Source organism: Pollicipes pollicipes, unplaced genomic scaffold (assembly GCF_011947565.3).
Source record: "Pollicipes pollicipes isolate AB1234 unplaced genomic scaffold, Ppol_2.1 Scaffold_317;HRSCAF=354_pilon_pilon_pilon, whole genome shotgun sequence".
In the NCBI taxonomy this organism is placed as follows: Eukaryota; Metazoa; Arthropoda; class Thecostraca; order Pollicipedomorpha; family Pollicipedidae; genus Pollicipes; species Pollicipes pollicipes.
Window position 1 is genome coordinate 1 of NW_023596244.1, and position 59,390 is coordinate 59,390.

The following is a 59,390-nucleotide window of genomic DNA, read 5'->3' on the forward strand; positions in this document are numbered from 1 at the left end:
CAAATATACCAAATAGCGCCGGAACCCGACATGAAACCATTTGCCAGGCCTAGAACAAATGCACTGACCACAAATATAATTGGTCCATTATTGATCTCCATGTCCTTCAGCATCTTCTTCAGGGTGTCCGGCGTTCTGGGCTTCAGCTGCGTGGTCGTCGGCGGGGGGTCCGCCGGCCCATCTCCAGCCTTCCGAGGGAGGGCCATGTGAGCACATCACCCAGCTTTGTAAACCGGCAGAAGTGTCGGAAACGTAATTCAAAAACACAAGTCGCGGAGAGTCCGCGTCATGAACGCAGGCGCACGATGACTAATCGTAACACAATGCTCAAAACTAGCCTGCTGTGGGTGAGTGGTACCTGGTCAGTCGGCCGTGCTGGGGCGTCGACGTCATGAACTTGACATCCTCCAGTGCCAGCGGACCGATCCCGCATCGGCGAGCCCGTCAGGCCCAGATCATCGAACGCGTTTCGAGAGCCGTTCAAGAACTGCAATGAAAAACACAGGTCGTCTGCCTGCGACGTATGCAACGTGGCTGTGGAACCTTGATAACAGGGGCAACCGAATCCTCTCTCTTTTGGTGCGAAAACACGCTTCACTACATCACGACTCACCCGACACGCCATGACACACTAGAGAAGCGCTAGCCGGAAGCCGAGGCGTCTTCTGCCCCGGCCGCGCGCGCGCGGACACGGCGGGCGCACCTGCGACGGCGAGAACGGTAGCGGCGTGATCTTCTGCGGCGGTGACCGGGCACGGCGGCGTCCCTGCAGCAGGGCTGGTGTTGCTGAGGTCCGTGTGCGTGCCGGACAGCTCGTCTCCCGCGCAGCTGGTCTGGCGGCGCCGCTTGCGCAAGATGGGCGGCGTCGAGAGCCGCGCGGCCGACGCGCTCAGATCGGCCGACAGCTCGCTGTAGGGCGTCTCCAGGCGGTACTCGGTGAACTCACTGCCCAGCACCGGTTTGCGGTCGACCTCGAGCGCCGAGTACTCGCCGATGGCGGGGAAGCTGCAGCAGAACGGATGACAGTCCCACACGGCGTCCGCGGCGTCGCACATCGGCCTGGTGGGATACCCAGCAAACAAGCCAGCGCCACATTCCACCAGGCACAGATGCTCATGGATTGTTTTAATTTAAATTATATATATATATATATTGCTACCATACCTGTACACATTATACGTGAATGGGTCAAATGGAGGTCACACAAGGGAGAAGTGCATGTCCACAAATTTTAAAGTTTGCTGAAAACTAGCCACCCAAAACGTGGCGTCCTTCACGGGAGTCTCCTAATTCAGCAAATCACAAAAAAGTGCGGCATAACTTGCCATGGCCCACAAAGTTGAGCCCTGGCCATGGCCTAGACGTCAGTTGCGGGTTCATCATTGTCCCATCACGACTATGGCGGTCGTAACAACAAATTGTTAACCGTTTGCATCTGATCGGACCTGGCCAAATATTGAATGCACGTGGCCGGGCCGCTGGCTGGCGTCCCCAGGCCGGTTATGGACCACAAGCACCACAACCGCGCAGATACCTGATGGGCGAATAGGCCATGGCGCCGGGCGGGCAGCTCGGCCGAGAAGTCGTCCTGGTACTGGTCAGCCGGCGGCGGCGGCATGGGCTGGGCTTGAGCGCGTCGCCGGCGCCGCCCAGCGTCGACACCAGAGAGTCGATGCCGAACGGGTCACACAGCTGCTGGGCCGACGGGCCGGCACCCGCCACCGAGAAGCCCACACAAGCCGTCTGCCGCCGGTCGGGCCCGCGTCAGCGACGTCCGAACAAACACCAACTCATCACGCGGGCCGCATGCGCCAGGCACGGGGGCATTATCAGAAGACCAGAGCCACGGGGCATCCGCAGGCAAACAAAACTGGCTCCAAACACTGAGCCACGCACAAACCAGATCCCAAGTATTTTTTGCACAAATGGGATAAAACCAACGTATCACCCGCAAAAACCGAGCAGCAACAAAGAAAAACACGTCACAATCTCAACGCCCCTCGCTATTCGCCGCCGCAGACCCTCGGTGGCGACCCGGGACTCGTACCGTCTGATACTGGAAGTCAGCGTCGGCCACGTTGGCGTATTCCATGTGCTGCGGCGTCAGGTAGTCGGCGGCCGGCGGCGAGGTGTACTCCACCGATGGCGACGAGTAGTAATCGGTGTCAACCGTCGACTCCGGGTAGCTGGGCGGCGGAGGCGGCGGCGGCGGCGGCGGCAGCTGGCGGGGTTCGTACCGAGCCGTCGGCTCGGCGCCAGCGCGAGGCGGCGCCGCGCCGCCCGAGCGCCGCTTCTCACCCTCCTCCCAGCGCTTCTTGACGGTTGAGTTCCAGTGGTTCTTGATGGCGTTGTCAGTCCTGGGGAGGTCAGATACATGGACGGTCACCACGGTCCTGGGGAGGTCCGGGTCAGATGCCGAAACCGTCACCGCGGCAGAGGCTGCGCTGTTCAGTGTCCACGCGGTTCGTCTGCTACATGACACAACCGACAGTACAACGAACCAATCCAAAGGTCCTCTCGATAACCCCTGCACCAAATGAACGTGACCATACTAAAAATGATAACGATGTCAGCAGCGAGCCCCCGAGCGCCGGCCGGACCCCCGATCTCCGCCGCGGTGTGACGTTCACTTGCGGACGGGCTGGTGACTGCCACCCTGCTTCGCCCCCCCCCCCCCCCCGCACACAACACAGGGGCGCCTTTCCTGGCCCGTGCCGCGCCCCGGCCGGCACCCCGTGCGCTGCCCGCCGCCGCCCACCTGCCGGGGATGTGTTTGGCGATCTTGGCCCACTGGTTGCCGTAGATGCGGTGCAGACGCAGGATATCGTCGTCCTCCTGCGGCGTCCACGACGACTTCTTGATGGCCGGGTTCAGGTGGTTGTGCCAGCGCTCGCGGCACTGCTTACCGATGCGACCCTTCAGGTGCGACGCGATCACCGACCATTTCTTGGCGCCGTACTGGTGCACCAGCTCCACCACACGGTCGTCCTCCTACCGGGTCCGCGCGGTGCTCGTCACCACCACACTCGCGCCACACACACACACACACACACACACACACACACATACATAACAAACGCACACACACACACGCGCACACACACACACACACACACACACACACCCACACACACACACAGACACAGACACAGACACAGACACAGACACAGACACAGACACAGACACAGACACAGACACAGACACAGACACAGACACAGGCACCACGCACCACCGCACACACAGACACACAGACACACAGACACGCACGCACGCACGCACGCACGCACGCACGCACGCACGCACGCACGCACGCACGCACGCACGCACGCAACGCACGCACGCACGCACGCACGCACGCACGCACGCACGCACGCACGCACGCACGCACGCACGCACGCACGCACGCACGCACGCCGCACGCACGCACGCACGCACGCACGCACGCACGCACGCACGCACGCACGCACGCCACGCACGCACGCACGCCACGCACGCACGCACGCACGCACGCACGCACGCACGCACGCACGCACGCACGCACGCACGCACGCACGCACCACGCACGCACGCACCACACACACACACACACACACACACACACACACACACACACACACCACACACACACACACAACACACACACACACACACACACACACACCGTCGCGCATGTCCTCAACCGATCCACTCCAACGCACGCATACCCGTTATACCTGTTATGTATACGCACGCACACCTGTTATAATTAAACGTGGTTGCCTCACGTACTTTGTGCAAATAAAGCACAACACCTATATGGCTACCAGGACAACGTGAATAATAGGGCTCGAACGGAGCCCCACGGTATATGCCGAACACCGAGCAGTGCGTCTTCTCCATCGACCGGAGCCCCACGGTATATTCCTAACACCGAGCAGTGCGTCTTCTCCATCGACCGGAGCCCCACGGTATATTCCTAACACTGAGCAGTGCGTCTTCTCCAGCGCTGTTTCACACTGCCAGACCCACGAAGTAAGATACGGTTGCTGATCTTCCTCAGATGCCCTTTTCCGTCCGACCTTGAGCGACATCTTCCCAAAGGGGGAAAACCGACCATTTGCCAACGCACGTTTCGTCTGTTAAGCGACATGTGTACGTGTGTCTCTGTTGGCGACCGCGGCGCCTACCAACCGCCTTTGACAAGAAAGGGGTGAGCAAGCCACAAACAAACATCGGTATGCCATTTTAGCAACAGCTGCGAACAGCATCAGAACGGTTTTTTAACAACGTCCGTGAACAATCGGTCTATCCTATCGTAACAAGATAGTATAAGCATAAGTTTGTATGAAACGTCGCCAAAAACAAAGACGGACAAGAATGGAAGCCATAAGCAAGGGTAAGAAAGGTCGTCAAAACAAGGACGGATAGGAAGGCTCGCAAAACACACTGATAAGAAAAGTCGCCAAACAAGGACAGGGTGACGTGAACACCCATCTCTGCAAACCGGCTCCTCTAATCAACAGCTCAAAACTTCCCGCCCAGTCACGCTATACGCATTCGCGCCAACATGGCGTCCGAGCGCCCGCAGCAGCCCGGCGGTGTTCCCTGGCACGGCCACTGCCCCGTCCCTTCGACGGCGATGACGGCTCCGAAGGCCAGTCGTCGCGCGCCGCGTGCCAGAGGCGCCGCGCGGTCACGACCGTGACGCGGCACAAACGGCCACCGGCGCCGCCCGGCGTAGCGTGGCGTGGTCGTCACCAAGCCAGCTCGCCATGCAACATTCGTATAATCTCGTACCTGACGGGCACCCGGCCCCATCAGGCGTATTCGCCACATTGCCTGTTAAGGCTGGCAGGCGCAAGTCAAGCAGACCCAACGCCAGCACGACCAGCCAGTGCTGCGAGGGAGGCATCACAAACACCCCGGGCACGGGCAGCGAGCAGCAGCGCGCGCACCGAGCTTTCGCATGGCAATCTGCCCTTTTGAATGAAGAACTGTAGCAACGAACCCCAGCGGCCGCGACTTCCGCAAAGTGAAACTACAGCCGTTCGAAACTTGCCACAAATTCGCGTTCTTTATCAATAATGTTACGATCATACAGCACAATGCAGTTCGCATCACGTTTCGTGACATTCCACCGATAAGCGTACGCCCCGGACAGCAGAGTACAGCGGTCGGCCCGGGAACAGCCGAAGCCGGCAGGGCCGGGCTCGATCGGCCGGGCCGGTCAGGTTCCGCCACCAGGCCAGACGTGCGGCAAGCGAGCCGCCGGAGAGCCGCTCCACTGCAGATCTTATCTCCATAGCAGTACCAGCCGGCTCGACGGCCTTACGGTGCAGAAATTCTGTTGTTGCCTGGCAGCTTGCCAGTCCCGCTCCGCTCGGGCGGTACGCGGCCTCATAGCCCCGCTCCGCTCGGGTGACACACGGCCTCAGAGGCCCGGCTCCGCTCGGGCGATACACGGCCTCAGAGGCCCGCTCCGCTCGGGGCGATACACGGCCTCAGAGGCCCGCTCCGCTCGGGGCGATTACACGGCCTCAGAGGCCCGCTCCGCTCGGGCGATACACGGCCTCAGAGGCCCGCTCCGCTCGGGCGATACACGGCCAAAGACCCCCGTCCCGCTCGGGCGATACACGGTTTTAAAGACCCCCGCCCCGCTTCGGGCGATACGCGGCCCTCAGAGGCCCGCTCCGCTCGGTGCGGATACACGGCCAAGACCCCCGCTCCGCCTCGGGGCGATACACGGTTTTTAAAGCCCCGCTCCGCTTTCGGGGCGATTACCCGCGCCCCCTCAGAGGCCCGCTCCGCTCGGGCAATAACACCAGGCCTCAGAGGCCCCGCTCCGCTAGGGCGATACCACGGCCTAAGAGGCCCGCTCCGCTCGGGCGGTACACGTTTTAAAGCTCCGCTTCACTCGGGCGATACACGACCCTCAGAGCCCCGCTTTACTCGGGCGATACCCGACCTCAGAGCCCCGCTTTACTCGGGCGATACACGACCTCATAGCTCCGCTTCACTCGGGCGATACACGACCTCAGAGCCCCGCTTTACTCGGGCGATACACGACCTCAGAGCCCGCCTCCGCTCGGGCAGTGCACACGACCTCCGACCGTGACGCGCAGCATAGCCAGGAGACGTGACTGATACAACCGCCAGTCTGTCGCCAGTGGTTAGCCCCAGTCGCGCAGGCAAGTTTGGGCACGTGTCCCGCCCCCGTACCCATAGCTCCCGAGAAGCTCCAAGGGCCCCTAGGGACCGAAGACAGAGGGTGTGATTTGAAGGAGCCATCTGCCCGTGTCAAAGAGCTTCTCTCGGCAGGGAGGGGACCCATCTATTATTATGTATCCCTCTAAGGGCCTCGGATCGCCCAGGGGATCCGGTCCTCGTGTCGCTAGAATAGCAACGGGTAGGCGCCCCGTGCTGGAATAGGATGGGCCGCCAGACCCCGAGCGGGAATGATAGCATGCCCACCTTCCTCCTTGCGTTCTACCCACGGGACAGCTCATCGGGAAAGGCAATGGAACCCCGTAGTGTTTAATCGGGTGGATCAAGATCGGGTTGACACAAAAGAAGACCAACCTTTATTTGCCTGAGGACGTTCATCCCTTTCCACCATCGAGTAGTGAAACAACTTATGTAAGAAAGGTTTGAAGGTCGCGCGCGCGCAATCCTAAGAGCAACAACCTATTGGCCGAGGTCGCAGCTTCGGCCAAACCGAACGGTGTTGGTCGCTGCTGGTAACACCAGGCGCCGGATGCGCGGAGATGATCGTTGTGGAGGACGGCTTCCGCAAGCATTTCAAATTCAAGTTGCATTGTTCAAATATTGGAAACATATGGTTTCTCTTCTAATTTTGAGGACATCCTATAACCAGATTAACAGATAGAGTAACACGAACATCTGACATTGCGTTTTTAATTTTTTTAGTTTCACCACCAGTTCGCAGTGCTTTAAATGCCCATCTGTTCCTCTAATCTGGTTATAAATTCTGCAGGTGAAATACACGCCTGCTTTTACCATCCTTCTAACTTCCGTCTACCTTCCAAACTACCTCCTAAGCCGACGGATTGGTGAGCTAACGCGTTGAAAGGTTCTGATCTCGGACGTCATCATTTAGTCGCCCGTTGGCCATCGCCCAGTGTTCGTCGCGGGTCCCACGCTGCGCGGCCTATAAAAGGTTCTGATCTCGGACGTCATCTTAGTCGCCCGTTGGCCATCGCCCAGTGTTCGTCGCGGGTCCCACGCTGCGCGGCCTATAAAAGGTTCTGATCTCGGACGTCATCATCTTAGTCGCCCGTTGGCCATCGCCCAGTGTTCGTCGCCGGTCCCATGCTGCGCGGGCCTATAAAAGGTTCTTATCTCGGACGTCATCATCTTAGTCGCCCGTTGGCCATCGCCCAGTGTTCGTCGCCGGTCCCATGCTGCGCGGCCTATAAAAGGTTCTTATCTCGGACGTCATTCATCTTAGTCGCCCGTTGGCCATCGCCCAGTGTTCGTCGCCGGTCCCATGCTGCGCGGCCTATAAAAGGTTCTTATCTCGGACGTCATCATCTTAGTCGCCCGTTGGCCATCGCCCAGTGTTCGTCGCCGGTCCCACGCTGCGCGGCCTATAAAGACTGTAACGTCGGGCAACGGGGTTTTGTTTTTTAGACTCGCAAACGCGCTTACTCCAAGTTATTGCACATTTTTGCACCGCTCGAATCTTAATACTTTGTACATTTTTAGACGAGCTAACTTGGTCATGTGAACAAAAAAAAGCTACCCCATTTCGACATATCACTTACCGTCCAACGCGTTTCTGATTTCTCTGAAAAACACCAAATACCTGGCGAAGCACCCGAGAGCTTTCGGTTTAGAAACAGGCTACCGAAACATTGAAAATAAAGCGCATCATCGTCCATGCACCCATTTAACTCCCGGCTTCTTCAGTTTGATGACTTAACAATACAAAAACCATTCGATCCTCCGGATTCTGCTTTCTGTTCTCCTTCAAAATAATGATAAACTGAAAATCGGGCACCCTCCCCTCACAATCATGTGTGCAATATCCAATCATCTTTGTTGTTCTTTCTGTTATTATCTGAGACATTCACCATCTGGGAACTTTTTCACCACTGCGCCACCCCCGCACCGAGACGCTGGCTGCGCCCCTAGCCAGCCCCATCACGGCCTTGTGACGGGGTGTTTAATGTCCTCCCTCGGTATCACCGGTATACCCCCCCCCCCCCCCCCCACACTATCGTAAGCCATATCGCGCTGACGGTGACATCACCATGCCTTCAATGTTAACATTACCAGTCACTGTTTGGTAAGATCCACTGATAGCAACCATGTGACTAATGTCACGGCATGTGTTCTGAAGGAACAGATACAATAATCTATCTTCACTTCAAATCCATTATTTCGTCACGGCAATCATTACTCAATTCCGTCGCGTGATTTGTAATGTGGTGTCCCGAGTGATTCAGCCGAGTGTAGGTCAGGCAGCGCGCCATTTTCCGCGGAAGTTACGAGGGCCTCAAACTGGAGGGGGGGGGGGGGACATGCGCTCGTGAGTGTCAGACCATGACTGCATTCCTCCTACCTCGAATACAGCACACGTAGCACCAAAACGTGCACACTTTCTGACCAAAACACGCCTGGTTTCCTTCAGCTCCAACGTACTTAAAAATCACCGGGGTCTGATTCCCGTCGGTTCATTCTGATTCAGTTGAGAACCACGCGTCACGGAGCAGCCAGGCCCAGCTCATACCGGCCTCAGACATCAGTGCGCCGTGTCTGTGTTTGGTGGCCGGGCTTGGCAGACATCTCGCCCACCAGGACGACCCAGCGAGCGGCGGCCTCGCCCCCGGGCTACAGGACACCGGCTCGGGCCGCCTGACCAGTCGGCCCGACCCAGCGAGCGGCGGCCTCGCCCCTGGGCTACAGGACACCGGCTCGGGCCGCCTGACCAGTCGGCCCGACACGGCAACGTTCGCTGACAATGTCAGTAATGCTGAGCAGTGGGAGTCCCGCGGAGATAACCGCCGCCCGCAGCAAGGGTAATCCTTTGCCCTCTGCCGGCGCCACCGGCAGCTACCCTTCAGGACCAGCCACGGCGCTTGGTTGACTGGGTCAGGGCACGCAGCACCTGACGCCAGGCCGGCAGGGACAGCCACCCGCCAGTCTGTCGAGTCTGCCGCGCGTGCGCAGAGCCGGCTGCAGGCCCCTGACCCTGACCGGGATGACCTTCGCGAGGCGGAGCAGCACGGCTGCGTGCTCGCTTGACAGGATGACTGCGATACACGATCGTCGAACAAATGAGACGTTCGCTCGCCACCGTCTCACCGGTGCCACGTCACGCCAAAGGTCAATGGCGCGCGATGGCCGCAGGCACAGCTGGATTGGGAACTGATAGCATTAATGAGACAGGAACATTTGCATAGCGCAGAGCACCGCATCCGTTCTGGGCCCGTACCGGGTAGCTGCGCTGGTGACAGACATCGCCCGCGCGAGGGGTGTCAACGGCACGGCTGGACCCAGCAGTCCGTAACAGGCAACCACGGACAACAAACAGACGAATGCCAGTCGGTCGCTGCTGCCAGGCAGCAGAGAGCACCAAACAGCCGGCGACGCAGCCTAACATACTTCCAGCTCTGGTCCCGGCCTCCCGGGGCGGCCAAGGTGCGCATCAGAAGCGCCTCCCCGGGGCGTGCGTGTCACACGAGCCATCCCGTCATCGGGCGGCGGCGCGCGCCGGCGCTGGGAGCGGCACCGCAGCGGCCGTTGGGAGGCCCGGCGATGGGTCGCGGGCTCGTCCGCCCCCGGAGCGGCCCGTGTGGGAGGAGCACACCGCCGGCCGGCCGACCTTGAAGCTCGCAGCTCGAGAGTTTCGAACGGCGAGGAGTGGTCGCGGCGTAATGAATCGAGGGCTTCCAACGGCCGCGCGGGAAGGCTCGGCATGGACGGCCCGGCCGGGCCGCCTGGTGACCCTGCGCCGCCGACCGTGTGACGGCCGCAGCCCGGAGCCCGCCAGCCCGACCGACCCTCAGGTCGGTCAGCAGCCGAACCCAGCCAGGATAGGCCGACCGACGCCCGCGGTGCGGCTCACGGTCCCTGACTAGAGCCTTCAGCAGACGTCTGAGTAGCCACGGTGCAAAACTGCGCGTTGCTCCCGGCGGAATGTCAAAATTGATAGTATGCCAATCTTACAGAATACGGCGAATTACACACCCGCTGTGGCGACTTCGTCATCTTCTCGCAGTTGCGAGAAGGCAAAGAATTAACCTTCCCGTGCCGCAGTGAATTTCACACCGAGTCTCCATTGTACCGTGGTCACGTTTCATCCGATCACGAATCCGAGTCCGTATTTACAAAAGCGGTCAGGGGCGGGCCAGACCGGACCCAACGCGTTATCGCCCCGCTGGGCCGCCGCTCAGCCGTCCTCGATCGCACCGCTCAGGCCGGCGCATTGATCGTTCTGCGGCCCGCTATCGAAGGGGCCGCCCCACCTACCGAGGCTTCAGCGGTGGAGGGTAACACAGCTACCGAGGCCGGCGGGCCGCCGCAGGGGCCGCTGGCCACTGCCGCCGTGCCATACCAGCTCCGCGGCGGCCGACGCCGCGCGGTCAACACTTAACATAACATTTTTTTTACATTTGAGCATCACTGGGTAGGACATGGCCTGCGCAAGACGTCACGCTTACGCAATGTAAGCCGAACGATTCCGTAGAAGGAGAATGTCACTCACAGACGTGGTCACTAGTGATGAAATGCACTTCGAAGATTGCGCCTGAATACGCCGTGACCCAGTCAGTAACTGCAATAATTCACACTCTCTTATGCTCCGTCCACCTACCAGACACCCAGTCACCTTCGATGGGAAGGCGCCGACTGACAACAAACAAGCCGCATCTGACCGGCCGCCCGCACAGCAGGCGGCACTGACCTCCTTGGTCCAGGGTCCCTTGACCAGCTCAGGGTTGACGACGCGGTTCCACCTGCTCTGGATGTCGTACTCGTTCTTGCCGGAGAAGAGCTGGCGGATCACGTCCCACTTCTCGCCGTGCGCGTCCACGGCATGTTTCAGCTGCTCGTCCTGCGGCCCGGCCGGGTCACGTCAGGTCAGGTCACGTCACGTCACGTCACGTCACGTCACGTCATGTAACGTGACAGTCGTACCATGCACGTTCGCACAGAGAGGTTTGCACCACGTTCCTCTCCTTTTTTATGTTCCATTCCCCTCCCCCTCCTCATTGGTATCATGGTCGGGTGGAGTGTATAACCGGCGGCAGCGGTCACGACAGTGGTTTGATCGCGCCTCTCTCTCCCCGCCGCGGATTGTCCGCCTCCTGTCTGCCCCAAAGCGGCAGGCCCCGTGTCGGCCCGTGTGAAAGGTTACATAAGTGCGAGGCCCGGATGGCACCGGTCCGCCACCCGTCCACGTTCCCACGATGCCACCGCAGGCTCCCAAAATTGTATTCGAATCTGAACCCAAGAACCCTGTCGTGCCATGGTCAAAATTGATTTTCTCCTGACGATTGCTAAGTGCAATGCTATACAAAAGACTGTCGTGAAAGAATTGTTAGTGTTCGCGCAACACACAAGCCCACAGCGTCGACGTGGCGTAGCCACCGAGCGGCTGGTGTCTTAACCTCCCACGTGGGGACCCGGGTTCGAGTCCCGGTTGCGCCATGGCCTCCGAGCCCTCACGAGGCCTCTGTACGCACTGGCACTCCATAAAACAGCGCGCGACGACGTGCGTCGCGACCCCTTTCATATTTAAAAAACACAGCATAAAGTACAACAAAGAAACTGGCAGCAAAATTTCAGTGCATTCCTGCAACCAAGACTTGCATCAATGGTTTGCATACTGGGAATCTTGTGGACGATTTAAGGGAATAAACTCTGCATAATATATGTATAGGTTAGTGTTTGTGTCAAATTGATTATAATGTTTATGAGCAATATGTGTAGTTCCACATAGATGCATGCATCAGAAAATCCAGTATATTTATCCAACATGACCAAACCACCCAGCTTGGATCCTGATGGCACTGAGATAGGAGGTGTATATATTTTTGCCAATGAAACCTAATATGGATCCCACATGGCGGTGTCAACAAAGCCAATAACAATTTGCATGCCCTGGCCCATGTTTAAAAGACATGAGAAGAGTGATGGCTTGCTTGGGTGTACAACAGAACCTGTCTGTGAGCTAAAAGGAGTAATGACTTGCTTGGGCATACAACAGAAACTGTTAGTGAGTTAAAAGCAAGTTAAAAGGAGTGATGACTTGCCTGGGCATACAACAGAAGCTGTTGGTGAACTAAAAGAGCATTAACCATTGCCACAAACCTTTTGCCCACTTTGTCAATTTGGTATTTTCTTTCATACATACTTCACCCATTCAATGGAACTTTGAATTTCAGTACAGCCAACCTTGATTTTCAGTACAGTCAACTTTTTAACATAATCAGAGGAAGCATGAACACCATATAGAATAAGGAGCAGCAGCCCTTACCATGATGCTCAAAAAGAAAGCAGCACATTAACATGCATCAAACATAATGTTCTTCTATGAGCCTTGATGTGAACACTCGACATGCATCACACACTACCACAATACATGATACTCAAAGACTGTATTCCAATGCAATGATGCACTATCATTTTGAACATTATAATTGACACAAATGTTTTAAAATTCCCATTTACAAAAAACACAAATTTTGATCTTCCTGAAATGATTCACATCATTTCTGCATCTGAACTGACCTTTCCTAGAGATGGTTGAGAGTATCAAAGTTCATGAGCAGTATGCTTAGAGGAATGAGGCTCTCTACTCAGGTCTTCAGCATTTTGGTAATGCTACAGACCTGAGTACAATAAACACTACAGTGCAGTGTTTAAGGATTTGTATACAATGCTGCAATTCTAGAGGCAATAGAAAAACATAATTGCAGCTTGCATGGTAAAGCTCACCTCTTCTTTGGACCACTTGGACTTCTTTGATTTCCTACGATTCATTGGAGGATTCTGTGGACTGCATGGGTGAAAATGGATTCTGCACCAATGAAGTGAAGAATAGCCTGAAACATATGAAAACAATTATCAGATGACAGGCAGTCATGACTTGTAAGGTGGAATGGTAACATTCATTAATTATGGCTTGTGGCAGAGTTGTCATACCAGGTGCAGCTAAATGCCTCAGCCTTGAAATATCCAGAGCACAAATTTTGTTGTGAGCTAAGTTAGTATTATTTCAGATGTGCAAACATTTACAATACACAAATTTACAGCAATCTAACTTTTGTGGCAAACAACAAACCAAAGATAATCACATTTTCAATCCTTGGTTTTACCAAATAAAACACCCTTTATTTTGGTTTCCATCTTGTTCATTCAATGTCCAGCAAACCTTACACATTAAATGCTGCAAAATGTAAGTCTTAGTCTGATAAAACCTACATCCAACACCCCAAAATAACAATATGTCAAATATGGCTCACTGAAGCAGGAGATCGTGAAACAGATCTCAGACAGCTAAGCCCTCGCCCAAAACTTGACGAACTTCCATTGGGCATAAGCCTTGACACAATCAATGCTGCAGAAGACTCGCTAAGATTATCATTTATTTTAATGCATGGAATGACAGGCAAACCGTGCTCAAAGCAGGCTGGGAATGTTCCGATCCCGATCCAGGACTGGGGTGTGCGCAAAGCAAAAAGCGTGGCGAAAATGGCGACCTCACCTTAGCAACAATTCGCGGAACTTCTGAGAGACCACAACTGCCACTTACAACATTACCCGGACAGCTAGTGAGTCAACAACAATATTGTTTGCGGTAGCCTTGGCAGTCAAATTTGGAAAATGCCGGCGCCTGTAATGCCGCTCAAGTCTCCCGCCACATCCACACATTCACATCGAGACAACAAACTTGCGCGCCATACAAACAGCTGTCTACCCCGAGGCGTCTACCGGATTCCTAACCGTGAAATTCTCCTCCACGTTCCTCTACTGCTACATGATTGGTCTGCCGCGAATAGTGGCGCGTCAGTTGAAAGTCTACCGCCAGTTCACACGAGGTAATGCGGGCCAAGGGAGGCCGGCGGATGTCGGCACTTTCCCATTTCCTTTCTGTGGGAAAATGCGGGTTGGAACGCCTGTGGGGTCGGTTCGGCATTACCCGGTCATTGACGTTAGGGCTTGCTTGTCGCTAGCGGTGATCTACTGACGCCGTCATGCATTATTTCACCTGTGTCATACCCTTTCTACTGTGGGGTGTGTATATCCTTTATGCCCCCTTCACCGTTAAGAGATCGCGCGGCCACCGGACAGAGGCTTGCACTCGCCGAATTATCAGCATTATGGTGTAACTCCATAGCATTTAAGAGGGGACCGGGCTCATCTTTCGTTTTTGATGCCGTTCATCTGTTACAGCACGTGTGGAGGACGGAGGCGTAACTGAGGGATGGCGGGCAGAGTAACTACCGGTTGGTAAGGGCGCAGTTCCCATCTAACATGGGGCTTCAGCTCCCTCCCGCATGAAAAAATAGGCCGACGTACGCGAGGGTAGGTTGCGTCACTTTTGTACTGTACAGCTCCCCTATGCCCCAACCGATTTTGTGGAACTGCTATTATGAAGGGTTCAAAGTGGCCAAAGATGCTTGAAGTAATTTATTGGTGGTCCTCTTACAAATAGCATGTAATACTGTCACGCGCCGTGCAAGAAACTCAGTGTGGCGAGGTTACTGTAGTTCACCGCCTTGACTTCTCATGCTTCGTAATTTACTTTTTTACTGTTTTTTTAACGTGTTTATCAGCTGCTGCTTTCAACAGGCTGGTTATTTTTCCGCGACGGATACTGAGCCAAGATCATTTGATCACGCTCCCAGCATCTAATTCCCGGCAACCGATGCCCCATGCCTGTTCTCTCCACTGCTGTCCAAAGTAAACACCAGCACCAAAGTAGTCCTGCGTGTATTTGCCGCTGAAATGAAGGTGGCGAAGGTGATGAATCAGTGAGAGGCGGGCACATCGGCCCCCTTGAACGGGGCCAGCACCGTCTCGCGACCGCACATCCCGTCCGGCGGCCGGGCGAGTTGCGGCCGTGCAGCGCCGCGGCCCGTGTCGGAGGCAGCGGTACGAGCGACGCGCGCCGACCCAGCCGCCGCCGCGCCGAGGCGGATCGGTCAGGTACGGGCGGCGGGCGCGGCGGCGCACACTGGTCCGCGGGCGGCGCCGGCCGCCCAGCGCCGCTCGCCATACATGCACACATAACAATCACTGGGCGGCCGCGTCGACGCCGCGTCGGCGAACAGCACGGTGGCGCCCGCCCCGTCGGTGGCGGTCCCTGACGGCGCGGCGCGGCGTCCGGCAGCGTCCGTTGTCGGGGCAGCCACGTCTGGGGTCGTCCTGCGGCCGGCGTCACCGCCCGCCGGTCTGTCGGCGGTCGGCGCCAGCTCATCGCCTGCAACAGAGAGGCGCCGCTCTAGAGGCGAGGTCCTGGCGCGACAGCAGCCCCCCACTCCCCCCCCTCCCCCTCCCCCACTACGGGGACAGACGGTCGGAGCCGAGCACACTCCAAAGGTGGGGCGGGGCGGGGCGGCACCCGGACCTGGGGTCAGTGACCCAGCGGACGTCCCATGCTGGTCGTTGTGTCCGTCTTCACCGACACAAGGCGCGAAGCACACAGACATCACACAAGACATACAGTGCATAGCCAAAAGTGTATAGCAAAGACAAAACATCCAGACACCACCTTTGTGTAGCCAAAAGTGCATAGCAAGGACAAAACATCCAGACATCACCTTTGTGTAGATCAGGGTAACTGCCAGATCAATGCTCAGCGCACCTCCAGATGTGCATGGATATGTGTGCACCCTAACACACTAGGTTTGACAATTATGGCATAAAATGATGTAGCCTCAGCTTTCGGGCACAAAATGTCCATTCCTTGTATACGAGACATCCGTGCAGTTCCACGGAATACTAATCTGTATCGGTTTCCGTGAGTCAGCCATGCCACGGCCGCTGCAGTCGTTCATTAGTCTCGCCAGGAGTGACCGGCCCTGTCTGCCAGTGACCGGCCCTGTCTGCCAGTGACCGGCCCTGTCTGCCAGTGACCGGCCCCGCCGCCAGGTGCCGTCCTGTCCCCGCCGGGGCGGAAAGGCCAGGTCATTCTGGTGGCCGACCGCCGCCTCACCTGGCCTTCTTCGACTTGTGGCGGTCTCCGCTGTCGTCACGGCTCCGCTTGCTGCTTGAGCTGAAACGGCAGCGGCGCCGGGTCAGAGTCAGCTGCGGCTGCGGCCCAGACCCACGTACAGCCCCCCCCCCCCCCCCCCGGCCGCAGGCAGACACGCAGACGCCTGATAGCGCGTGCCCAGCAGCTGATCCTGGACAGCGCAAAGCACTCCCGAGAGCCTTAATTCCAACGTTTACGTCCGGGGCGAGACAAAGGCCTTTTCGTTTGCATACCTCTTGGAAGGTGATTTCTGTTTGGAGCTCCCCGACTTGCTGGGCGACTTGGACTTGCTGGGCGACTTGTGCTTGCTGGGCGACTTGTGCTTGCTCGGTGACTTGTGCTTGCTGGACGAGTGGTGGCTGTGCCGGCCTCGGTCCTTACTCGGCATGGCCCTACAGAGAAGCAAGCGTGACCACGGCCGCTAGCCACCTAGTCAGCCGGCAGAACATGGCGTCTGACAGCAGGGCCCACTGCTCGCTCAGAGGGCCGCCGCAGCCGCCGACCGCCAGACACAGGGACCTGGCACACCATCAGACAACCTCTAGACATCTTTAACGACTTCTCCATAAAATACACGCAAATCGAGACGCATTTGTTGTGTGTATGGAGTCAGAATGCAACTACCGCTACTGAATACCAGCCATGAAGAGTCATTTCCTGAGCTAAGAGAATTAATATAAAATAACGCTAAAAAAAAACACTGAAAAGCAATGTGCAAGGGAGTCAAGCGGACTACAAACTCGTGAGGCACGGCAAGATTGATTACCGCACTACCGCTCCTGCGCGTTATCCAATATTTGGACACATGCACAAGTCATGGCTTTTTGGAAGTCCTTTAAATACCAGTTTTAATCTCAACACATATGATCTATGTGACGATGGGAATATCTCCCGCAACATCGTATGATGCACTGATGAGCATTGTTATCGCCGTTAGCATTGTTGCTGTTAATCATGACGCAGTGAGCTGGCCTCCGCCAGAAGAGCGGAGGTCCCGGCCGCGGGTACCACAGTCCGTACCCCTTCTTCTTGGAGGTATACTCGTCCTGGAACTCGCTGCGTTCCTTGTCAGCCTCGCGTGCCTCCTCCTCCAGCTCGGACCAGTCCTTGCCAGACTCTTCTTCCGAGCCCTCCGCTGCGGGGGCGGGGGGGGGGGGTACCGTCACAGTCGTAGCGCGCAGCGCCACGCCAAATCCAGCCATCGCGTGACAGGTTGGTAACAACACGGACCAGGACTGTACTTTCCTATTCAGTTGGGTGAGATCCGGCCCTCTCCCCCTTTCCCCACTTCCGAGAAAAGTGACCAAAACAAGGGGGAAGCTCGTCCGTTGGTGCATTTGGGGGGACAGGTTGTATCACCGATTAGTTTTCAGCCCCACTTCTAACTCATTTGGCACAGCTTCTCTCCTGATACGGATGGTGGCCACACCACGACCATAGCACCAATCAGGCGGCGGCCTGTCGGAGGAAGCGTAACATACCCCGTTTCCCACGCACAAATCTTACTTCACAGACGTCCTATCTTAACACACAGGGCACGTGCGTTTGTGAGAAAGCCGGCACACGGTGGTCATGACATGACACTGACACCAGTTGTTTACTCCAGGTGCCGGCGGCATAAGGCCTGTGGCGCCCGAACGGCCTGTCCCGCTGAGTCGGCTGTCCAGTGCCTGTGGCGGGTCGAGGCCGCGGCTCGCCGAAGCCTCGGGACGGCGCGAGAGGCTCACCGTCCGATCCAGCCGACTCGGACATGTCCTCCGAGTACTCCGACTCCGAGTCCTCATCGCTGTACTCGGACTCCTCGCCCGAGTCGCCCTCGCCCTCGCTCGGCTGCGGCGGAGATCGAGAGAAGGGTCAGAGCGGTGCGCAGAGGAGCACTGACACACGGGACCGACGGACGGGGCCGGCGGAGCACCCACACACGGGACCGGCGGAGTACCGACACACGGGACCGACGGACGGGGTCGGCGGAGCACCCACACACGGGACCGGCGGAGCACCGACGCACGGGACCGACAGACGGGGCCGGCGGAGCACCCACACATGGGGCCGACGGACGGGGCCGGCGGAACACCGACACACGGGACCGACGGACGGGGCCGGCGGAGCACCGACACACGGGACCGACGGACGGGGCCAGCGGAGCACCGACGCACTGGACCGACGGACGGGGCCGGCGGAGCACCCACACATGGAACCGACGGACGGGGCCGGCGGAGCACCGACACACGGGACCGACGGACGGGACCGGCGGAGCACCGACACATGGGACCGACGGACGGGGCCGGCGGAGCACCGACACACGGGACCGACGGACGGGACCGGCGGAGCACCGACACACGGGACCGACGGACGGGGCCAGCGGAGCACCGACGCACGGGACCGACGGACGGGGCCAGCGGAGCACCGACAAACGGGACCGACGGACGGGGCCGGCGGAGCACCCACACATGGGACAGACGGACGGGGACAGCGGAGCACCGACACACGGGACCGACGGACGGGGCCGGCGGAGCACCCACACACGGGACCGGCGGAGCACCGACGCACGGGACCGACGGACGGGGCCGGCGGAGCACCCACACATGGGACCGACGGACGGGGCCGGCGCACGTCCGGGCGGAGCGGCTGTCACCGGCTCCGTGCGGCCGCACTGAAGCCCTGCTGAATCTGACCTGTGTCGCGCCACCCACCCCTCAGTCGCCGGCGCGATGGGCGGCCCATGACCGGCAACAGTGCCGAAGCCGGGGTTGGGCCAGCACTGACGTCCGGTCGTCACTCAACACCGTACAACAGTCGCGCGCGATCACCCCGCAGCTCCGCACACACCCGGCCCGGTAGCACCAGCTCGAAACTGAACACAGCCGGCTGCCATCTCTAAGCAGCCGACTTAAGATCGCTCTGCTTCAATAGCCGACCCGTCCTCCCATGCCATAGAGGTGAGGAGCGGCACCCGACCTTGAACTCGTCCTCCTCCTCCTCGGCGTCCTCGTCCTCTCTCTCGCTGCCCGACTCGGGGTCGAGGAAGCTCCAGCCGCCGTCCTCGAAGAAGCCCTCCGGGTCGTCCACGATCGTCTTCATGATCTTGGCCCAGTTGAGCGACTGCACGCCCTCCGTGTAGCGAATGTCGCACGAGCTGGGGACAGACGAAGGACGGGCCGCACTCGCTCAGAGGCGCCGCCGCCAATGCCGGGTGCGGCTTCCGCAGGATAGGCCGAACAGGTGGTGAGGAACCTCAGTCATATACGCCCTTCTTACCTACCACATCACGCTGAACATAAGCTTTTTGCAGTGTCCCGACATAATTGCCACAGCGTTTAATATCGAGCCTCAATTGTTAAATCGCAATCCAACAGCAGCACTAATACATATGCCGAGAGGAACTGCATTGGATGTCCCTCATCGAGTATGAGGATTTGTCATGGCATTGACCGCCTGGAACCTTGACATGATACGTAAGCGGCGGGCGGGTTATTGTAAAGATGTGGAGATATCCTTACTTAAGCCAGTCCTTGACATGGTCCAACTGGTTCATGGGCACTGAGTTGATGTGTGCTGTCTTCTTCGTGTAGTCCTTGAAGACGAAGACGATGTCGAAGCTCTTCAGGTGGAACTGGACACGCTCAAAGTGCACCAGTTCGATGCTGTCCAGGATGATGACGAACGGCGGCTGGTAGGCAACACAGCCATCAGGCCGTCAAGGCATATCGAATAACACGCCACAAGGATAAGGACGAGGACCTCGGTCAAACAAAACGTGTACTGACCTGCGCCGAGATTATAACAGTATTTTGAAAACACTGGATCGGAAACAACACTGAAAATTTCGAGATAAGTATTGGCCAGTCAGGTCTACGTAAAATGACCTTCCGCACGCATACCAGCGTACACATGCCTCTATATCGTTCGGTCAGAGTTAATTATCCGTGTGAGCTCCATCTCTCTGCTTCACACAATTCAGACAGAACAGACCCGCGCATGAATCAGACCCAAAACAGTGACACAAGGAGCCAACTGCCCCCGTCCCGCTCACACCGCAGGCGTCATCGGGGTAGTCCACTCGCGTACCGCCCCCTGCTAGCCTCAGCACAACCCCCGAACACGGAGCGCGGAGGCGGTGGACGCGCAGGCGACACAGCAGGGACGCTGCCCCGCCGCTGACTCAGGACTGCCCGGCCACCGACTCACCCAGTCGATGAGGGAGACCAGGGCGCCGGATGTCGGCTGGAGCATCACCGTGGAGCGAAACGGCGCGCCGAAGAACCCCAGGTCACGGAACGGCGTGTCGAAGTCGACCTTGCCCTTGGTCATGGCCTCCACCTGAGCACGAGGACGGCGGTGGGGGTGACGGGACCAGCTGAAAGGCGGGGGACCGGAGAGGACCGCAGCCAACCGTCGCTGGCACCCGTCACACGCAGAGGCGGCCCATTCTGACGAGATGCCGACATAGTACATCTCGTAATCGTCTAATGTACGGCAATTTGCACATAAGTACAAATCGATCATGGTGTTTGAAGAAGGACAAAATACTGACTGTGGATCTCGCAAGGTTCCGCAGCCTTACGTTGATCCCTGTGCCGCCGCCCTTACGAGGTCCCGCGGCCTTACGTTGATCCCAGGGCCACCGCCCTTACATCGCCGCAGCACCAGTGCTGTAGACTGAGATGACGCCTAATTCAACGTGTTCCCAACAGTAATTTATAACCTTGTGATTGCTTCGCTTAAGCCATTTTAACCAACATGCCAAGACGAGTACATATCTGTCGGGAGCTTCACGTGATGGCGGAACACATCCCTGAACTCGCGGCCCAGTGTGGGGGCCAAATGACCCAATTTCCGGGGGTAACTTCGGGAAGGCGCGAAAATTAGTAAAATTAGCCACACTTTGTGAGGCGGCTGACCTAACAAATCAGTCGGACAGTAGCTGCCAGCGCAGGCAGTGCCTACAGAAGCGACAGGAATGACGCGACAGAGTACTGTTAAACCAAGCTATACAGTTTCTGGATAGTTCTCTAGCCAGCTACACTTTTGACATTAGAACCGCCACTAGTTCCATCTGTCTTGGGTCAAATGTGAAGATCAGAACTGGGTCAAAACCAAATCGCATGGTTACAGGAATACTTGCCATGGCACGTAGATTTTGATGTCCATTTTCAATTCCTGGATTGCAACAATGTCAAACGATTTCTTCCTTTTTGATTCGATAAAGGTCAGTAAACTACAGCTAACAGTTAACAGGTCACTGGCCTAAAACGACCTCGATCAACCTCCCGCGATGAGGAACACGCTGCTCAGAGTAGTCGTTGGCGCCAACTGCAAACTCAAGATAAGAAAAATCCAGAAGGTTTTGGCGTGTTTTGCATTTAAAACAACGAATAGGGTTAGTGATATGATTGGGCGCCAGTGGCATTTTGTTTACAACTGAGTTCTAGATGAAGGCTGGTTGGTGAGCAGACCTGAGTGCACTTCAGACACCCATCTGGAGTTTGACCTTATTTGACCTTATTTGATGGGTTACAGCAGGGATCCCGACATTGGACACGAAGGAGTTCACATAAAGCCCCACCTACCATGTGGGTCTGGTGTTCTGAGCTCTCTTAGTTCTTGATATTTCAAGGAGCCAAACACGCACGCACGCACGCACGCACGCACGCACGCACGCACGCACGCACGCACGCACGCACGCACGCACGCACGCACGCACGCACGCACGCACGCACGCACGCACGCACGCACGCACGCACGCACGCACGCACGCACGCACGCACGCACGCACGCACGCACACGCACGCACGCACGCACGCACGCACGCCGCACGCACGCACGCACGCACGCACGCACGCACGCACGCACGCACGCACGCACGCACGCACGCACGCACGCACGCCACGCACGCACCCGCACGCACCGCACGCACGCACTCGCACGCACGCACGCACGCACGCACGCACGCACGCACGCACGCAACACGCACGCACGCACGCACGCACGCACGCACGCACGCACGCACGCACGCACGCACGCACGCACGCACGCACGCACGCACGCACGCACGCACGCACGCACGCACGCACGCACGCACGCACGCACGCACGCACGCACGCACGCACGCACGCACGCACGCACGCACGCACGCACGCACGCACGCACGCACGCACGCACGCACGCACGCACACACACACACACACACACACACACACACACACACACACACACACACACACACACACACACACACACACACACACCACACCACACACACACACACACACACACACCGCCTTATTGGAGCGCGGCGCACCTGACCGGCCATCGGGCGCGTGTTGAAGCCCACCGGCTCATCCGGGCCGCGGGCTCAGCGCCGCCTACCTTCTCCGTGAAGTTTTTGAAGGCGGACTTGAGCTTGTGACGCAGCTCCCGCTCGGCCTGCTCGGCGGCCATGTCGTCGCGGTCGTGCATGTGCTGGTGCTTGCCCAGGTCGGTAGTGATCTCGCCCACCTCCGTGTAGAACTGCACGTCCAGCTGCTTCTTCTTGCCGAACATGATGGCGTTCTGAGGACGGCGGCGAGGTGAGTGGCGGCCTCCGGATGGTGCCGCCGTGGCTCGCGCACAGCAGCGGCCATCCCTCGTCGGGACACCACCGCCCACACTTACAGGTAAGACGCATTTATGACTGCGGCATACAGACCACGGGTCGGGTCAACTCGCCGAGCGAGCAGGTATGAGCCAGCCAGAGAACGCGGCCCGCTGGCGCTGGCGTGCTGCCAGGACTGCCAGCTGCTTGGGTGGCCCGGCCCGGAGTGATCCCAACCCCGCCTCGGTGGTACGGTCCGACGGCGGCGGCGCCCGGCTCGGGCCCGTTGTCGACACCCGGCCCCCACCTTCAGGTGGAAGTGGAGCAGGATGATCATCTCCTGGTCGCACGGCTGGAAAAAGGCCGCCCGGATATTGTTGTAGAGGACGTCCACCTTGTCACCGCGGATTGACGTGTACCGGAAGCCGTTTGAGTGCGCCTCTAGAGAGCCTGGTGGAAGCACATCCAGTCGTTGGCGAATGTTCGTGACCTGTCGTGCGCATGTACCAGCGCCCGCCCTCTCGTGGTTAGCACAGAACAGAGCACGAGTATTCGCAGCATGGGTCACAGTCACGATTTCCAGTCAATGTCTTTTAGAAAGGCTGGCAAAAGACACGCAGGACCGGACCCATCCATCGGTGCCGGACCAATCTGCGGGCAGATGCGGGCCGCGGGTCACCGCCGTGTCGGAGCCGACCAGCCGTGAGAGCGTGCCATCGGTGGCATCACTGGTTTCCTAAGTCGGGCCCAGCCCGGTGTCTAGCTCACCGGTCATGCGTCGCTGCACGATGGTCGGCCTCATGTACAGGTCCTTCAGCTTGGGGTTGCCCTTGTTGGCTGAGACGATCAGCGTGTCTTGCTGTACCAGGTCCGACTTGATCTTCTCCTCGGCCTCCCTGGTCTTGAACTTCTTCTGCACCTCCTTGATGAGGCGGAAGGCGGTGTTGAGATTGGAGGAGGGCGCTGACAGCTCGCCCGGCTCCTTCTTGTTGGTGGCGCGGAATGTGCTGCCGGACGGGAGACAGTGATCATTCAACAGTCGCCGATGACCACCGCAGACACCCGGAGGCACGCACACATGTGCTCCGTTTAAAGCACCCCATTGGGATCTGGAATATGCAAGCATTCACCACTTTAGATTTAGAATACGCGGACACTTGAAAATACAGATTTGGAGAATACTTAAAATGCCAACAACCCAATACCAGTACTGCGGTGTATATTCATAATGATGAGAAAAGCGCAGATCATAACCATACAAAACAACGGACTTGTGAACACTTAATTTCAATTCAGTACACATGGCACCCAACACAGAAAACTTTACCAATTTTTGGGAATGGACCCACTAATGAAAACACAAAACTCCATCAAATTCTGTGGTTTGCACAACAATGAGGGAAAACACGACCCCACCACACACACTATATATATATATATATATATATATATATATATATATATATATATATATATATATTAAACAGATCACACAATAAACAACATAAGAGTACTGCAGTTGTGCATGTGTGTACTTGGCTCGGCAAACACTATATGCAATGTGCAACATGCTTGCCTGTTTGTCTTCCATAGAAATGTATTGAGATGATTGAAAGGAGTGTTTCATGTTTGTGTGGGGTTCTGAGCTGATCTAGCCATCTTTATCATCACTCCCTGTAGTTCACAGCCATTCCCTTTTCAGGACTTCAAACCCTCCTGTTTCTGAGCGCATTCACACAAACTTGTCTAATATGCACCGTCTGTGAGGTCATTCACACATGTCTAATGTCATATGGACGTCCCGCGAACAACCCAACTCATTGGCTGCATTACGCTCATTGTCACGAAAGACATGGCCACTTTCACGCTGGTGTTTGCAGTGCCGCAGCGCCAAGTGGTCAACGATAACACGTCATTGGCCATCAGTCAGATTGAGCTGCTGATTGCATGTCTCGATCACGGTTCTCATTTTTGGTTGCTTGGACTAGAACCATTTTGGTCAGTCATAACCATTTCAAGACTATGGGACGAAGGAGAGTGGATATCAGGGGTGCAGAACTATGCTCACCTGGGGGTCCACCTGGCCAGATTTTGCCCCCGCCCCCCACCCCCCCACCCCACGCATTCACCCCCCCCCCCCCCCACCCCACGCATTCACCCACCCCTCCTCCGCACAGGTCACCTCTCCCGGACCTGTGCTCGACGCTCGGGCGACCCCCGGGGGTACCTCTGCCCTCTCCTGGCTGGCGGATGGCAGCCTGCCCCGGAGAGGTGGCAATGTCGCCAGCATGCAGGACAAAACCAGAGAAGACAATGGAGAGGGTGGTGTCGATCACCAGCCGCAGTCTACATCACTAACACAGCGTATAAGGGCAGCCACTCGCTATGACACACATGAGGCTGAGCATCGGATCGGAACAGTGCTGCAACCAAAAATGAAAATGCAGGAAGGACATGGTATGAGGGCAAAATATACAAGAACATCATGCTAAAAGGCCAAAACATAATTGCATAGCTTTCTTGAATTTCCCCACATAAGCCAACAACGCAGCCCTGTAGCGCGCAAACGTACAAGAGAGTCACGCAGTCCGCTACAGTGGCAACCCTGGCGATAATGTCATAACAGCGTCCCATGGCATGATCAAATGATAACGTATTGAAGAGCATGATAGATCAGTGGTGAAATTGCATTACTTGGGGCAGCCCTTTGCACTTAACCAAAAAACATAGAACCAAGCTACCAGAAACCAATCGGTTCCGCACCGGCTACCAACCAATAAGTAAAACTGTAAAACAAATAGTTGCAAGTAAGCCTCTTCATAAAACTTCATGCCAACCTCATATCTTCTGTGGAATGCTACCTTTGAGCAGAGTTCCCACTAAGTAACGGGTAACCAATGAGCGGTCGGAGCGCCTTCACAGCTGTTGAACAGCACATTGTGGCATGATCGCAGGTCGCCTTATGGTTGGGCAGACGTGCTGCCAGTGTTTGGATTCACTCCGGCGCTGCCACAGGGGTGTTTGGATTCACTCCAGCGCTGCCACAGCGGTGTTTGGGTTCACTCCAGCGCTGCCACAGCGGTGTTTGGGTTCATTCCGGCGCTGCCACAGCGGTGTTTGGGTTCACTCCGGCGCTGCCACAGCGGCGTTTGGGTTCAGCCACAGCGGTGTTTGGGTTCACTCCGGCGCTGCCACAGCGGATACTCGTATGCCTGGCCTCTGCCCCCAATTTCTGGCGGAGAGGTTCGTGACAGTGGGCACGGGCGGCCCACCACCGGCTCTGGTGCTGCCGCGCTTCCAACGCTGACTATTAAAATATTACAGTACAAAAATTACAACAATATTCATGCTACTGAATATGTGAACGCCGGAACTGGAATGGACGTTCAGTTCCAGGTATGTTCCACGCACCGCTTCGCATGTGATGCATTCGGCTTTGCTGTTGAGTGTTCCCGTGTGCAGTCAGCACCGCGTCACTGTTGAGTGTTCCCGTGTGCAGTCAACACCGCATCACTGTTGAGTGTTCCCGTGTGCAGTCAGCGCCGCGTCACTGTTGAGTGTTCCCGTGTGCAGTCAGCACCGCGTCACTGTTGAGTGTTCCCGTGTGCAGTCAGCACCGCGTCACTGTTGAGTGTTCCCGTGTGCAGTTAGCACCGCGTCACTGTTGAGTGTTCCCGTGTGCAGTCAGCACCGCGTCACTGTTGAGTGTTCCCGTGTGCAGTCAACACCGCGTCACTGTTGAGTGTTCCCGTGTGCAGTCAGCACCGCGTCACTTCACGCCCATGCTGCTCACGGTGATGAGGAGTTGGGGTTCTGGGCGCGCCGCCTGCCCGTGCTGCTCACCAGGCCGTGTGACCAGCGCGCGCTGCATGCCCCGACTACCGTCCCACTCCTCAGTAACTTGGAAAGCACCGCAACCTCGTATTCCCGGCACTTGTGTGAGCGTGCAACCGAGGACATGGACAGAGCGCAGTGTGCATCTCACCAGGAGCTGAAACCCCAGCCCACGTCAGCGTCCTGGCAGAAGCGTGTCAGCGTCCATGACACTTACACTTCTTTGAGAAAGATGGCCTCCGGGTTGGGGTAGGAGAGGTTCTCCTTGCCCAGCGACGAGCCGGGGCAGAAGAAGTTGATGCGCAGGTACGTGTAGTCGCCCTCCACGGACTGTGAGATGTTCTTCACGGTGGCGATGTGGAACGGCGTGGGTATGCCATACACCGGCAGGATCACCGTCTCGTACTTCTTGTCTGAAAGATCACGCGTTACGTCAGCGGGCCCGGCGCCGCTCTGTTCACAGCGTGGGAACAGTGTGGGAAAGAGCACGGAACAACAAGCACAAGAAGCGTGGGCAGAGTTGGCCCTGTTATAAGCCTTACAGGCAGCACCGGCCGAAGACAGTCCTCAAACAGCCTCCTCCTCCGTGGAACACCCTGGTCAGCCAGCAGACCAGGCCGGCCCAGGCCGCGCAGTTTCAGTAGCCGTTAACCGACGGCCACTATGGACGGAATCAGCTGTTGTTCAATAGTGCCGGGCAGGACGCTGCCAGTGCGGTTCACGGACAGACGATCATGAGGACCGCACGCAGATATCTGCGTCTCAATTTGATTTATACGATAAAAGCCACGTATTACACACGGTCACTCCCCCCCCCCCCCCCCCCACATTCTGATCACCGACTGACCGACAAAGATTCTGTTCTCCTTGAGCTCTGGCTCGCGCGGCACCTCGCTCTGCTTGCGGTACGATATCTCGCTTTTCTTCTTCTTTTCCTCCTGCTTGAAGCCCTTGCCCTCGGCAATGCGCTCCAGCGCCTCCTTGTTCAGCTGCTCGGCCAGCTCCTTCTGGTGAGAGCGGCGCTTCTCCTCCGCCGTCTGGTCTTGCTGTGGATTAACGACAGCATCTCTGGTCAGCCAGCTCCACTGCTCCATAGGCAACAGCAGGCAAACATGACAACGCCTCGGGTTTTGGCCCGCGGCGGGGCTGATCGCAGCTGATGAACTACGGCAACATGGACATGTGCTACAGGTGGCAACCGCTGCGCGCTGGATGGCTGGCGTGCTCCCGACAGCACTGACCACCACGACTGCTGACAAAGCAAACAGTGCGCCCCGCAGGCGACGAACGCAGTGAGCACATCGCATGTACAGCGGGCAGTGCTAGCTGGAATAATCACACACTGCTTCGTGACACAACTGAGTTTGGCATGAACCATATAACTTTGCGATGCCCAATGTGAGCATTTCCCAGCATCCTCCATCGCCTACCTGTCACGCGACGCCAGAGGTGGGCGGCCGCCCCACTCACCCTGAGTTTGTTCTCGATGACAGCCGAGCGCTTGCCGCGGCCGAACATCTCGGGCTTGGTCTCCTCCACGGGCCGAGCCGGCTCCTCCTCCTCCTCCTCGTCCTCGTCCTTCAGGAAGATGCCCACGTTCTTAATCTTCTTCTTGCTGACAGTGAGCACCGAGGCCGGGCCCGTCTGCCGGAGAGCGGCGCCTGGCGTCAGGCGGCGGCCGGCACCGAGGGACGGCACCAGCCGCACACGGCACGCTGTAGAGGGGCGGCGGCCGGCACCGACGGACGGCACCAGCTGCACACGGCACACACTGTGGGGGGGGGGGGGGGGCGGCGGCCGGCACCGAGGGACGGCACCAGCCGCACACGGCACACGCTGTAGGGGGGCGGCGGCCGGCACCAAGGGACGGCACCAGCTGCACACGGCACACACTGTGGGGGGGGGGGGGGGGGCGGCGGCCGGCACCAAGGGACGGCACCAGCTGCACACGGCACACACTGTAGGGGGGCGGCGGCCGGCACCGAGGGACGGCACCAGCTGCACACGGCACACACTGTAGGGGGGCGGCGGCCGGCACCAAGGGACGGCACCAGCTGCACACGGCACACACTGTAGGGGGGCGGCGGCCGGCACCGAGGGACGGCACCAGCTGCACACGGCACACACTGTAGGGGGGCGGCGACCGGCACCAAGGGACGGCACCAGCTGCACACGGCACACACTGTAGGGGGGCGGCGGCCGGCACCGAGGGACGGCACCAGCTGCACACGGCACACACTGTAGGGGGCGGCGGCCGGCACCGAGGGACGGCACCAGCTGCACACGGCACACACTGTAGGGGGCGGCGGCCGGCACCGAGGGATGGCACCAGCTGCACACGGCACACAGTGAGACTACGGGCTGAAAACCACCCAACTTCAATATGCCATGACGCATTGCCTGAAAGAAGATATCAAGCACCCACTGATATGTGCTAAGGACAGATTGGACGCTCCTTGGAGTGCTTGCGCTCACGAGTGGTCAGGAGCAAGAGCTCGTGCTCGCTCGAGCCCGTTATGGTGCCGACCAGCGGCCTGGCAGCGGATAGGGCTGGCAGCCTCACCTCCTGCACCACCACCGTGTCGCCGATGAACAGGCTGTATTTCTTGAACTTGTCGTCGTCGGCTTCGTCGTTGGTTAGGTCAGCCAGACCGACGGCCACGTTGAACACCATGCCCTTCTTCATGGGCGTGTTGTTTTTGGGACTGATGACCAGCGAGCCCTCGCGGAATTCGATGCCGGTGACGAAGCTGCCAGCGCCGGCCCAGCCACGTCAGCCCGGGCCGTGCTCAGCGCAGCATCACCACCACCGGTACGGCCCACACCCACACTACCGGCATGAGCACGGGAGGAGGACCATCGCTGCCAGCGCCGGCCCAGCCACGTCAGCCCGGGCCGTGCTCAGCGCAGCATCACCACCACCGGTACGGCCCACACCCACACTACCGACATGAGCACGGGAGGAGGACCACCGCTGCCAGCGCCGGCCCAGCCACGTCGGCCCGGGCCGTGCTCAGCGCAGCATCACCACCACCGGTACGGCCCACACCCACACTACCGGCATGAGCACGGGAGGAGGAGCATCGCTGTCAGCGCCGGCCCAGCCACGTCGGCCCGGGCCGTGCTCAGCGCAGCATCACCACCACCGGTACGGCCCACACCCACACTACCGGCATGAGCACGGGAGGAGGAGCATCGCTGCCAGCGCCGGCCCAGCCACGTCGGCCCGGGCCGTGCTCAGCGCAGTATCACCACCACCGGTACGGCCCACACCCACACTACCGACATGAGCGCGGGAGGAGGACCACCGCGGCTCGATGGGCAACATCACACATCGTTGCCACATCGGTCAGGGAATTTACAAGACAAGACTTGGCGTCAACCTTGAACAGTCATTAAGGGTGCAGAAGCATAAAGCACCAAAACCATTCCACAAGATATCATGCGACATCGGTGCCTGGTCACCGATCCCGAGCACAGCCCGCAGGCCAGCTCTCACCCCAGAGTTTTGGTGAGCCTGTCGACCAGGGCGGGGCGCTCCTTCTTGACGAAGCCGACCGTCTCCTCGTAGGCCTCATTGATGCGCTTGCCGGGGATCAGCTTGCCCAGCAGCTGCTCCTCCACGGAGACGAGGAAGCTGTAGTTGTCCTGAATTTGCTGCGTGGGGTTCACCATCAGCGTGCGCACGATGTTGGAGCAGTAGGACTTGTAGCGCGCGCCCAGTGAGCAGATGATGGCCCCGAAGTGCAGCACATTCTTGTCGCTGCGGCACGGGAGGCGGTCAGCGCCTGGCCGGCGGTTAGCGGCGTACGGCAGCAGCACACGCGCACCACGTGTGGTTACCACACAATATGGCCGTCTGCCATGGTCATGGGGATATTGCGGCTACATGGCGGGGTCATGTTGCCCCACCACGTGATTCCGACATGCACGAAGATATGGCCCCACGCATCGGTTTAAATCTCGGTACGTGGAAATTCGGTGTCGATGTAACCACGAGAAAGACACCACCACTAGGTGCTGGAAACGTTAATGGGGATTAAAGTCAAGAAAGCTCTGTTTTACCTCACAGCAAAGCACATGGCTAACTGTCACTGTGAACGAGTCGGCGCCACGAGGCCAGTCACGGCAGCCATTAACCGGGGCAGACAGCGGCCTGCCACGCCACAGAGGCCCGCCTGCCGCTGCGCCAGCTCGAGCCCATCTCCCGCTCACCTGACCACGGAGAACTTGAGGTTGTAGTTGCCGCCGCTCTGGATGATGGCCGGGTAACACGTCTCCACGTGGTTCACGTCCACGTTGTTGGGGATGTATTTCTTGTTGGTCAGCGCCTTCTCCACCTCCTCCGCCAGCTTGGCGTGACGCACCTTCTGCGGACGACAGGTCAGGCCCATCAAGGAGGCGCGGCGAGAGAGGCCGCGGCCGGCGGCCACAGCGGCGCGAGCAGGCGGTGATACTCCCGCTGGTCGACGCAGGCCTGACTTCGACAGTGCGTGTCCTCAAGCTCGCCCAGGCAGACCCGACTATGACAGTGCATGTCCTCAAGCTGGCCCAGGCAGACCCGACTTCGACAGTGCGCGGCGCAGGCAACTGTGACCGCGTGTAACGTTGCAAACCAAGCAACCTGACGAGCTGAGCATTCATATGCTGAGAATATTTCACATTTCAAACACCAGGCACTGGTCAGCACATGCTATATCAAGAGCGCCAAACCATTCCAAACTGCCTTCATGGTTGTGAGTGAATTGACAGTTAATGACATCAAAATACTGGACTTAACTGACCTCCAATATACCAGGATGTGCTGGTTCAGGAAAGCTGCCAGACAAGTATTAGTGATATTTAGAAGGCTCAACATACTGAGGCTCATGATCCCGAGTGAACGGACTACGGAAAAATTACAGTTCCAGATACAGGCGTGTGAAACACACGGCCCCGAGCGCGCGCGGCCACTGCCATTAAAACGCCATCACACACGATCAGGTTACATAAAACATTTTGCGACAAAATGTCGGTTTGGAAGGACATTCAAGTCACAAGGCTTGCACAAATGTTTTGTGAAAAAACAAGTCAATTTTATATCTGTAGATTCCCCAGCAATTACCTCCTCATAAGCCCGGCTGGTGCGGTTCGTTGCCACGAATGAAATCACGCACCTTGTCGGCGTCGATGATTTCCATGACCTGGTCCTTCAGGTACTTGCCGAACACGTCAGTGGTGATGTCACAGGCGCGCTTGATTATCTTTAACTCCGACTCCTCCTTCATCGACATGATGAACGCCATGGTGGCGCTGACGTCGATCTGAGGGCGGAGCATCGGTCAGGATTAGACGAAGGGCGGTTTCGACTACTCCGGTGGGGCGACACGCCCCCCCCCCCCCCCCCCCCGTATGAGCTGTGGCGGTCAACAGGCAGCCCCTTTAGGACCATTTCGATCACAACTCCAACCCCGCCCTACGCCCACGCCCACGTCCTCTTCCAAGTATACCCAACAGAAGTGGTATACACGCGATGTCACGTACGTGGTCGCCCTGGGCCACACAGGCCATCCGTCAAAATCGTATCACGGTCACCGGACTCGTTCCGCGGACAGTGCACCCCAAGTCCCCCAGCTACATACAACGGCAGGGGACTTCAGCGCCCGGTGGGGATCGCGTACACCGTCCAATCACCGAAGGAGATGGACGCGGACGAATGGCACGCACCGTTTCAAAGTTTGTTTCCTTCAAAGCCGCCCTCCAGCCTTCGTTGAATTCCCCAGGAAATTTGTCCTTGCTGTAGACACCGACCACTTTTCCTTTCTTGCTTTCCTTGATGGCTGCTATGAGCTTGGCAAAGTTGGCTTTGTCCTTGTCCGTCTAAAGGGAAGAAAGTTGTAGATGAGCATGAACTTGATACAGTTTTTAAACGAGCTGTTGTAATCCATACGACGAAGGCAAACAACAAGCATTAAGTCGTAATCATGCATAAAACACAGATGCGAAACACAACGTCAGGTCCAAAGCGCAAGTGTAGAATGAAAATGGTACAGGCGAACCTTTGGAGCGGTCGCGGTTGTGCGATCCACCAGGCGGGGAGAAAACCTCACGCACCTTGTCCCGAATCAGCAGCTTGACGGGCGGAAGTGAGTTGTTTTCGTCCTTGCTGTTCTCCAGCTTCTTGAGAAAGTCGATCTTCTTCTTGCTGGCCAGGAAGAAGATGGCCTGGTCGCACATGACCATGACCGTGTCGGTGAGCTCGTAGCCAAGCAGCCAGGTCTGCGTGGCCGTCGATTTGCTGTACACGACGTCCTCGTCAGCGCCGACCGACGAGACCAGCGCGTCCATCTTGCCCAGGCCATCCTCGCTGTTCTTCACATTCTGAAATACATCACAGCTTGAGACCTGAGACCCAGTCTGAGGCCGATTAGCGCTGCACTGGTGGGCAATGTGAAATCTAGCTATGCAGGATTCCATCAACTGCTGATACCAGTAAACACAAGATAAAGTCACTCTGGGGAGGCATCATCAACACAATGGCCCGAATGACTTCTTCCAACCTCTGCTGTGACTACAAATAAGTTAAGGTCATGATGAAAGCATTACCAAAGGCCAAACCAGGAAACACAATACATTCCAGATCCCATGGGGTTTTGTGCTTGTGGCACACTGGAATCAGATCAAAGATCTGTTGGGGGCTTTTGGAAAATATCTACATACTAAACAAAATCCAGAATGTCTCACGTTGCTGCATGCCTTAAGCATACCTCCTGAATCCAGCTTCAAATGGGGCTCGTGGATGCTTGAGCACTTGCTGCCATTCGCGATTTTACTCTGACATATTCCTGGACAATTTTGAGAACATGTCCCGGGGAATGCGCAATCTGACCTGGGTTATTTCAATGATGCTAAAATGACCAGTTGCAGTGTAAATGATCTCAAATGATCTGGCCAGCATTCTCATTTTTCCACATTACTGAACAGTGTCATGCGTGATGCACAGGGTGAAACAGACGCATCATACAAATGGGCCAGCTTATAAGGTGAGGTTAAGACAAAAGTATACACATCCAAATAGCTGTTGTTGTCATGCACTGCAACATGCAGTTCAAACATGTGCTTTCAATTATGGTTACCAGTATATTTTGGGTCTCACTGCATGACAAACAGACGTTATGTGTCATAGCACCTTATCTAAAGACTGATGCCTGACAATATTGATGATCTGATCCAGACCATTTTGTTTTTGGTGCTGCTTCACCATTCTTGCACAGGCCAGGCAGTGCTGACAAAACGCCATTCAGATGACAAAAAGGTTAAATAAGAGACAGCTTTACTGAAAAGCTCATCACACAAATAAATATCATCCAGTAGGATCAACCAAAAGGTGTCACACTATGGTGATAAACTAAGCCATAATGATGTCATTGCGGCCATGCTGAGGGGGCACAGACTACACTGAGGGTAGCTTTCACGTCTCACGACCTAAGTGGGCGGATATTTGGCCTGGCATTGATCGGGCTCCTCAGCAGCACACCACACAATGGAGGGAGCAGATTTGCCCCTCCCCTGCTTATATCAAGAGTGGCCGAGCTGAATTCAAAAATCTACATTGCAATGGATAGTGCCGTGGCGTGCGGTCCCAGGCCGCGTGACAAACAAGGCATTTCATTTAGGAGCATATTTCATGGTGCGAACTCATTGTGCCACGACCAAACATGCCACATGGGTGGGCCTACAATGTTACGCACGCCGCACCAGGCCTATAACAAAGGTCACGCGCCATGCAAATGAGAGCTGAAACCATGGTCCAAACGTTCATTTTGGTCTATTTCTTTTTGTCCTATTCGAGCCACCTAAACACGGAATGGAACAGCTTAGCCGCAATTATGGGTATCAGACACGTGAGCTAGACATATTACTTGTTCATAAGCCATCAAGGGAAAGGTCAAACGGATAACCCCCCTAGTGAATAAGCCGTTGGATCGATCCTCGCGTTATTTTCGACGATTCGCTCGTGCCGACAGTGCAGCCTGATGCCCTTCAGCCTCGCTGCCAGTCCCGCGGTCGTCGGCGAGCGTGAGAATGACGTCGCCCCCGCCGCCCGCCGCTGCGGCAGACCTGAGCCCCGCCGCCGCTGCGGCACACCTAAGCCCCGCCGCCGCCGTCGCAGCCCGGGCCCACCGGGGCATGGACAACATGCACACATTGCGTCCATGACTCAGTTATTGTCCTAGACAGCTGCTTGAAACGTGGTACAGGCATTCTTCATAGTCATATCTAGGGTGTATTTTCATGTTCTCATGATTTCTATTGTCAGACAAAGAATTTTGGGTGTGCTTGGTATGAAAATTTTGTTTTTTGACGTGCCAACACGTCATGGTGCAATATCAAAACACAATGATGGGAGCCATATGAATGATGGGTTGATCATTCAAATAACCATATAAATGGGTTAATTGGCTCACACTTCCTACTTACAGATGTAAAATATGTCCTTTTCATCGACATCTGTGTCCATTTGTCCACAGCTATGTGCTTTTGCCAAAAGATTGGCAATCCCTTTGATGTTACACACACTTCATCTGCCATAGTCTCATGACTTCTATTTTGATGCAAGGCATAGAATTCACCAGTTAATAGCTCCTGAAAATTTTGCAGCAATATCTCAAGGTATTTTTGAAACATCATGAATATTGGACAAGGGGCAGATTTGACCTCCCCCTTCCCCTCCCCTCTAGACAGTGTCAGCTTAAGTGAGTCAAGGCTATTTTAGCTTAGGTTGTAGGCAGTTCCAACAGTAAGGCTTACATCCAATAACACATGCACTTGATAATATCATCAACCATATGTTGCAATCACACCACTGACTGCAGCAATCAAATAGGCCAGAATAGGGGATGTTTGCAATGCTGGTGCACAGAATTCAGTGACAAGAGCCTTACATCAGAGAAGTAGCATGCAATATGTCTTTGTGTGAGTTGATTGAGGCTGATCACTTTTTGCTGACTTGGCCTGACCCCTTGCTGACTTGACTGCCCCACCCCCACTCTCACCCACATTCTTCATTCAGCATATGTCATGCAGATTTGCCACCAAAATCAAGCTAATAAAAATTCACACTAATGCCTGGCACAGGTTTATAACACCATCAATTGTGACATACACAAACATTGCAAAATTGCATAACATTACACCTTCCATGATGGCACACAGAATTAACCTGCTGATGTGCACTACGACCAGCAGCATGTGCTGAAGGTGCACTTAGGTGCACCTGCCAGTCTAACTCCTGTAGGTTCCAAAGCCTTTTTACCATTTTGAATGTCAAGTGAATCAGTATTAGAAATTCCAAAAATTTTCCTGGTGGCTGAGTACAAATGTCCTATAGGTGAGTATGACAATATCTCAGTGCTGTGGGTCATTACAATTTCATTTAAGTTATCTTTGAGAGATAGTAATACAATGGGTGGTACTCAACAAAAGTGCCACTTTTCATGCACAGCAATTCATCTCAAGGCACTTTAAATGAAAGAAACAACAGTATTACACATGGCGCACTGAAACAAGATGGTCTCAGGCTCTGTACTATGAAACATAGATGCGTATATATGTGTGTGTATATATATATATATATATATATATATATATATATATGGGTTTCCAATTTATGGAAGGCTTTGCCTATGCACCCTCCAAAACGAAGGGTGGTTACATACCGGGCTTCTACACTCTCCAAAATGGAGGGTGGCTACGCACCGGGCTTAGACACCCTCCAACATGGACGGTGGCTCTGACACACACAGCCAGATAAAAATGGTAAACAAAAAATGCAAATGAACGTGCCACAGACAGCCGCCTCCTTATGCACCACCACAAACTGCTAAACATTCGTGCCCTCCACCTCCCGGAAAACACGCGGGGCCCGCACGTCCCAGCCGAATAACAGAGACAGGCAGCACTCTCAGCTGATTTACCAAGCCAGCGCAGGTGCAATGCCTGACAACCCCGTGCGGGCCGGTCAAAAGAGATCTGAGTCAGTCACTCCACTGACTCAGGCAGATAAAGCAATGTCTTTATGGACTTCAATGTGTTTTAACCCATACCATTGCATAATATGATAATTTGTGTTGCAATTCATTGATGTTTTTGTCCTAAACCCTTCTCCTTAATTTGCTGGGCCAAAGATATGGGTTCATGTCACTCTGGTATCTTGGTGTTTTTGCCGGGGTGAGAAGGCTGTCTCCAAACAGCTTTTTGACTTTTTATAGCAATGCTTCTTTTACTTAGAAGCATATTTTTGTGAATCCTGAATTACCAGATCAATCTCCCCCTTAAGTGACCAATTTAACGTAATTCGAATCCACAGCTGCCATTACAATTTTGAACTGCAGATAACCAGAAGTGCCAAAATATCCAACCACAGGGTGGTTCTGGATTGCTAATAAGTCCTTTGTCATAATCGGGATCCCGTCTCTATACAGCTTCCCTCCAAATGTTTACAACGCATGCAGCAAGGCATGAGCATGAGCAGAATATTTATGCTCTTGACAAATCAGTCACAAGGAGGCATATCATTAAAACCAACTGGGGAGTTTTGCTATGTTCAACCTCCAACCTGAGCTGGGAGGCAGGCAAAGCCGTTAAATAGTTTAGATGCTACTGACGCTGAATTGCAAGTGATTCTCTTATTTGCATTGCCGTGACACAGTGGTGGTGTGTGAGTAGGCAGACATCTGTGGTAAGTACTTGGTTGTGGGGTTTTCTATGACCATTCATTGCATACTTGGCAATTAACACAGTTTGTCATCAATGGTAGATTAAGTCATGTTCAAGTTTGAGTTGGTCTGTGCAGGGCGTAGGAAGTGGGAGCTTTGCTAATCTACAGACCTTCTGGTTTAATTTTGCCCTGAGACAGGAAAATGCAATGAGTTTTTCCAAAAACTGTTGTTGCATCATGATGAATTACAAAATATTTAATTTTACCTGGTGTAGGTGTACTTTCCTACCTAATGTTAGAAAAAATCATTGCACACCATTCGTCGTGTTTAAGGCGGCACATATCGTAAATAATCTCAAAACAGGTAGAATCATGCTCCTACCTTCGAATTTCAATAACTACGATGGCGAGCTCCCGAGCGCCGCGCGCACCGCACCGCCTGGACTCCCCAGCGCCGTTTCTGCGTTGCCGTTGCGTAAATACAATATTTCTGCTAACCAGGAACTATACAAAACGTACGGGGCCAAGGTAAATCATTCGTCGTGTTTAAGGCGTAACATATCGTAAATAATTTCAAAACAGGTAGAATCATGCTCCTACCCTCAAATTTTAATAACTACGATGGCGAGCTCCCGAGCGCCGCACGCACCGCCTCCACTCCCAAGCGCCGTTTCTGCGTTGTTGCGTAAGTACAATATTTCTGCTTATAAAGAACCATAAAAAATGTACGGGATCAAGGTAACAATAATAAAGCGATCAAAATCCTTTCTGATCACGTTTGGGTATGTTTATGAAACACACAGGCCAGAATAGTCCAGAACATATTCTTAACTAGCCTAACCTGACCTGACCTGACCTGACCTGACCTGACCTGACCTGACCTGACCTGACCTGACCTGACCTGACCTGACCTAACCTAACCTAACCTAACCTAACCTAACCTAACCTAACCTAACCTAACCTAACCTAACCTAACCTCCCCACCCTATATCCCCTTCAACCCAGCATTCCATTGGCATCCATGTTCCATGCCATATATAGGTCCCATATAGCGAGCTTTTATTTAGCCCCCATGCTCTCATTTTGCTTTACATTCCCCACCCAATCCTCTGCAACCCATCCTCCCGCTGGCATCGAGGATCATATTTCATGGATTCTTGTTACCTTGGCCCCCTACATTTTTATGGTTCTTGATGCCGCTTGATGCGCAGTAATGTTGTGACCACAAGCAGTAATGGCGCTGGTGTCGCGGCTGGTGTGTGTGTGTACGGCACTTGGGAGCTCGCCATCGTAATTATAAAAAATTTGAAGGTAAGAGCATGAATCTACCTGTTTTGTGATTATTTACTATATGTCCTGCCTTAAACACGAAGAATGGTGTACAATGATTTTTTCTAATGTTAGGTAGGAAAGTACACCCTGACCTTTTACCTGGTTACAATCCTGAAGTACAAAATCTCCTGGTATACATTATAACAGGAAACGTAGTTTTCCAACAACGACGTGAATTGTGCTCACTGCTTGATGCCTTTGCCAAATGTCAGGTTGTTATCAGCATACTTTCTATGCAGCCACATCTACAATATATTTTTGTCTTCATCATGTCAAAGTCAATGTGAAATGGCTCCTTGCATGATTGCACAGGAGACACAGCACATGAAAAGCAAAACAACAATGTCAGTGCATGACTCTGACAAGACATGTAGCAATATAGAAACAGTGGCAATGAGGCAAATTTTATGCAAAAATTATCTCAAAACTTTTACACACCAGAAAATACTTCTAAATGACCACAACTTGGCTTGACCTGAATATGGCTTAAATATGGTATGGAAAGCCCAACATAACAACATTACTCATAACTCTTAAATTGTGAGGTAAAATTCAAACAATCTTTCAAAGAACCTTGACATAAAAACCAATATTATCACGGACAACACCGCTGAAACTCTACTCTATGAACAGCATTGGTGATGTTTGCATGTGTACAAGCTAGTAACAGTCAACATCATTTAGGTGTTGCCAGGGATCAAGTAAACACATACACAATGCAATCATCTCTCTGCCTGTTAACAAGTTGTCAGACTGGGCTGCAGGAATGCCTTGTGCCAAACATTGATAGCCTACTTCATTATGTATGCACCATGACACTATGTACCAAAACCATTTAGAGGTGAGCACAAAAAAACTCATAATATGGCCAAATTCTACCCATATTTTAAACTTGCACTGCAATTGCCTAGTTGCATACTGGAAGGCCAGCAGGGAAGAGCTTATACCCAGCACCCAAGATAATAACCTTGCTGATAAACAAAACACTCTTTCGTGACATGACACCATTCATCTGTAGAACAATCGACAAAAGGCACATACATACCGGGCTCACAGTGAGCTGGCTATTGCCAAGTACATGGCATTGAACGCTCACCTTCCAGCCGGTGTAAATGCGCTTCGCACGGCGATAAAACGCCTCTTTGTCGACGGAAGCACTCATCGTGCAAGTGGATTGATGGAGACACAAATGAACGGGGCAAGGGTAACTGCCGAATTAAAATTAAGCCGTGGTGCAAATTACGATCTTAAGACTCCTTACACACCAGCCAACGCGATCTCCGCATCAAAGCCCGCAAAAAACGCGGAGCAGGCCGCAGACGAAGCGCACCAGCGCGATGCGCACACCGTGATGCCCCTGCTGCGCTTTCCACTCCAACTCGCGCGAAAACTTTTCGGGAGCGATGCCTGCTCGATTACGAGTTGTGGCGCACATGTTACATTTCAGTCTAAACTGACGGTGCTAAATAGAATATAGCACTTAAGCATGTAAGTGGAGGCCGCTCACACGAAGCCCCACCAAAACATACTCTAGAATTTCGGGGAGCCATGGCCCCGTGCCCCCCCCCCCTCCCAGGATCCGCCTAAGGCGCCCGAACAGGCTCGCAAGAGAAGGGAGAAACGCAGCTTAGCATACCCTAAGTTCCGATGGCTGCACATAGATGACGCTAGGGGTCCCGAGCCAGTCCTTCATGTCCTCCACCTACAAAAAGGCTCACACCACACCGTCACAAACGATCACACATCTACAGCAAAAAGCGTCGGGCTGGACGCGACCGGCGACCGCTCCTTGTGAAGCGAGCTCTCCGCACCTAACGAGCCTGCGACCTCGGCTTCAGGTATCAGAGTCATCATTCAACGAACTGGTCCGAGACGGAAGCTACACAGTCAGCTTCGACGGCGTATCCAACATTGACTCTACCATCATCCTGAGCACCGTGCTGTGTTTACGCCGAGCCGGCCGGCCGATACGCGTGGGTCGCCCCCTCAGCCCTGTCTGGCTGCTGAGTCAGCTGACTGACGCCTGGACCGGCCGGCGCGGCGGCAGTGGGAGGGAGTAGAGGCGCAGGGGAGGTGTGCAGGGAGGTGTCGGTAACGCTCTAAATACAAGCAGCCGCGCTCTTCTTTGTTTCGTTATCTTACAAGCTATTTCGGCTGTTAACCATGACAAGTTTTGACGTTAAACTTATCACTGAATTTGATGGCACCGGCGATATCCTGGACTGGCTCGAGAAGGTGTGCAGAAGGTGAGATGGTGTGCAGTCTGCAGCAGCCAGAGGCGGATGTCACGATCATCATCCCGTTGCGTCTGAAAGGCGGCGCCCCGACCGTTTACCGGCAGCTATCAACAGAGCACAGGAGAGACGCCGAGCAAGCCAAGAGAGCTCTACGTCGCCGTGGACAAGTTCGCAGCGGACGAGCTGTGTACGGCACGACGGCTGCGCGCTGGTGAATTAGAAGACGTCTATTGGGCGAAGCTGCAGCAGCTGGTGACGCTATTTTACGAGCTGTCAGAGGAAGGCGTGGTCTGCGCATTTGTGGCCGGTCCGCCCGAATAGACCAAACGGCTGCTACCTGCTGGCGCGAGGATGGAGTCCCTCTCTTTGCGCCAGAGCCGTCCTCTGAGAGGAGGGCGACGGACCGGAGGAGGCAGCCGCGCGCCGTCCTCCGAGAGGAGGGCGACGGACCGGAGGAGGCAGCCGCGCGCCGTCCTCCGAGAGGAGGGCGACGGACCGGAGGAGGCAGCCGCGCGCCGTCCTCTGAGAGCAGGGCGACGGACCGGAGGAGGCAGCCGCGCGCCGTCCTCCGAGAGGAGGGCGACGGACCGGAGGAGGCAGCCGCGCGCCGTCCTCTGAGAGCAGGGCGACGGACCGGAGGAGGCAGCCGCGCGCCGTCCTCTGAGAGCAGGGCGACGGACCGGAGGAGGCAGCCGCGCGCCGTCCTCTGAGAGCAGGGCGACGGACCGGAGGAGGCAGCCGCGCGCCGTCCTCCGAGAGGAGGGCGACGGACCGGAGGAGGCAGCCGCGCGCCGTCCTCTGAGAGCAGGGCGACGGACCGGAGGAGGCAGCCGCGCGCCGTCCTCCGAGAGGAGGGCGACGGACCGGAGGAGGCAGCCGCGCGCCGTCCTCCGAGAGGAGGGCGACGGACCGGAGGAGGCAGCCGCGCGCCGTCCTCCGAGAGGAGGGCGACGGACCGGAGGAGGCGGCCGCGCGCCGTCCTCCGGGAGGAGGGCGACGGACCGGAGGAGGCAGCCGCGCGCCGTCTTCCGAGAGGAGGGCGACGGACCGGAGGAGGCAGCCGCGAGCCGTCCTCCGAGAGGAGGGCGACGGACCGGAGGAGGCGGCCGCGCGCCGTCCTCCGAGAGGAGGGCGACGGACCGGAGGAGGCGGCCGCGCGCCGTCCTCCGAGAGGAGGGCGACGGACCGGAGGAGGCAGCCGCGAGCCGTCCTCCGAGAGGAGGGCGACGGACCGGAGGAGGCAGCCGCGCCGACACGACGAGGGCCACTCACACGGCAGCCGGGTTCGCACGGCGGATCGCACAGGCGTATAGTGTGCTACGTGTGTGGTCACCCGGACCACATCGCGCGCCAGTGCTCTGCACGTGCAGGCGGTAATGCAGGAGTTATCCAGTGCTACCGCTGTGATGGTTGGGGACATATGGCAGCCCAATGTCCGGAAAATGGGGATCGAGAGGAGGCTCGTGCGCCGGCCTCCTCTCCGGACTGAGGTGTTGCGGTGCGCCGCCGGTCAGAGTGCTGGCGCTGGGGGAAGCTGAGTGCGAGGTACTCGTCGATACGGGATGCACGCGCAGCATAGTGCACCCGTCTCTGTGTGCCAATTGGCAGAGGAGCGATGCCAGCGTTGTGGCGGTTAGCGGTCAACGCTTTGACTGTGCCAGCACGGCTGACGTCCGTATTCAGCTCCCAGGACTGTGTGCAGCGGTGATCGTGAACGCGATCGTCGTAAAGAAAAGGCCGCTCGGCTTCTCGGCGACCCTTGGAATGGATGGAGTGGGGGCTTTGGGCGGAGTGAATGTGAGGTCGCCCGAAGGCGTGTGTTTTGGAATGGAAGCTGGCGGCGCCTGCGTGGCAGCGGCGGCGGCCGCGAGCGGTGAGGAGTCGGCGGCGGCGGTCGCGAGCGGTGAGGGGTCGGCCGCGACGGCCACGAGCGGTGAGGGGTCGGCCGCGACGGCCACGAGCGGTGAGGGGTCGGCCGCGACGGCCACGAGCGGTGAGGGGTCGGCCGCGGCGGCCACGAGCGGTGAGGGGTCGACCGCGACGGCCACGAGCGGTGAGGGGTCAGCCGCGACGGCCACGAGCGGTGAGGGGTCGGCCGCGGCGGCCACGAGCGGTGAGGGGTCGGCCGCGGCGGCCGGGAGCGGTGAGGAGTCGGCGGCGGCGGTCGCGAGCGGTGAGGGGTCGGCCACGGCGGCCACGAGCGGTGAGGGGTCGGCCGCGGTGGCAGAGGCCGGGAGCAGTGAGCGGGCGGCGGTGGCGGCGGCAGCTGATGGCGGTGGGGGACCAGCGGCAGTGGTAAATGTGGAAGAGACGGACTTCCGGGCCACGTATGACAGACAGAAGAGAAAATGGACTGTGGTGTGGAAATGGGCCGAGGGTGTCAAACCAGAGAGACTGTTGAGTCAGGCTACCGAGTACCGTATAACACCTGCGGCACGGAGCGCGTGCGAGGAAGAGCTGTCTGCATGGGCGGCCAATGAATGGTTGCGGCCGTATGACGAGCGGCTGCACGGCCTGGTCCGAGGGACCATTCCTCTGATGGCTGTCGTCAACTCAAACAAGCATTAAGTAAGACCAGTACTGGACTTCAGGGAGCTCAATGACCACGTCACAGCTCACACCGCCGACGCAGACGTGTGTGCTGAGAAGCTGCGGGATTAGCGTAAGCTGGGGCGCGACGCTGCACCGATAGATCCCCGTAAGGCACACCTACAGATCCATGTTCACGAATCACTCTGGTCCTACCAGATACCAGATACCAGATACCACTCCAGGTCCTACCAGATCGTGTTCCGTGGCACCCGGTACTGCCTGACCGCTCTGGGGATCGGTTTTAGCATAGCGCCGCTGGTGCTGAAGGAGATCCTGGCTGCAGTGCTGAGCTGGGACTCCAGAGTCGACCGTGCAGTGTCCCCGTATGTGGATGGTATTTTCGTCAACGAAAACGTCGCCCCTGCGCAGCATGTAGAAGCTAACCTCCGCCGGTATGGTCTCGACTGTAAGCCAGCTGTGCGGCTGTCCGACGGCGCCCGTGTGCTCGGACTGCGCGTCGAGGGGAAGCGAGGACAGCTCGTGTGGCGGAGGGACAACGAAGTGACTGACGCGCTGCGACCACTGACCAAACGGAGTGTATTCTCCCTGTGTGGCCGCCTGATCGCCCATCTGCCGGTCTGCGGGTGGCTTCGACCCGCGACTTCGTTCATAAAGCGCCTGACAAACTCAGTGACAACATCGTGGGATTAGGAAATGAAATGGTGGAGGAGATGCCGCACCGTACGTCATAGGCTGACCCCGCGGGAGGACGGAGGAACGTGGACGGTGCCGTGGCGGGAATGTGGGTGGACGCTAGTTCGTTGGCACTGGGAGCGGCCCTGGAGGTGAACGGGGAGATAGTGGAAGACGGGAACTGGCTCCGACGCGACGAGTGTGTGCACATTAACATGGCCGAGATGGACGCTGTGCTGAAAGGTACAAATTTGGCCATCGTGTGGGGAGCCAAGACCGTGGAGGCGATGACTGACTCTCGGTCCGTGCACCACTGGGTCTCCGACGTGCTCTCGGGCAAAGCTCGGCTGAGGACAAAGGCGGCTAGCGATCTGCTGATTCGCCGACGCCTGCAGACCTTCAAGCCGGCCATCGCGGAGCACGAGCTGGCAGTCAGCGTCAGCTTTGTGAGCTCCTGTGAGAACAACGCTGATGTTCTCACTCGAGTGCCGCAAAAGTGGCTGTCGGCTGCGTCCAACGGTGTCACCTGCGCCGCCGTCTCCAGTGACGGGGCGACGGAGGAGCTGTCAGAAACCCGCAGAGTGCATGAACTCTCTTGACATCCAGGAGCTAAGTGCACCCTGCATTTCTGCAGGCGCGTCCGGCCGACGACGACAGTGACCAAGCGTTAGTGCAGCGTTTGGAGACTTCGCGCGGCGGTGGGGGCTCGCGGTCTGGCTCGGTGCAGATCATGCACCGTCTGGAAACGGGGTGGTGGAACGATGCCACCGAATGGTGAAATCTGTCCTGGCTCGGTCACAGTGTTCGGCGGATGAAGCCGTCTATATGTACAATGGGACACCGAAGGACGGGATGGGACATGAGACTGCGCCCGCGGTACACCGGTACGAGCTGCGCGTGCGCGGAATTGACAGAGCGGTGGATGAGCCGAGCGTAGTGGTATATAAGTTTGGTGTTGGCGACAGTGTGTGGATGTGGGACCCAAGCCGCTGATGTGGTAAACATAACTCGCTCGGCACCGTCACCAAAGTGCTGTCCGCGCAGACCGTGGAGGTCGACAGAATGCCTCGGCACGTGCGCGACCTGCGTGTCGCCGGCGTGGAGCGAGATGACGTGGGCGAGGAAAGGGGGGCGGCGGAAGGCTCTGATGTAGACGAGCCGAGCATGTTCCAAATAGCGGCTCCGCGTGTGGATCAGGGCGCAGAACGCGAGGTCAGGGAAGCCGGGGCGCCGGAGGACAGAGCCAGGAACGGGAGGGAACATTGAGGTTCACAGTTCACATCATGTTCACATAAACCCAGTTCACATCATGACCGGCAGTTGACGGCCATGATGTGGACCGAGAGCCGCGGCCGCCGAGGAGGAGTTGTCGTGCTGTACGGCAGTGCGCCCGTTGTGCCATGCGCCAATGAGGCGCGTTATATTATGTGTATGGCCCTGTGTATGATGTGTGACGTGTTGTGATCTAAGATCAGGGGGAGTGTGCTGTGTTTACGCCGAGTCGGCCGACCGATACATGTGGGTCGTCTCCTCAGCCGCGTCTGGCTGCTGAGTCAGCTGACTGACGCCTGGACCGGCCGGCGCGGCGGCAGTGGGGGAGAGGAGAGGAGCGGGAGAGGTGCGCACGGAGGTGCCGGTGACGTTGTTAATACAGGCGGTCGCGCTCTTCTTTGTTTCGTTATATTACGAGCACACTTATCGAACAGGTCTGACGCGGGCTGCACAGTTCATCGCCAGCCTCAGCTACATGGACGTCTGCAACTGCGGGAGCAGCCACGTCCGTGGCAGCCGGAACCACTGTAGACGGCGTCACCTGTAGGCGGCGGCACCTCTGTAGACAGTGCCACCACCGTAGGTGGCGTCCCTAAAGTTGTAGGCGGCGTCACTAGAAAATGCGCCTGCCGCCCAATCCGCTGGATGTCACCGTGCCCTATGCAGTATCAGATTTCACTTGGAATTTGTTACTCAACTCCGCCAGCAGTACCTACAATTATTTCCTACTGTTTGAATTATTTCTTCACGCCGACAGAAATAGTTCCAACTCGTAAAGCCCTTTCATTTGGCGAATTGTTTCACAATGTCTAATATGCCTTTCGTCAGTGTTCGAGTCCGTCTCCGCGAATGTGCACACGAGTCGGCGGTCGGAGCTAGACTGTATTTCCGTACTCCGCGAGACGCTCTGCCATCTACCGTTCGGTCTAGATGCTACTACTCGCGCGCTATACTCGGTACTCGCACATCCCCCACCAGTCATTCAGCCCGCGGGACGCGATCGGATGACGAACACATTCAGCCCGCGGAACGCGATCGAATGACGAACACATTCAGCCCGCGGGACGCGATCGGATGACGAACACATCTTTTTATACGCGAGGGATGGAGTGTACACTAGAGAATTGAACACGACAAGTATGGCGGGAGACGTGATCGCGGGCCGGTAGGAAGACGGCGGCGGAGCGCGGAGGCTACGGTGAGAAAATATGGGGTCGAATACTAAATTATAGAAAATACTAAATCTACCGCACACGGTGTGCCTGGCTACTCACTCACATGGTCTCAATTAGACGTTCGCGACGCCGGGTAGCCCGTGCAGACCGTCGCGGCGGCGCCGGGACGACGTCGGGCGTCGCCTCCCCGGCCGGGGTTGGACCTGGGGTCGGCTCATTCAGACGTCCCGAATCCCCCGCGGGGACCGGCTCGGGCGGAGACGGTGTGCCCGTCGCGGCCGCCGGCGCCCGGGGCGCGACCGCTGGCAGCTGCGGGAGCTCGGCCGCGTCCGGCCGGCTGGGGGCGTACCGCTGGCGGATGTGACGCCGGTTCTGCGTCAACACCCGGCCGCTGGGCAGGCGGATGAAGTAGCGGCGGTGAGGGCCGATCTCTGCGATGATGCCGTACCGGTCCCAGCTACCAATGGCTAGATTTTGGAGGGCGACTGGAGTCCCCGTCCGGAGGACTGGCAGATCCCGCGAGTGGAAGTTGTACCGCGCGTCGATGTCTTTTTGTCGCGCGGCCGCGGCCGCGGCGCGCTCGGCGTCATCAGCTTCTTGCTGCCAGCGCGGCGCGAACGCCCGCCGGTGAGCCGGTGAGCATGGTGCCGGTGAGCCGGCACCATGTCCCGCCCGGGGGCGTGGAGGAGGATCTGAGCCGGTGATCGGCCGTCCGGGCCGGGTGTGTTGCGGCGTTGCAACATGCTTCGCACCCAGGCGTCGTCGTCCACAGGATTTTGTCGCCAGCACCGGAGGATGAGTTTGGCAGCGTATTTTACCAGTGCTACGGCGCGGCCATTTGACTGCGGGTAGTGTGGCGGAGACATCTTGTGGGTCACTGCCCATTTGGTGAGAAATGCTTTGAACGCCTTTGATGTGGACTGAGGGCCGCCGTCCGACCACAGGAGCTCCGGCACCCCAGCCGTGCAAAAGATGGCACGGAACTCTCTGATGAGGTCGGCGGCGGTGGCGTGGCGGCCAAGCGGGCTAACAATCAGCCAGCCAGAGAATGGGTCGACCGCGACCAGGAAGTGGCGCCCGGCATATTAGCAGAAGTCTGCGCAGAGATGCTGGAACGGCCGGCTGGCTGGTTCGTGATGCCGGATCGTCTCTCTTTGTTGGGCCGGCAGCTCTCGTTGGCATTGCTGACATGTCTTGGTTATGTTGTCGATGTCGTTAAGACATCCCAGGCCAAAATATTAGCTGCCGGCCCGACTTTTTGTCTTTTCTTTGCCCGTGTGTCCGGCGTGGAGCTCCCGGAGCACGGCGGGTCGCATTGGCTGAGGGATCACGAGGCGGCACCCGTGAAGCACCAGACCGTCTTCAACCGTCAGTTTGTCGTGCACTGACCAGTAGGGGCGTATTTGGTACGGGAGGTCGGCTTTTTGATGAGGGAAGCCGTTCGTGACTGCCTGGAGTAGGAGCTTGGCTTCCTCGTCGCCATCTGCAGCCTCCAGCACGTCCCGTGGTCGGAGGTCGAGATGCGACGCGTCGATCGCCCGCGCAGCGACGGTGGCGACGGTAGGAGCGGTGTCGTCTTCGGCCAGCTCGTCGTCATCGGTGGGCGGGTCGACTGGTGACCTGCTGAGCGCGTCGGCCGCTAGGTGGCTCTTGCGTTGACACCACGAGGCAGTCATGCTGACGTCGGATGTTTTTTCGCGCAGTCTTTGCAGTCGCGGGTTCTCGATTTCGTCGCGGTTTTTGTTGTTGATGATGGGCACGAGAGGGCGGTGATCAACGACGAGGTCCAGGTGTGGAAGGCCCGAGACGAAAAGTCGGCGCTTTTTCACCGCCCAGACGACTGCCAGCAGTTCAAGTTCTATTGAAGCATACCGAGATTCGGTGCCGGTGAGGAAGCGGGACCCGGCCTGCACTACTTTCCAGGTACCGTCCGGCCGCTTTTATTGCAGCAGAAACCCGAGCTCCTGGAGACGGCTGGCGTCGGTAGACAGACCCGTCAGCCTTGTCGGGTTGAAGTATGCTAGAGCGCGGACGGACGACAGCGCCTCTCTCGCTGCCTAGAACGCCACCTCGTGACAGGTGTCCCAGATGAAGGTTCTCTTTGCGCCTAGTAGGTGGCGCAGCGGTTCCAGCAGCTTAGCCGTCTCTTCGTTGAATGGCGCCACTTGGTTGACAAGGCCGAAAAAGCTCCGGAGGTCAGTGAGCGATTTCGGTGCCGGGAACGCCGCTATGGCGTTCGTCAGGGCTGGGTGTGGCACGTAGCCGTCTCGGGACACGATGAAGCCGGCGAATTTGACGCTGGTCTTCATGTGCTGCGTCTTGGAGGGGTTCAGGGGGACCCCGCGGGCACGGCACCTCGTCAAAAACTTCCGGACTCGGGCGAGGTGTTCTTCTTGCGTCTTGCTGAAGATGATGACGTCGTCCACGACACGTTGGATGCCGTCCACGTTCCCGAAGCACTCGTCCATGCGCCGATTGTAATGCTCGCTAATTGACGAGACGCGATAGGGGGCGTGCAGATAGCGGTAGCGCCCGAATGGTGTAATAAACGTCGTCGGGTTTCGGCTGTCTTTGTCTAGAGGACACTGGTTGCATCCTTTGGTGGCGTCGAACACGCTAAACCATTCAGCGTCCGACGTTGTAATGGATGCGACACACTCAGCCGGTGTGTTAGATTGGTACAGCTCCCGCCTCACGGACCTATTCAGCTTTGAAAGGTCTACACACAGTCGAATGCCCATGCTGTCCGTCTTAGGGGCCACTACGATGGGCGCGCACCACTTAGTTGGCTCCGTGACGGGCTCGATGATGCCGTCTCGCTCGAGTTTTTCGAGCTCGTGGAGCATGGGCTCTTTCAGAGCTATCGGCACCCTGCGTGGCGAGCGCACGGCGAAGGGGGTGACGCCTTCTCGCAGATGGATTTGGTATTCTTCTCCTGGCATGGTTCGTACTTTGCCGTCCAACAGGTCGGAAAACTCGTGAAGTGGCGCTGCATTCTCGGTCACGTCGGAAGACATGTGATCGTGAGGCAGCTCTGGGGCGCTTGGAGGCACTGCGTGCTGCACGGGGACTGTAGAGGGCAGCACCGACCGGGCGGTGTGGTCCGCTGGGGACGGGCGGGCCGGCCCGTCTCCGCTGTCTCCGTCGTCGGAGGTCGGTCGTCCGACGGTCCCCCCCCCCCCCCCGGCCGGGTGCTCGCGGCGTCCCGTCTCGTCTCCGGTTTCGGTAGGGGAGGGCTGGCTGCGGCGCGGCGCGCGCGTCTCAGCCGCGGCTGGGTTGGGCGGCGGCAGCAGGTCCGTATCATATTGTCCAAGGTACAGAATGTTCAAAGGTACAGAATGTCCAAAGTACAGAATGCCCAAAGCACAGAATGTCCAAGGTACACAATGTCCAAGATGAGAAATAACTTCCAAAATGGCGCAGAGTGGAATGGGCCCGTTTCATAATGCCCGATGTACAGAATGTCCAAGGTACAGAATGTCCAAAGTACAGAATGTCCAATGTACGTATTGTCCAAGGTACAGAATGTCCAAAGACCAAAGCTTCCAAACTAGTTCCTACAGCGGCCGCCAGGGCAAGAATGATCGCCCTTATTGGCAGGCAGCGTTGCCCCGCCCAGCGCCGGCCGCGCGCATACAGTCGACACCATTACGAAGACCACGCGCGTGAGGCTGGCCGGCCGGATTACTAGCTTAGTAACAGATCCATGTCCGCTCCACGACGCAATGGAGCCGGCTGGAGGCGCCGCGCCGAGCATTGGTTGCTGATTGTCAAAGTTGGGCCCGGTAAGGTTTGCCTGCGTTTTGGGCTGCTAAAAAACATTGAAAGCAGGCGGAATATGAAACGCAATTATAGCTGCGCTATGCTCGAAAATATAGTTGTCGAGATCGACACCAGCAGTGGGCAATTCCGGATGCCGATCTTGACTGCTCAATTGTCAGTATAATGCAGACATCACAAGTTCGGGTTAATAAGTTCAAACAACTTCAAATAACAAATAAGCTCGAGGTAATCGCTCCTGGCATCATACACTAGCATTGTGGTTACTATGGGATGGGGTTTCAGCAATAGCAAGCTAACATCAAAAATGTTTCGTGGTCAGTAATGAATATCGTTGAATGATGGTGAATGCTCCTCAATATGGTAATAAAGAAACGCCCCATATCCAGCACGTGCGGAAAGCTGATCGAAACACGGGCGGTTAAATTTGATGTAATAGATGACCACTACCAAGAATAAGGTCAAGGTGTTCAAGATAATGACTAAAGCACCATTTCTAAATGTACTTCACATGAAAAACCCTGCTCATGTGACGTCCCAAGATGATGCATGCTTACTTGCCTCGATTAAAGTTGACGATTGCGCGCAACAATTTAAATATATGCATACTTGTTTCCTGACGTTAAAATGTCTTCTTTACAACTAGTGTTTCTTGTGCAATGCTGCATCTATCAAAACTACGCACGCGATGCGATTGCTTAATTCGACATTAGGTATACTTAACGTGTTTACCTGTCATGTTTTCTTCGCGACGATGTGCGCACTTTTTGTATACGTGCGCCACCGAGGTGTCCAATAAACCGGCCTGAAATCTTACGCTTCCATTATCCCACCTGAGCTGTCTCTGTACTTAAGTTCCTAGAGAATTGATGTCTTATCCCATTTTGTAATTTCATTTTCAATCCTTTGGCGCATACGTGAGGAGCTTTTACCCTCAAACGGAACACTTGGGTTCCCTGGGGCGGTCAACTAGAATGAAATTAGGATGAGGAGTGCTGGTCATGCTACCCTATGGTCATGCATATTGCTTGCATGGGTCCCGTATTTACTATCACATATATACATATAAAATGTGCGTATGTATATATTTGTATATAAATGCACACTTATGCGGAAAATAAATAATTCAAGTATTGAAACCTATGTTATGCTGTGCAGCCTTTAGAAGACGAGGGTTAAAGAGAGCAAAAAAAAAAAATAGTACAAGCTATCACTACTTCGGCTAAGAAGCTAGGGATACAATGTACACATTCTTTGTATCTCAAAATTTGATGGCAGAATTTGTTTGGAAAGAACCCCAAACTCTAGGGGGCACCACAATGTTGCGTGCTTCCCCCCCCCCCGCCCCTTCACGACATACTGGACCCGCCCCTGTTTGCAGTAATTCCGCTGTGCAGTGGTAGCGCGGTATATCCCTGTTCTCACATGACGTGATCTATGAAGACTTGTTCCACATACGAAAAATGCGTTTATTTCACATTTTTATGGCTTCTGTTTGGACGTGATGAGAAATTACATCGAGGAGGCGCAATACAGGCGGCAATGGACACCCGTTTTTACAGGTATGTATTGTCGTGGAAAACGAGAAGCACTTCCCATTTAATTTAATTTCAAACGCATTATGCTCACACGACTGAAGGCCAGAAGAGGCGCGCAACGCTCTTAATATTTGAGATTTCATGGCTGCTTGTTGTTTAGTCATGGACGGGCCGACGCGAAGTGTAGTATAATCGCGGCACCATGGGCTTGAAGCGTATTACTGTGGTTTAGGTCCCGTCTAGCGGTACTACAAATAAGGTGTCGGGGAAGCAATCAACTTTATTGAGCGGTCTGTACCGGTATGACAGACATGTTGGGATAGCGTTTCTAATTTTGGCAAAGAAGGCTAACCAGTCAGTCTCCTAGGCTCCGATGCAACAAATTTCGTCAATATATCTGATGTACAACCTTGATTTAACCCTCATTTCGAAAGAGAGATGAAAGAAAACAAATACTAGAGCTAGGGGAGGTGCATGGCTATTTCATGTAGCTATGCGCTCAAGTCGTGCACTGAGATTGCGAAGAACACCAGGCTATTGTCAAATCTGTGAGATGGTTCTTGGAAACAGTCAGGAAGCACTCAGTGCGATACCAAAGAATGATATGCTATCAAGTTTTCCTCGATTATGGTCACTATACCGACCGTATTCATTCTCTAAACGGAGTATTCCTGCAAGTTCTTGCATTCTTTGTCACGTTTAGTGTTTTCGCGGGCAGTGAGAGCATCTAAACTATCATCCTGCTAGACTTTATTATCTATGCTGTGTCCGGATTCATCTTTTCTTCCAGTTATATAACATATAAGACCATGATCGCACATGCGACACGCCGATGACACTTGCGCGTTTTGGTTCATGGAACTAGCCCATGCCAGGCTTCTTTGCCGAAATCGAAAGAAAAAGGACTGTCATAAAAACCTCATCAAGCTTGTCATATATGCTTCAATCAAAGGCGTAGGAACGTCTCAAAAGGTGGGGGCCAAGCTCCGGGTGTACTTCAGCATTTTTTTTTCTGGAAAGCGAGCCCGATGATCGGCGAGAGGGGGTAGAGATGGAGGTTGTCATCGCTCTTTATTCAAATGTCATGGCTGCTACGCTAGATATGCATCTAGAGCTGTTTCTCACTGGTGCACAATCTTGTTTATTCGACTCATCTGTCATTTGGCAAATAAGGCTATCCAGCTCCCCGAGGTTATTCGTCCATTTTAACATTATCCCTCCTGGGGGAGCTAAATTGCACGAGCGGGCGGGCATTTTGGGCCATTGGGGAGGCATCTACCTCCACAGTGTAAATGCCAAAGTACGGCCTGGATATAGGCTAGTGAGAATTTTGAAGGTGGATCGATGGCTCACACTGCTTTTCAGAACCAAGCCACGAGGCCCATCTGCCATATGTTCCTTATCTGGGCCCTGCTCCGTCCGCCGTCGGTGGTCACTGCCCTGGCCCGGATGCCTCCCGCACGACTGTCTGCGACCTGATCGTATGGCTACTTTGTTGCATACTTTTTGGATCAGCGCTACTACTACATGGCGAAACATGTGTTGGACACCTGCAACAGTATTTTTTCCGAATAACCTTCCCGTATACCATACCTTCACAGAAAAATAGCCTCCGGGAAGCTGTCTGCCTTAGGTATGGATTGGCCCAACGGACACTTCATTGTCCATCATGCGACGTACGCAACTTGATCTGCTTTTGTGTGTCGGCAGGGGCGTAGCCAGAGCGTTGCCAAGGGGGAACAAAAGCCCATCTTATGGTGATCCCCCCAAGAATCCCCTGATATAGCTTACTGGTTAACAGGGAACACGGTTTTCTTCGTTTTATGGTTATTGTTTCCTTGCAACCCGCACAGAAACCAGGAGCTACCGCGAGCTGAATTCTGTTTGTATTTTGAGGTAAACAAACTGCAGAAATCAGCCGTTGAACGACTGCATGGAATAAGTTACCGGCGTTCTTAATTTATAATGGTTAGTTGACTCCTTCTAAATTGATAGAATTCAAAAGCCTTGTCAGAATTTTCAGCTTGGTTCTACAGAAATTTAGGACATCGCAAAGGTAGATTGTAGATTGATGTGTTTGATCCAAATTGGAAGATGAAAATTTGCAGATCAAGTGGTCAACAATGTGTATTAACATAGCCAGGCCATGTTCGTCTGGAAATGTACACCATTCAGTTGGAATCTTTTAGTGATATGATTTATGCCACATGCTTTCTTAACATGCGCGCCCGCAAATCTTAGCAACAAAAACCTCACCACCAGGCGTTATAGCCTTCATTATCTGCGGAGCTTTAGTCCAGTGGCTAGCTTATAACCGTGGCCCACCGGTGGACGAGAATGATGACGCTTCTGAAATTATTACCTCTTAACACTGTAAACGATTATCAATACAAGCTATGTGACGTCATTTTGAGCATGCGCACTCCAAAATCTTCGAAACACAAGCCTCGACACCAAGTGTTGCAGCCTCCATAGGCTGCGCAACGTCGGCCTAGCAGCTGATACTAAGCTGTGGCCAACGGTTCGATGAAAACGACGGCGCTCCTGAAAAAGTATTCTGAAATACTGTAAAGTTTAGCAAAAGTATTGAGCACATATTTCACGTGTGCAAGTTTTTGACTGATAAAAAGAACAGATTTTTTTGTTGTCTATCCAGAAGACAGATTAACACGGCACCCGCCGTCTGGTGGCAATTGCAGTGGCCGAAACTTTTTGGTTTTACGGAAGCTGCAACCCAGTCCATCCTTGCTCTCGAGGTTGCGGGCGGGTATGCTCAAGCATTTTGATGTAATTTGCTTCATTAGTACATTCTGAAAAACAGCGTTCTCAGGCAAGCATGGCATGAACTTGCTCGTTTTTAAGCTGATTTCTACCCATCCTATTCAACAATAAAAAAATCTCACTCTACTCAACAATAATGAGACTCCTTATTTCCTTTCGGGTAAGGGCCTCTTGAGAAGAACATCAGGGGTACATTACCGTTTCCGATCAAGGGTTGAAGGGCCATTCCATTCCATCGCAAAGTGTCTTCTGGCCATCATGCTGGCGACACGGGGTGGGATCGCCTGGTCGATCCGGGGGCCATTAAAAGGATATAGCATACCACATTGTTCCCATCCCTGACACGGGAGGCCTTCTGATACGCGCAGTTAGCCCCGGATCAGCACAGGAACCCTCATTGACGCAACAACATCCCTGATCACCGCAGATAGTCCAATAATTGTCACATAGACTCTAGTTCCGTGTGTTTCTGTGTTCTTCAGAGATATTGAGTTCTCCCTGATGGTAGATTGTAGATGAAATGGTGTCCCTAATTTCCATTAACATGGCTAACCCATGTTCGTCTAAATATGCTCAAGATCCTGTCATAACTAACTACTGATAAGAAAGCTACATGATATGGTCTTAAACATGCGCGCTCCCAAGTCATAGCAGGAACAGCCTCGACACCCGGCGTTGCAGTCTCCACCACATGCGGCTTCGGCTTTGCGGCTGTAACACTAAGCGATGGCCTATGAGCAAACGAAAAAGATGACGCACCTTAAGGGCGATGGCTGGTGAAATTGGTAAATCGGCATGCATGTTATATTTAGTGCAAAAGTAAGCCAAATGCAGCCTCAATCTGAAAAGTGAAGGGGGGGTGGGCAGTTGACATTGCAAGCCCCCCACCTTGAAAAGTGGGGGGGGTCCATGGTCCCCTGGCCCCCTGTTCCTACACCGATGGTCTCAATGGACCGAAATTAAAACGCAGAGAATAGAGCAGAATGCACAATACATGGTATATGGTTCTGCACGCACAGGATGTACACAAAATGTCTTGTAATCTTTTTCCAGCGAAATTGCATGTAAGAAGAATAATGCATGACACTCGGGCTTGTTTAATGAACTCCTGGGGACACATATCTACGGCGAGCGTACGCTCACAATTGGGGGAGGAAGTAGTCGACATGCATGCACCAATGGCACACATTATAACATACTTAAACTTTTAGGTGCACATTTCAGCAACGGCATAAGACAATGCGGACCAAGAATATAAGAATCGCTACGTGTCGGTAAACGTTGACAGAGGATAAACTCGCGAGCACCATCGCGAAATACTGATTGTTAGGGCTGTTCCTCAGATAGGGTACGTTCAGCAATACTTGTCTGCTGATTGATTTTGACACTGATTTCCTGCAGCGAATTGCCTTCTGATCTGTGATACAGTCCATCGAAACCTTCCGGCCTAGCCATTGGTGTCTCGTGCGAGCCTTATCATAGTGCCGTGTGCCTTGCATTAGGATATGGGAGCTTGCATGCTTGATTATTTTAATACTTTTCTTGTCAGGATCTGCACATATTTACAACAGCTACGATCAGTCACAGGCCTTTGAATTGCGCGTTATGCGCTGACTTATTCACAGGTGACCACGTGCACTACCTGGAACTGTTGATTTGTCATAATATTTTGGAAATATTGGCATAGAATTTTGGCGTAGCCACGGGTCTCCCGGTATACTGACGTACCTGTGTTTTGGCATATATGTCAAAATTGTGAGGAAAAATCTTGCTTGCGTGCGTGCGTGTGTGTGCGCGCGTGTGTGTGTGTTACCGTACTGTTTTAAGCACTAACGGTTAGCACACGTGTAAGCATTGCCTTTTTCTTTTAACGAGTGATAGATTTCTGGATTTGATCTCATACGATGAACAGAGGCAGTGTCACCGACTTCTCCTGTCGGGCGTGCATATCTAAAAAACCGAAGTTGTCCTCAGATTTCGGCCATTTTACAGACTTACTTCCTAGATACATGAAACTAAGCACAGCCACCTCTCAGCCCAGCGGGATCTCATGACTGTTAATCAGTGCGTCCTATTGGACTGGTGGTGACTTTTAGTAGCGAACGCCGCCATAGCTCAATCAGTTAGTGCGTGCTGCCCAGCCCACGTGCGACGGTGTGCCCCCCCCCCCCTCTCTGAAAGGAGACCTCATGTTGTTCAAGAAGTCCGCTGGAAAAGCCTCTCCTCAACTTATATCTTCCTGGCGCCGCCCCGACAGACTCAATAAATTGACGTGGGGAGTCCACATCAATGAAAAGTCTCCACCAATCTGTTAATGCACCGCTAATTGTTCTAAATGCCATCATGTGCAGTATCTCGTCCACAAATGGCTACTCATTGACCATATCCTATGATTTGTAATGTAGTGTGCTTTGAAATATGTTGCATCTCTGACCTGATCTCAGTGATAATGATCAGAAAACAGGCTGTTTACCACCGATAGGCAAACATAACTTATGATACCCATACTTTCCCCTCTTCTTGCAAGGTTTGACCTCCTTTGGACGCTGTAGGTCTGGTGGTGAATTTGGTGAAAACGTGGCAGCAATCACTAAAAATAAAAAGTAGTTGCAACAAGAGGGTCTAGTTTCATAAAGCTATGACCAAACAGCGAACACGCCCCCGGTCAAAACACAGAACAAGTTCCACGCCGGCTAAGGGCAACGCTGCGGGACGCTTTCACGGCAGCTCCGCGCGTGTCCAACGCCCCACTCCACGGTACTCGTTTCGTACTCAACCATCACTTGCAAGGCGAGCGCGGCTTCGCCGACCAACAGCATCCGACACCATCTCTGCACCAGCGTGGGAAATGAATCCGTTGCTATGCGACCCCCGACCGCATGCTTGTGGTGTTCGCACTGACGTCGACTGCACGCGCTCGGCCGACGGTGGGTGGAGCAACGGCGATTACCAATAACTGCCTACCAATAAGGGCGATTATTCACACCCTGGCGGCCGCTCCAAGAACTATTTTGGAAGCTCTGGCCCTTGGACATTCTGTACCTTGGATAATACGTACATTGGACATTCTGTACTTTGGACATTCTGTACCTTGGACACTGTACATTGGGCATTATGAAACAGGCTCCTTCCACCCTGCGCCATTTTGGAAGTTATTTCTCATCTTGGACATTGTGTACCTTGGACATTATGAACTTTGGACATTCTGTACCCTGGACACTCTGTACTTTGGACATTCTGTACCTTTGGACATTCTGCTTACTTGGACAGTATGAACGCCTCCCGTGGCGGCTGACTAGCGGCTGCGCCGGGCGGTCCGGCACCCCGACTGGCTGCATTTATCTGCCGTGGGTAATGGGCCGGTACAATACGAAGACGGACGGCAGCGCGCCACGAGAGGAGGAGTCGTGGCACTCCTGGGATGATATGCACCGTGTCAGACACCGTTACGTCACCCATTGTGATTCGGACGGGCAGACTCCCGCGCGAGCGCGTCGCGTGTCCGTCCACAGCGCGGGGATGGGTCGACGGCGGCTGAAGATTATCGTTCATCTCGCCAATGAGTTCGGCAAAGTCTAACCCAGCGACTGACACGTCGGCTCCGGTGTCCGGAAGCGCCGTCATCTTGGCCGTCTTACGACCTGACACGGTCACGCTGGCGGTCGGTGCGGACCCCGTTGATGCGGTCGCGAGCGTAACCGCAGAGGCAGATGTCTCATGTGACTGGCGCGCGCTGCGGCACATCCTGGAGATGTGACCCGTTCTGCCGCAGTTGTAGCACGCCCGACCCGCAGCCATGCAGCGGTCAGATCGTGCATGACGGCTGCCGCAGTTTCTGCAGACCGGGCGCGCGGAGTCCATTTCTCGCTCGGAGGCGCCCCCCACCCGACGCTCGGCGGGGAGGGGTGGGGCTCCGCGACTGGAACCTGACACCGCGCCGAGTCCTGGGGTCCGAAGGGCGGCCGGCGCGCCGGCCGACCGGGCGAGGCGCGGCACGCTGACACGGCGTCGGCCTCGCCGCCGACGATCTTCGTGACGTCACGCGTCGCAGCCTCCTCGGAACGGCAGATCTGGATCGCCTGCTGCATCAACAGGAGTGGACGGCGCACAATCGTTTTGATTGTCGCCGGGTCGCGCAGGCCCACGACTATACGGTCCCTGATCAGGCTGTCACCGCAGGCATCGCAGAATCCGCACTCACGGCTGAGGTCACGGAGGCGAGTGGAGAAGTCATTAATGACTCGCCCTCCTGCTGGGTGCACATATCAAATGTGCGCCTCTGAATAACTTCATTGACCTGGCCGCGGGCGTAGCCGTCCAGGTGCGAGAGGACGACGGAGAGCTCCGATCGCTGGGAAGCAGGGATGTCGAAGTTGGCCACGACTGTCAGGTCCCCGCCCGAGAGGCACGACCGGAGAATCGCCAGCTGCAGGGCTGGCGGTCTGCTGCTCAAGTCCGACAACATCGCGTAGTCGTCCCATCTCTGTCCCTACATGTGGTACGTCGCTCCGCGGTCACCTGTCAGCTCCAATCGTTCCGGTTTGGCATCTTTTGCCATCGAGTCGCGTTCCCCGGGGTACGGCACTAGTCACAGCGTCGTCTCTGTTGTCCAGCAGGGGAACCGAGGCGGGATCGATTCCCACTGATCCGGTCGGCTGCGCCATGTTCGATTCTGTCTTCGCGAACGTCCACACGAGACGGCGGCCGGAACTAGACTGTATTTCATATTCCGCAACGCT

The 59,390-nt window shown here is 55.6% G+C and overlaps 2 protein-coding genes across 2 annotated transcripts; both read right to left on the reverse strand.

Moving 5' to 3' along the window:
• Window positions 1–642: 642 nt before the first annotated feature.
• LOC119090888 (transcriptional activator Myb) lies at window positions 643–13,880 on the reverse strand. Its single transcript, XM_037213618.1, has 8 exons — window positions 13,712–13,880; window positions 12,943–13,049; window positions 10,907–11,056; window positions 2,759–2,991; window positions 2,048–2,357; window positions 1,535–1,743; window positions 704–1,005; window positions 643–665 (listed from the first exon to the last, which is right to left on the reverse strand). Exons 2-8 carry the CDS (start codon window positions 12,985–12,987, stop codon window positions 643–645), a joined length of 1,272 nt encoding a protein of 423 aa, XP_037069513.1. The 5' UTR covers window positions 12,988–13,049; window positions 13,712–13,880.
• A 1,454-nt stretch (window positions 13,881–15,334) lies between these two features.
• Window positions 15,335–40,010, reverse strand: LOC119090889 (FACT complex subunit SPT16). The gene is made up of 21 exons (XM_037213619.1): window positions 39,740–40,010; window positions 32,706–32,972; window positions 32,319–32,471; window positions 31,769–31,915; window positions 30,828–30,982; window positions 30,112–30,375; window positions 29,176–29,362; window positions 28,083–28,256; window positions 27,460–27,658; window positions 26,830–27,025; window positions 23,547–23,785; window positions 23,086–23,228; window positions 22,574–22,756; window positions 20,393–20,524; window positions 19,705–19,874; window positions 19,163–19,340; window positions 17,932–18,034; window positions 17,225–17,339; window positions 16,438–16,596; window positions 16,166–16,225; window positions 15,335–15,430 (listed from the first exon to the last, which is right to left on the reverse strand). The coding sequence occupies exons 1-21, from the start codon at window positions 39,803–39,805 to the stop codon at window positions 15,424–15,426; spliced, it is 3,297 nt and encodes a 1,098-aa protein (XP_037069514.1). The 5' UTR covers window positions 39,806–40,010; the 3' UTR covers window positions 15,335–15,423.
• Between the last annotated feature and the right edge of the window lie 19,380 nt (window positions 40,011–59,390).

Coding starts and splice junctions, on each gene's coding strand:
- LOC119090888 (XM_037213618.1), bottom strand. CDS start 12,987: ATGAATCGTAGGAAATCAAAGAAGTCCAAGTGGTCCAAAGAAGAG. Junction 11,057..12,942: donor CCAAGTGGTCCAAAGAAGAG/GTGAGCTTTACC, acceptor GCCGGGCCGCAG/GACGAGCAGCTGAAACATGC. Junction 1,744..2,047: donor CTGACTTCCAGTATCAGACG/GTACGAGTCCCG, acceptor GACCGGCGGCAG/ACGGCTTGTGTGGGCTTCTC.
- LOC119090889 (XM_037213619.1), bottom strand. CDS start 39,805: ATGAGTGCTTCCGTCGACAAAGAGGCGTTTTATCGCCGTGCGAAGCGC. Junction 23,229..23,546: donor CGTGCAGCGACGCATGACCG/GTGAGCTAGACA, acceptor TGCTTCCACCAG/GCTCTCTAGAGGCGCACTCA. Junction 19,341..19,704: donor CATGTCAAGGACTGGCTTAA/GTAAGGATATCT, acceptor GTCTGTCCCCAG/CTCGTGCGACATTCGCTACA.